At 35.1% G+C, this 63,375-nt stretch overlaps 2 protein-coding genes and 1 long non-coding RNA gene across 3 annotated transcripts; all 3 read right to left on the reverse strand.

The window, feature by feature from the left end:
- Positions 1–658: 658 nt before the first annotated feature.
- LOC106053405 (uncharacterized) lies at positions 659–10,244 on the reverse strand. The gene is made up of 4 exons (XM_013208949.2): positions 9,440–10,244; positions 7,075–7,232; positions 2,182–2,345; positions 659–837 (listed from the first exon to the last, which is right to left on the reverse strand). Exons 1-4 carry the CDS (start codon positions 10,070–10,072, stop codon positions 659–661), a joined length of 1,134 nt encoding a protein of 377 aa, XP_013064403.2. The 5' UTR covers positions 10,073–10,244.
- Positions 10,245–25,377: 15,133 nt separating this feature from the next.
- On the reverse strand, positions 25,378–27,058 carry LOC129924443 (uncharacterized). The gene is made up of 3 exons (XR_008776383.1): positions 26,933–27,058; positions 26,512–26,580; positions 25,378–26,148 (listed from the first exon to the last, which is right to left on the reverse strand). It is a non-coding gene; the product is annotated as an uncharacterized LOC129924443 (long non-coding RNA).
- Positions 27,059–33,413: 6,355 nt separating this feature from the next.
- Positions 33,414–56,059, reverse strand: LOC129924444 (putative adhesion G protein-coupled receptor E4P). Its single transcript, XM_056018815.1, has 4 exons — positions 55,277–56,059; positions 53,451–53,746; positions 40,341–40,560; positions 33,414–33,794 (listed from the first exon to the last, which is right to left on the reverse strand). Exons 1-4 carry the CDS (start codon positions 55,984–55,986, stop codon positions 33,638–33,640), a joined length of 1,383 nt encoding a protein of 460 aa, XP_055874790.1. The 5' UTR covers positions 55,987–56,059; the 3' UTR covers positions 33,414–33,637.
- Positions 56,060–63,375: the final 7,316 nt, after the last annotated feature.

Below are 63,375 nucleotides of genomic sequence, written 5' to 3' on the forward strand. Positions count from 1 at the left end.
GATCATGCAATTATTCATAATTCGGAAATCCGAATACAATAGATATACATGTTTTCAAGTTACATGAAGTTACTTCCTTCGGCCAGTCTATATTTATTTATGTCTATGTTTATACCATTTCGCAAGAATTTCGCTGTTTGTAGTTTGTTTGTTTGTAGTGCGCTCTTGCCACTGTATGTCAATGATGGTGTGCAAATATCTTTGGTTAAGGCATTCAAGAAGTCTTAGTTGCTTTCTATAAAGCACCCATGTCTCAGATCCACAAAGAGGGGTTTAGAGAACCTTTGCTTGGTAGACACTGATTTTTTTGAAGGAAGGCGGAGCGATTTATTTCGCCACACTCTCTATCCCTGATCACATATCAACCTCCTTTTAAAGCCATGTGTTATTTAACTCTTTACTTCCCAGATATGTGAAATTATCTACCACTTTAAGGGATGTCTATGCGCGGTGATCTTGAAGGAAGGTATCTATGGCGAGATAACTGCAGCACTGTTGGGTGCAGCTACAAGATATGTCCACCGGACCTATCGGGGCACACGGCATAGAATCGCCTGGTCAGAAGAATTAAACAGAATAGTTCCCTAACAATCTCAAGAGGAAGAAGAAGAAGGAACGCTAGTCAGGAAGAGGGCGCGGAGAAAAGCGTAAAAGAAGGTTACCCCGGAATGCCGCAGGGAGTGCAACCGTCTATGACTCTATGTAGACAAGCTAGCGAGGTGGCCCGACGATTGCGGTCGGACCACTGAAATGATCCCTGTGACTGGCTGGATCTGAGAGACACCTCGAAAACCTGGAGACCTCTTCGTATCTTGGAGGCCACAAGTACCCGCTCCACTATTGTCACAAAGTGGAGAATCGGTCACTAAAGTTCAAAACATGGCCGACTTGCTGAAGTCACATTTCGCTTTTATCAGCAAGTCCGAACGGCAGACTCCTACCTCCAAGGCCCTCAATAAAGAACTGAAAAGGCACATGAATTGCTCCCTTCTGTCGTGCTAAGCTAGACAGAGCGATAGCAAAGTCCAAAAACAGAAAGGCTCCGGGGCCGGATTGGATAACCTCTGAGACGCTAAAGCATTCATGGCGGAAAAACTATAAATAGCTCGCTTTTCGATGTATCCGGTCTGCATAGTAAAGGGAGTGTTTATAAGCTAGGTTTTTTTAAAACTATATTTTTTTTACACTACCTAACATTACAGAATATGAAATTTCCCCTTTTCTCCCGTTTATAGCACAAAATAAAGTCCAAATTGATTTTACTCTAAGAATATAATTTTTAAACGACGTCGAATAAAGAATTTATTTTAAGCCACATCTTGTAGTATTTTACTTTTTAAAAAGTCCATGCAAGTCATTAAAACAATTTAAAACCACAAATCAAGTACCCAGAGGAGCAAGTCGTTAAATTACCAAGAGGCGCCAGTCACTAAAAAAATTAAACATCACACTTCAAGTACCAAGAGGCGCCAGTCACTAAAACAATTAAACATCACACTTCAAGTACCAAGAGGCGCCAGTCACTAAAACAATTAAACACCACACTTCAAGTATCAAGAGGCGCCAGTCACTAAAACAATTAAACACCACACTTCAAGTACCAAGAGGCGCCAGTCACTAAAACAATTAAACATCACACTTCAAGTACCAAGAGGCGCCAGTCACTAAAACAATTAAACACCACACTTCAAGTATCAAGAGGCGCCAGTCACTAAAACAATTAAACACCACACTTCAAGTATCAAGAGGCGCCAGTCACTAAAACAATTAAACACCACACTTCAAGTACCAAGAGGCGCCAGTCACTAAAACAATTAAACACCACACTTCAAGTATCAAGAGGCGCCAGTCACTAAAACAATTAAACACCACACTTCAAGTATCAAGAGGCACCAGTCAATACACTTTGTCCACACCCAGCATTCAAAAATAATTCTGAACATTCGCTTTAACAAGATTCTTTCTCAGAGGGAGAGGGGAATTATTGTGGTAAAAAAAATGTTTCATTTTTGTTTGATCTAACATTCATTTTTTATTAAGTGAAAAACAATCTCTCTATATGTTGTATAAAGGAGCTATTGTCTTTTTTAAAAAGTATTTTTTAATGTTTTTCTTATGAGTTTCCTACCATTTATGAAAATATCTTATTTCAAAATTACATCAATATTCATAGGCTAGTACTTGCCTCATTGCAAATGGCGCAGAAAATGCTCTTGTAGAATTTATCTGCAGGCATGCTATAAACCATGTGCTCGTTGCCAAGTTGGGTTGTCTCACAAGCTCTGATTATGTCACCGTCTTTAATTACTGTCTCACTTTTCTTCCTACAGTGGTCTATAGGTACACTACGTGACAGTATGAAAAGAGACTAAAGCATTAGGTCGGGTTCAGTAAAGTAAAGTAGATATCTATAATGTAAAGCAGAAATTAAGGCGCATGTATGTATGTATGTATGTATGTATGTGTGTGTGTGTGTGTGTATGTATGTATGTATGTATGTATGTATCATGGGCGTAGCCAGGGGGGGGGTTTGGGGTTCAAACCCCCCCCCCCCCGAAATGAAATCTCCCCCCCCCGAAGGGGTGGAGTCGGAATTTAGTGACTGATTTTTTGCTTTGATTTTGTTTATTTTAGGTGAGATTTTAATACTAAACCATCACTTGCCCCAGCACAACCAAAGGGGTTTTGAGTTTAAAACCCCCTACCAGGGGGGTTCGAGTTTAAAACCCCTACCAGAGGGGTTCGAGTTAAAAAAAAAACCAACTAGGGGTTTTGAGTTTAAAACCCCCTACCAGGGGTTTTGAGTTTAAAACCCCCTACCAGGGGTTTTGAGTTTTAACCCCCCTACCTGGGTTTTCTTCAGTTAACTCCCCCTCTTCTATAAAACAAAACAAAAAAAAATGCAAACGAAAATCCCCTAATTCCAAGAGCACAGTTAAGGAAGATTTTGATTTTAAAACCCCGTCTAAAATTTACGATAAACCCCCTCTTCAATATAAAAAAAAAAGCTAATTACGCACTAAAAATGTTATGAGCGTAGCTAAATTGTTTTGACTCAGTTTTGAGTTTAAATTCCACTTCAGCAGGGTTTGGAAGGTAAAAAATTCCTCTTTGATAATAAAAACAAAGCAAATTATACACTAAAAATGAGTGTAGTCAAAGGGGTTTTGAGTTTAAACTCCCCTCCAGTGGAGTTTGAAGCTAAAAAGTACCTCTTCAATATAAATAAAAGAAAATTACTCACTCTAAAATCTATGAGCGTAGTCAAAGGGGTTTTGAGTTAAAACCGCCCGCCAGGAGGGGGGGGGGTTGAGGATAAATTTAAATACATCTTCAGTGTAAGAAAAAAAGCAAATTACGCACTCAAAATGTTATGAACGTTGCCGAAAGGGGTTTTGAGTTTAAACCCCCATTCAGAGGGGTTTGGTGCTAAAAATGTATCTTTAATATAAAAAAAAGCAAATTACACACTAAAATTATTTGAGCGTAGCCAATCCAATCGGGGGTTTTGAGTTTTTCTACAGATGGCTTTTTTTTTTTAGGTTTAAAACCCCTCCAGATGGTTTTGAGTTTAAGATCCCCCTAAAAAAAATTTTGAGGTGGAAAACCCCCAACAGAAGATTTTGACGTTAAAACTTCTCTTTTCGATATAAAATCTTTTGCAAACTAGTCACTTAATTCCAAGAGCGTATTCAAGAGAGGTTACACATTTTTACCAGTGGCAGGGCTCCATTAATAAACTGCAGTGAATAGTCATCTACCGAAATAAAAAAACACTAAATGTGGCTCAACAAAGATGGCTAAGACAGATTTTAGGAGTCAGTTATAGAGATCGGGTCTAAATCCTATGCCGTACTGGGAGTCGACCCCTTAGTAAGATTGTGAGAGAACGACGCTTGAGGTTTGCGGGACATGTTCTCAGACAAAATGAATTACGCATAAGAAGAGTTGCAATGATATCCTAGTACAACTTGACGCTACTCATTCATTGAGGTCCTCATGGTAGGTGGGAAGAGGCTTCAGACATTACCAGTGACAGATTTTTATGGAAACAGCTTGACGTCAAATGCTCCGACCGGCATGGGAGGGTCTAAGTCTGTAAGAATAGCACATTAGGTTTTTGAAATAAAACTTTTTAATAGCAGGAAAATGCAGTGTAGATACCTCAGAATATGCATTTTGTTGGCTTTCAATACCAGAAATAGTTCTTGGCGCGGGGCTTCGCCCCGCGATGGGGAGCTCCTAGCGCTCCCCCAGACCCCCTTGCTAGTAATGGCTTGGAGTCTACAATTTTATGAAAACAGCTTGATGGCAAATGAGCCGAACGCCGAGGGAGGGTCTAAGTCAGAAAGAATAACACATTAGGTTTTTGAAATAGAACTTTTTAATAGAAGGAAAATGCACTGTAGATACCTCAGAATATGCATTTTGTTGGTTTTCAATATCAGAAATAGTGCTTGGCGGCGGGGCTTCGCCCCGCGCTGGGGGAGCTCCTAGCGCTCCCCCAGATCCTTTTGGTAGTAATGGCGGAGATTCTACAATTTTTCCACTAACTCATGGAAGAACCTATTCTATGGCACAATAAACGTCTTCCGAAAGAATGAAGGGTCAGAATGTAATAAAGATTTTGTACGCACACACACACACACATAAATACATATAGTTTTTTTTCGCGCGGGGGGGGGGGGAGAAAAAAATTCACCCCCCCCAAACCCCCCCCCCCCCCCGAAAAAAAATTCTGGCTACGCCCATGGTATGTATGTATGTATGTATATGTATGTGTGTGTGTGTGTATGTGTGTGTATGTATGTGTATGTATGTATGTATGTATGTATGTGTTGTGATTGTTGTGAACTCCTAGCCTATGACTTTGACATGGATACATTACGTATGCAATACTTCAAGAAACACCAGGGATGCATTAGAAATAAGAAATATTTAATAAAGAAATAGGAATAAATTATAATTGTAGATAACGCCAACAAAAGCTGAATTCCTGAATATACATTAACTATCAGAACTGCCTTATAATGGCTGCTACTATGCTATCACAAAACTCCGGTCCCCTGTCAACAATAACAAAAGCCTCAAGCGCTGTCACTCTGTCCCAACAAATGAACCAATGAAAAAATAGTAAAATTAATAAATAAACATAGAATTCTTTCAGTCTTACAACCAAGGTTCTATGACGTACCGTTTACAATATTATATACAAAACATAATCACCACAGTATGTATGTATGTATGTATGTATGTATGTGTATGTATGTGTCTATGTATGTATGTATGTACAGGGCGGCCCTAACAATGGCGGGGCCAAATGTGAAACGGATTCCGCGAGGCCCAGTCTGTGTAGGTATAAGGACAATAAGTGAAAATTAAGATTTTGTATTAGAAAATAAATTCGTCTTTGCATTTTATTCATTGTTTACTACGTACAGAATCACGATCAATTTGAAAAAAAAAAACACCGCGTTTCATTTTTAAAGAGATCCAGATAGATTTAGAGTTATATTTATATGCCAGTGACTCTTATAGAAAAAACTAGTAAGGGAACTTCCAGTTTTGGTTCGTGCTATTATTACATTTTTATTAAATCAAAGCTGAAAATACATTTTTATATCGCGCGTAGAATTGGCGTTTTTTATATTTAATAGCACCCCAAAACCAGGGGCGTAGGTAATGATTTAGGTTCCAGGGGGGGACTGAACTCTTTGGGGGCCCCTCGCATTTTGACATTTGACATCATGACATGAGATAATGTACTTAATAGATATATAAGCCTACATTCTTATTGGTACAGGATATCAGTAAAATTAGCAAAAAATAATCATTAAGAATCTTTTAGTGAATTATACAGTTTTTTTTTAATTGGCAAAATGGAGGCGCTCGTAGCGCTTCCCCAGACCTCCTTGCTGGCAATGGCGGGGAGTCTACAATTTTTCCACTTACTCCAGGAAGAACCTATTCTAGGGTACTATAAACGTCTTCCGAAAGAATGAAGGGATTAATTATGTACACACACACCAGCACACACACATATGATTTTTTTTTTTGCTGTTGGAGGGGGGAGAAAAATCCCCCCCCCCCGAATAAAATCATGGCTACGCCCATAGTAAATATATATGTATAATCAATAATATAAATCAATGTATAATCTTGATCCCTGTTTAGGGGTCTCAGTGTCAGACTCAGTGTCAAGTCTCAGTTTCCAGTCTCAGTTTTTCAGTCTCAGTTTTTCAGTCTCAGTTTTCAATATTGAGATCTTAGCTTTACAGGACTGAGGTTTTCGTCTCAGTTAGTCTGTCAGACGATGCAAGTTTTGTTTTCACGAGTCTGAGGTTCCAGATTCCAGACTGCGGGTTGCTGTGTCCAGACCTGGTGATACAGTGTGAACTATCAACTTTTGATTAATGGTCGTCGGTGAACAGTATCTGGGCAAGAGGTTAGATCTACGTGTATTACCAGATGTTGTCTTGAAAGTTTATGTGGACAATTGTACTAAATATTATAGCTAAGGTAATTATATTATTTGTATTATAATTACTTTTATGTTTCAAAGTAAACTGGATCATATTAGACTACATTATATTATATATCCACTTATACCATTATTATTATTAATATATCAGTTCATTGTAAATATATCATTAGATTAAATTCATAATTTTATTTAATTTATCGTACTCCTCGTTTATTAAAATATGTCTAACAGAGGTGTATGATGTGACTGTCGGGTTGAACTTAGGCCTAAAATAGTACAAGTTTTAACGTAATTATAATATAAAACACACATTTGTAATTACAAAATTACACAATAATAATCCAGTAATTATATTCAACTAAGATCTGACAAGGAACATTACCCAAGTTTGACATAGATCTAAATCCAATCTACTAGATGAGTAATACCCAAACCAATGCCCGCAGGCCACCGGTAAAATCGGCTAATTGATAATAATTTTTAAAAAGCTCCGGCAACCTATTCGTCATTATCATGCACTTTGTTTTAACACTTTTATGATCGTACGTTTTACAATACACAATAAACGTATATGGAAAGTTTAGGCCTACCTTAGAAACGAACAGCCCAGCAACGTAAAGTTCTGTGGAAAGGTTCCATCAACTTCCACGACGTTTTGGAGTACTTGCTGCAACATTTTGTCTCTGCTCATGGCGTTGTAGTAAGTTTTGAAGGTATCCGTCCGCATTGTAGTTGGCACCGACTTAAACTGCCAATATACATTTCAGTTAGATTTAACTATAGATTGGTATCTACGATCGAGCCCTGCCCGCCTTCAATAACATTTACCGTCCAGCAAAACAAGATTTCAATGAGTTCGTGTTATCACACAAACTTGGAGGAGGCTCCTATGGGAACTAGAATTATTAAAGTAAGATTTTTTCAATTACCTAAAGTAATAGAACTGCAAAGAATCAATGGGTGTAACATAAAACAAACTAAATATCCATATGATCTATAATAAGACATTTTTTTTACTTTTTGGCGAGAAACTAATTGTTATATATATATATATACCAACGCCGCACGAATAGTACTTAGAAAAACAAGAAAAGATTCTGCTACTACGCTCTTGTGCACGCTCCATTGGCTTCCCATTAAAGCGAGAATCGATTACAAGGTCGCCACACTTTGTCATCAGTATATATATAACAATGAGATGCCCTTGTTGATGTACCTTAGCGAACTGATTACCCCCAGAGAGCCTTGCGCTCACGGACTCAACGCTTTTCGTGGAGCCACGTGGTCGAGAGGCGAAGTACGCCTGAACTTGGCTTGGCTAGGCTACCTAGAGGCTCGAGGTTCGACACCCGACTCGGGCAGAGTTGTGTTTACTGAGCGCCTAAAGGCAGCACGGAAAACCAACTCCTAGATACCCCCCCCCCCCCCACTGGTCCACAAATGAGCATGCTATAAGCATGAAAGTAGCGCTATATAAAAGCTATAATAATAAAAGCTACGGTCTGCTGGCTTTTTCAGTGCACGTACCAAAGGTTTGGAACTCACTCCCCATTGTCTCAGGCAGACAACATGCTACACCACTTTTAAGAAGAACATTAAGACCAACTTGTTTAAAACTTTTTTAGATTAGTTCTAAAATGTTGCTGTCGTGTTTGTGTTTGTTATTATAGCGCCTTGAGCCTACATGTTTGTGTTTGTTATTACAGCGCCTTGAGCCTACATGTTTGTGTTTGTTGTAACAGCGCTTTATAAATAAAATTATTATTACCAGTGACAGCTTGACGGCAAATGCGCCGAACGGCGCGGGAGGGTCTAAGTCAGTAAGAATAGCACACTAGGTTTTTGAAATAAGACTTTTTAATAGCAGGCAAAGGCACTGTAAATATTTCAGAATATCCATTCTGTTGGCATTCAATACCAGAAATAGTGCTTGGCGGCGGGGCTCCTAGGGCTCCCTTAGACCCCCTTGCTAGCAATTGCTGGGAGTCAACAATTTTTCCACTAGCTACAGGAAGAACCTATTCTAAGGCACAATAAACGTGTTCCAAAATAATCCCATTCATTTAACAAAGCTATCGCTCTTTTCGTTTTTAATAGATATGAATGTATTGGCTTCGGGTAAACCCATTTTCGTAAACGTAATTTTATTTTCGTAGCGAAAGAGAAAAAACTTGAAAGGATCATTAGCTAAGTTTAACATACATCTAAATCCAATCCACTAGATTAGTAAACACAAACTTAGACCCGCAGGCCGCGGGTAATGTCAGGCTAGTATATATATATATATATATAGGTCTGTGAATTTATCAATCGCGGATGAGAATGTATTTCCTGTTTCTAGTCTAGTTATAATATATAAGCCTATGGTTGGCATGTTTACTTTTAATCCAAAAGGTTGTTTTTTTCTATGAATTACACATTTAGGGGGTTTTTAATATTACATTTTTACTGCACACTTTTCAAGCTATAAACATGCTTTGTGTGTTCTGGATCGATCTCTTTTTTTTTCAGACCATTGGGAAAGGGTGTTTCTGAGATGTTTTATGTTGCCTTTAAGCTCTCAAAAAAAAAAAAAAAGAAACTCATCTCGACTCGGGATTTGAACTTAACCGCATTTATAATGAGCCGGACGTCTTTCGTCACTAGGCCATACATCTCACATTTCTTCAGAACTAAAGATGATTTCATTGTAGCCTTAAATTACTACAGGACGTCAGGATGAGGGCAAGTCTGACAAGCAACACGTCCCGGCAGCCATTAAAAACGAAATAGCTGTTACACCTTTTTGTTTTTAGTATGCCACAAAGTAAAGCGATCAGAGTATCATTCATTTGCTTGTTGTAAAATGATATATAATCATAACAAATACGTTAAGGACGTACAGACATACATTTTTTTAAAAAAAGTAACTGTTTTTTTAAGGGGTGGGGGGGCTGCAAAGAAAAAAATACTTACGTTATTCACGTGATTGCACAGCGCACAAAATTTGTTTCTGTAAACTATTTGTCGCTCCAGGTCAACGACCTTGATAAAAGTCTCTATCGTCTGCTCGTGTGGCTGTCTGTCCATTTCACACAGGTCTATCACAGTTTGGTTGACATCATAGTCTGCTTGGCAGGAACGGATAAATAGGAATCTACGATCCAAGCGTGGGTGATATTCACAGCCAAGAGTTGGCGTAGCACTTCTTTTTCTGTAAGCAGCTTGGTCTAAAGGCGCTAATATTTTATTTGTTAATATTTCTTCTGCATACACGCTCTTACGGTCAAACGGCACTGAAATATCTGGACAGCAAATACGGTAGTGCTCACAGGCAGGTCTCTTACAGTGGCACTGGATACACTCATAATTCCATGATGTAGGCCTATGTATACTGTAAACGATCAGTTCTTCCCCTTTACACCTCATGTTGCAGTACCTCTGTTGGTAGTCGAGCCATGAATGGTCGGATTTATTCCAGACGTACATTTCTAGAACTTTTAGTTTCTCTCGTTTTGTATCACACCTGCGATCCCATGTTTGAGTGATGTAAAAATTAATCATAGAACAAAGCACCAGTGCTTGAAATAGAACTGTTTTCGTATACATTTGCGATTCAATGATTATTTAATCGATTACTTCGTCTACATACTATGCCTTAATAACTGTTGCTGATTGAGCCTTTCTTGTGTTGTTTTGTTATTGTGTTTTTTTTTCATGAGTTTGTGTGCAATGGCTCTAAAGACTTTATTAAACAGTGAAAAGTTCCATGTAGTCATTAATGGACATTTTAATCATAATTTTGAAAAAAATTGAGTATGGTTCCTACCAGGTCCGGATTCTCCACACTGTATAATTGTGCATCTGTCCAGGGAGTCACGCTTAAAGAGGTCTCCAAATTATAACATTTTTAAAAATTAAGTAAAACATGTATATCAAATATAATCAAATGAGGGAAACATAAAATGTACAAGTACTATTTGTCTTTATAAATTTGACTCGCTTTTCATTTTTTGATAACATTTCGCGCTATCTTATACTATAAACTAGAAAATAAGGCGTATGTATGTATGTCCCCGTATAGAAACCAAAACCGTTTCACAGATCTTGATAAAACTTGGCAGAAATGTTCCTTGGGTACCAACTTAGACCGTACTGTATATATTGTAGTCCTACAACAAGCTTAAGACCCTCAAAAAAAAAAAGTTGCCCAACTTTTTAAACATATTGTATCTTATAAATTTATGCCACGTTTACATGCTGTGTCTAAAAGGAGAGGTCACGTATGCGCAGAGATGAAAATCTGTAGACCTAAATTAGCTCTCATTCAAGAAAACATAATTTTGTTATTTTACACATAAAAATACAAATAATTGTCTATTCATTTCATTGTTTGATGCACATTGACCTTCAAATTTGAGTTTACAAAACATTTTGCTCTAAATGCGAATAGCTTTAGTCGCATTGACACACTTTTCCATAGCTCGCGCGCATCATTACTTGGGTCGCGTAGTGATACGAATGAAATTAACGTCAGAGGTGATATAATCGCGCATTATAAAGGCATATTATTAAACTGATAAACTAATTACATAATGCAATTTACTTCCCAATTTGTTTTTTTAAAGCATTTAAGCCTACAGTTACAGATTCGGTTGAATTTTAAGTCTTTATTTTCAATTTACTTTTTTCTTGAAGATTTACTTATGCCCATTTAGACCTCTTGGCAACTTAGCCACGAAATGATGAATGAAACACGGCTAATGTATCTAGGTCAACACATTACACCTAGGTCGACACAAGCTCACATCACAATGTTTATAGTCTTTTACTATAATAGCTCAAAGTTTTTATTTATTGACTAGACTCAGGGCCGCCGCTACCTATTGTGCAATGTGTGCATCGCAAGCAGGCGGCCGAGTGTAGGGGGCGGCCAAATCATTATTCCAAGGTTATCTTTATTTTTTTTAATTTTTAGTTCCATAAACAATTAATTAAATATTTTAATATTTTATATAAATGTTAATTATTTCATTATCCTTTTAAAACTAATTTAAAAAAAAACACGATATTCGTACATAAGAAGCGTAGAATATTCTTGGGTCATCATAGTTGTAGATCTACACTAAGTTGTAGGCTACTAGCTGTTTGTAGATCTACACTAAGTTGTAGGCTACTAGATGTTTGTAGATCTACACTAAGTTGTAGGCTACTAGATGTTTGTAGATCTACACTAAGTTGTAGGCTACTAGCTGTTTGTAGATCTACACTAAGTTGTAGGCTACTAGCTGTTTGTAGATCTACATTAAGTTGTAGGCTACTAGCTGTTTGTAGATCTACACTAAGTTGTAGGCTACTAGCTGTTTGTAGAACTACACTAAGTTGTAGGCTACTAGCTGTTTGTAGATCTACACTAAGTTGTAGGCTACTAGCTGTTTGTAGATTTACACTAAGTTGTAGGCTACTAGCTGTTTGTTGATCTACACTAAGTTGTAGGCTACTAGCTGTTTGTAGAACTACACTAAGTTGTAGGCTACTAGCTGTTTGTAGATCTACATTAAGTTGTAGGCTACTAGCTGTTTGTAGATCTACACTAAGTTGTAGGCTACTAGCTGTTTGTAGATCTACACTAAGTTGTAGGCTACTAGCTGTTTGTAGATCTACACTAAGTTGTAGGCTACTAGCTGTTTGTAGATCTACACTAAGTTGTAGGCTACTAGCTGTTTGTAGATCTACACTAAGTTGTAGGCTACTAGCTGTTTGGTGCAACAACCGACCAACTTACAACAAAGGGGGGGGGGCGAAAATAATGTTTTATTTTCATTGTAGTTATTAATCCACGTCTGAATATGACCAATGTTCACCAGTGAAAATATGTTAAGTAAAAGAAGTCGTTTCATCTTTTAATAAGACCTTGTCAAATGTAGACCGTTTTCGCGAGAGGCGAATGCAACAATAAGGGTTGTAACTTTTGAAGAAAATATTTCAAAACGTCTTCCTTAGTGTGATTCTTCTAGATTTTCTTATCTGAGATTGGTCGAATTTCTTCCGACTATTGTAGGCCTACTTCATTATAGTGACGATTTTTGTGGGGAAAAAGGTCTGCGACAGAGACGTCTAACTTAGCACGAAGATGATCTTTAAAAAAAGATCACGCCTATTACAGAAGTACGTATGCTATATTCACCTAGAATAAATACTATTGACAAGGGCTGCCTCTTTATTACTATTTTTTCTTACTTGGATGACTAGTGCGTTGTAAAAGAAAACTCATTAATGTTGCCCCTTTTTTTTTTTATTCTTTATTCTTATGAGTCTCATTCTATGAGTCCACCCAGCTCTAATGGCTACCTGACATTAGTTGGGGAAAATTAAAGGCGGTTGATCGTTGTGTTGGCCACAAGACACCCTCGTTAACCACAGGCCACAGAATCAGATGACCTTTGCATCATCTGCCCTATAGAACACAGGGTCTGAAAGGGGAACTTTACTTTTTTTTTTTACTTTTTATTCTCATTACAAGAAAAATGTGTAAATGCTAGGAGAAAGAATTTCTGAAGCAGATAACTCCAGAATACGCTCAGCGCCGGGACCCGGCCACCTAATCAGACCCCTTGCCGACTTGAGCGGAAACCCGCCGAATGCTCAATTCTATCTTCAGAAAGAACTTTATACAACGCCCTAAAAATTATGTAGGCAACATTATTTCCAAAAAAAAAACAACGAATAGTTTTACATCGCAATCAAGGTCCCCAAGTACTAAAAATGGGGGAGGAGAGCTCAAAAGAAAATTTCGTCATGTAGGGGGTCGCCATCCGGAAATGTTAAAGAAACACTGCCTTAATGTGTTTTATTTCAAGTAACTTTGTAAGTGACTTTTACTTAGGATTATTAACTTAAATCAATTCAAGAAAAATACTCAGCGCTGAGTTGCTTCATTTTGTCGTAGTGGTGTGTTGGATAAATTTGTAGGCACCTCCAAATTCGCGTATATCAGATGATTCTGCAGAAATGATCCATGTCGGTTTTTGTAGGAATAAATAAATAAAGGCGACATTACAGGTACAAAAGGAGTAAAGGATTAGGGTCATATTAATTCTGAAAAGACACGAATATAATACAGAAAGAATTTTTTTTAAATGCTTTAAAAAAAAAAACATATATAACGCATTAAAGAATGCATGATTTTGAAAAGCGGCCTTGGCAATCCTTTATAGAATGAATTATTATCGGCAATGTCTCACTTTTAAAGGATCCACAAATAGTTTATTTGACACACACACACACACAAAGGGTATTTGTATCAATTAATAAAGGCAATTTCGAAATTTGAATGAAATAGAAAATAAAATCCTTAAATTATATAAGCACATAAATACTTTCACAAAACATTAGATTGTACACCAGATAGGTCTCATAGCGAACAAATCACTAGGACTACTATTAGATTGTACACCAGATAAGTCTCATACCGAACAAATCACTAGGCCTACTATTAGATTGTACACCAGATAAGTCTCATACTGAACAAATCACTAGGCCTACTATTAGATTGTACACCAGATAAGTCTCATACTGAACAAATCACTAGGCCAACTATTAGATTGTACACTAGATATGTCTCATACCGAACAAATCACTAGAGCTACTATTAGATTTCACACCAGGTATGTCTCATACTGAACAAATCACTAGGCCTACTATTAGATTGTATACCAGATAGGTCTCATACCTAACAAATTACTAGGCCTACTATTATTGCCTTTTTTTCTTATATACCTCATGTCGCAATACATGAACATTTTCTGGGGGTTTAGCCCAATGACTGGTTCAACTGGAGAAGGACTTTATAATGTCGTAATAGAAAACAATGCAAAGTTAAAATTGGAAATAAAACATCTGGAGGGCATGACAACGGTGCGAATATGAAAGGGAAAAAGGGAAAAATCTACGAACATTGATTTAAATTACCGTGTGATTTTTTGGGACAGTGTCCAGCTCGTTCGTAATAATTTATTTTTTTTTTTTTGTAGAAAAAAAAAAAGAGGGGGCATTTTTTAATTTCGCACGCAGGCGGCCACAATCCTCGCGGCGGCCATGACTAGACTACTGTGGCATTTAAATTGTTTAGATTTTTTAATCTAGAGCTACATACAATTAAACTAACAATTTTATATAAACAATTATATTCACGCGTTCAATTTCATTATAAAATATATTTTATCGCTTTTTGTCACCTACACGACTGCAGTATTCACCAAGGCAACGCGTATTGAGATCATGAATTTTGACTCTAAATAAAATTAAAAACAGATGTTGGCTTTTGACTAATAAATTGAATAAACTCTATTTTGCGTTATATTTAGATCATTGAGAGTTCAATATTTTACTCTCTAAAATTTACGTTTGACTATACTTTTAATTAAGAATACATACACATTTTAAAAATAGATCTAAAATCTACAACCATTTTATAAAATGTAAACAAGATAGCGAGATTTATACTAGAACTAGATATATCTTTACTAATTATAGATCTACACTATTATACAGAAAAAGTTGTAATTTCTGTTGGTAGGTACTATTTGTCTACGTATAGCTTACATAATGGAAAAAAAATACAAACAAAAACTTATTTATTTTATAAGTAGAACTAGGTCTAGAATATAGATCTGTACACAATCATTCTCCACTTGGGTAAACTATCTATCTCTGTCATCAATGTAAATGATACTTACTTACTAGAAATATCAAGATCTAGAAAGTCTAGATCTACTTATTAACTTATACTTTATACATAATAATTTCAAAAAAGATTACTTACTTCTAACATTATTATTTCATTTAATTATTTACAAAACACTCTCAGTAACTACATCGAAAGTGATACGCAAATGAAGGGCCGCGGGTTAACATATTGCTAGTTATAAATAAAAGGAAACGAGGATAAGGTGCATCCAAAAAGACTTAATAACCACAATACTGTCTTCAAACAAAATGTAAATTTTAATATGATTGTTAGCAGTCTAGCTAAAATCTAATGCACAAAGTCCTGCTTATCGTATTTCTAAATTACGGCCAGAGTACACCTTGATTAATTTCCTACGAAAAAATGGATGATAACATCTGGTAAATGCAATCTTTTTTACCACCCTAATCGTCACACCCTAGTTGAAACGTTTGATGGAAGAAAATAGAGATACAACATCATCACACTTCCTAAGTATTGGGTTCGTACCATGTGGCTAGGAAGAGAAAGCAGACTACCTTACTTTTGTACCACTCGTCGCGCTGCCTGATGTGATAGCAGCAATCTGAATACATTTTGAAATATGACTTCTGTTTTTTTCTATGTCTACGTATTCTTATACCAAAAGCAGCGGCAGCATTCGCAAATTCGTTATGTATATTCAATTTCACATATTCTTTGGTCTGCTGGACACCACACAAGATCTGTCAAGCTTATTTCTCCATTCTTCTCTGTCATTTAACTTTGATAGAATTTCATTCTAATGTTCTTTCTAAAAAATATTAAAACCTGCCTTTTTACCTGCCTTGATGGACCATTTCGGTTGCCGATTTTTGAATTTGTGTTTGCACACAAACTTTGTAACCTTGTTCTCACACATTCTTGAAAAGGCGTTAATCTATTGGCATTTACACGACAGTTGAGATACAGTTGAACTCTGCCTTATGAGCCCGTAAAAATGGGAAAGGGCCATTGTTAGACTAGCATCTTCACATCATTAAACTATTGCTGCAGAAACCGCAAACACATCAAACCAACAAGAACAAAGCCTTGAAGGTTCCTCGTTTGACGAGATCATGACGTGAAATATTTAAAAAAAAATCAATTGGATGGCATGGTTAGGGTTAGGGTAAAAAAAAAAGGATCTCAATACCCGGGTACTCGGTTTTCCGCTGCTCCTGTGGGGACTGCCGAGGCCTAGTTACATTGGTGGCTAATGCTCTGGTCGCATAAGAAACTGCCCACAAACTTAAGTCAGATGCGGATAGACACTTTGGTGTTAGACATTTGGAAAAATAATAGATGCTTTAGGTGCATTAATGTTTATAATCCACCTAAACAAGAACTGGATTTAGATGTCAAAGAAACACTATCATAGCTGGAGACCTAAATTCCCATTCACCTTCCTGGGGCTATGATGTCACTGATCTGTCGGGTAAAAAAGGTAATGACCTGTGCAATTTACTAACCTTTTTCTTGTGCAAAATAAAACACTCTCCTCCTACTCTTAGGGTTCACTATCACGACCAGATCTTTCTTTAGTCTCTGCTAACTTGGAATCTTTCATAACTTATCAAGTACTAGGCGATATTGGTAGTAACCACCTTCCAATATTACTGACTGCCACTCTTTCTAATATCATCTCTGAGACCACTAAAGAGCTACGAAAGTGGTGCTTTAGTAAAGCTAATTGGGAAGGATACATGGCAGCTGTCGACGATGCCTTTGAAAAAATTTATTTAGAATCTAGCTATGTCGATCTTGTATACCATAAACTAACAGCAGCTATCCTGGGCATAGCTAAAAAGTTTATTTCTCGGACTTACCCTTGTAAAAAATTCAAGAACTTATGGACAGCTGAAATAAACAAACTTGTTACGGCTCGGAAAAGTTCCAAAACAACACAAACAATCCAACTCACAGGAAGAAATATAACACTCTCACTCTACTAGTAAAAACTTCTGTAAACAGAGAAAAACGAGAACACCTAAAAGATAGCTCTAAGGCTGGAGTCTTCTGAGAAATCTCAAAAACGCTGGGCGTACGAAAACAGCAACCCCATTATCTTCACTCTGTGGGAGAACCATTTTATCAAAGAAGAAAATTGCCACCTTGTTGAAGAAATATTTGCCAAAATCAACAAGGCTGCCAAGAAGTCTCCAATGTCCAAAGCCATTGATAAAGCTCGCAAAGCTGATGAAAAAAAATGACCAAAAGGAACCACAGACCGACAGTGATGAGGGAACAATGAACTCCCTCTCCTCGATAGGCGAGCTTAATGCTGCCATCAGGAAATGCCACTCAAAAAGGCTCATGGGCCGCCCAAAATGCTCACGCATGTAGGGGGGCAAAGAAGGGCCGTGCTCTTAGCATTTGTAAATAGATTCTGGGCAGATAGTCATCTGCCCAGGGCCTGGAAACGTGCCACCATTATTCCTATACCAAAAAAAGGGGAAAGATGCTTCCACTGCTGAGTCTACAGGCCCATCTTACTCACATCTTGTGTGGGAAAGATGGCTGAAAAAATTGTAAATGAGAGTCTGGTTTGGTACCTTGAGGGTAGCTGTTTTATAGCTCCGGAACAGGCTGATTTCATGGCTGGAATGTCCGCTATAGACCAAATCATCATCTTTGTTCAGAGCGTAGCAGATGGATTCCTAAGGACCGAAAGCACATACGCAGTCTTCGTTGACATAAAACAGTTATATGATAAAGTATGGCGGCCCTGTTTGCTTCATAAGATAAGAGCCGTGGGGGTGCGGGGACGGATATATTTCTGGATCAGAGACTTCCTACAAGAGCGTACAATAAGAACAAGGATGCACGGAGAAGTCTCAGGGGAAATGACCCTTGAGCATGACCTCCCACCAAGGCTCCGTAATGTCATGCGTCCTTTTCACGGCCTTCATAAACGACCTACAGGCTCAGCTAAAATGACAAAAGCTGCTATATGCTGATGATATTGTCCTTTGTAAATCGGAAGGAGCGCAACCTCTATTCAAAAAGTGTTACAAGAAGATCTCCATACGCTCTGCTCATACACACAAAAATGGAGGCTAGAAATAAACATCTCCAAAATGGTCTGTTTTCTGTTCACGCTTGGGACTGGCATTCTTGGGCAACTTTTCAAGCTCTTCCTTAACGGAGTGGCTCTCAGCATGGAAAAGCTACCCAGGTACCTTGGTGTAACTTTAGATCGCAAACTAAAAATGTGTAAACACAATGTATTTAGGAGCAGTCCGATTACAGATAGACTACAACATACCTTTGCAAATCTATGGCTCTATGACAGCTCCTGAACAACTTGATAAAATACACTCCTAAAGCACTAAGATTTGTCTGTGGAATTTTTAGAACTAGGCCAGTAAATGAGGCTGAAATAATGGCTAATGTAGGTCAACTAAACATTAGGAGAAAAAGGTTAGTACTGACCTACTTTGAGCGGTATAAAAGGCTGGATGAACATCTCCCAGCTAGAAAACTAGTGGATGGTTGGAGATGCAGAATACTTATCCAGATGCAGTCTTTTATGCATCATGCCACTAGACTATCTGATAAAGCTGGCCTCTCCATTAACCGACAAAATATTCAACGTTTTCATCCCCTTACCCCTTGGTGTCGGACCCCAGACATACCATTGAATCTAGGAGACCCTAATGCCACTAAGCTAAGTTGCTCATCTGACGATCTTCAAATTTTAGCACTGGAGATTATTAACGCCTTCGAGGCTAGTTTCATTTTTGCATACACGTATGGGTCGGCATCGATAGATTCTGGAAGAGCAGTCTATGGAGCCTACATCGACTTTCTTGGCTCTGACTCTGTCGAAATCTTTGGGCCATGTGGTAGTGTTTGCAGGATATGGCAGTCTGTGAAGCCTTAAAAAATATTGACTCTCAACTCGTAGAGGGACATTTGAGGGCAACACATATTTTTGTGGTCACTGACTCAAAACCTGTAATACAGGAGGGCAAATTCCACCCACTAAAAAGGCTGTAAGTTTTCCATCATGCTCTGGCAATAATTTAAAAAAAAAACGAAAAGGAAAAGTGGTTTGAGAGCTGGGACAAATCCCAAAAAGCCCGTGGAGTTTGGTAGCGCATAAGGCGCACTGACCGCACTTCCCTGTGGTGGAGGCTGTCCAGGCCTGAGCACAGTGCAGGACATATATTTCTCACGACTATGGCCAAATTTCGATTCACGTGCCCCCGCTGCGGGGAAAAAGCCTCATATTCAGTTTGACTGCCCCAGACTTGCTCAACTCCGCCTCGACATGTCTGGTAAACATTCTCGACCTGTATGCTGACATGAAAGCACTACGCAATACAACAGGGTTTCTGTCCAGGGTTTTCGCAAGAGAAGAATTGATCCTCTCAGGCCACTAGCGGATCCAGAACTTTAGAGTGGGGGGGGAGCGATTTTTTTTCCAAACCCTAACCCTAACGCCCAGTAAACCCTAACCCTACGCATAAACGTGCACACACACACACACGCGCGCGCACACACACACACACACACATATATATATATATATGAGAATAAAAAAAGCAGCATTTCTCAACCTTCGGCGAAAAACAAAACAACTGGGGCAGCGCTATAAGGTTCTCTGGTGAAGTTCGGGGCGAAGCCACGACTCCATAAGCGTTTTCTTGCTTTTTTCACTGCAGAAACGCATTCTCCTGACAAGTACAGCTCATTATTTACAGACCTGTGGCGTGCTATTGGTCAGAACTGCCTACAAATTTGAAACTTCGAAAGTCAGTGTTTAGGCATTCTATTAAGGTCTCTAATCAAGTCTATTTCCGTCTTCAGCGTCAACATTTTAATCAATCAAGAGAACTAAATTTCTCTCTGTCGGGCTTCGACACCATCGTCTTGATCTATTATTTGTAGTCTGACCTAAGAATTGATAAATGTTTTGTGAAATTATATGACTACTATACATTAGGGATGCACCGGGTAGTACTTTTTGATATTTTGCCGGAGCCGAATATTGCCGAATAGTAAAAAAATTATGTAAAGGCGGTTGGTCGTTGTGCTGGCCACATGACACCCTCGTTAACCGTAGGCCACAAAAACAGATGAACTTTACATCATCTGGCCTATAGACCACAAGGTCTGAAAGGGAAACTAGTTAGGCCAGGTTCACATCTAGCTTTGCATTCACTTGCACCTATCCTTTGATCTGCTAGACCGTTGAGGCAGTACACAAGATCTGTCAATCTTCTTTCTCCATTATTATCTCTCATTTGTCTTTGATATAATTTCATTCGGATGTTCTTTCTGAAAATATTGAAGCCTGCCTGGGTGGACCACTTCGGGGGCCGATTTTGAGTTTGTGTTTCCACACAAACTGTCTTTGTAACCTTTTTATATTTAAAAATATATTTTTAAAATATTTTTCTTGTTTTAATTAAAACTTCAATACAGGCTGCCCGTATCTCTTTGTTCTTGTTATTTTATGCAAGAGATATCCTTAAAATAAACTTTGGTCTATTAATACGATACATATAAAAACACTCGTTATAAAGTATCATTTTGAATTAAAGTGGTTTCTCTTTCAAACAGCTGTCGATGTTAGTTATAGCAATATAGATAGTTATTTTCTTCCTGAGCGAAACTTAAAAATCAACCAATAGAAAAATTAAAATTCAAATATTGTTTTAGGTAAAACAAAAAAAAATAGAGGCGCGTTGGCTGAGCAGTTAAGGGCTTTAGAACCAGGAGTGCCGGGTTCGAATCCTGGTGAAGACAGGGATTTTTAATTTTGGGATCCTTGGGCGCCTCTACTGGGTGTTTAGTCTGGCCATATAACATTAACAGTGGACCACAGAAACATCATCTGCCCTATAGACCTCTAGGTAAACTTGGGAGTTTTACTTTTCAAATCATACTGTTAATAATAGTTTATCATGTCAGCACAGTATTCAGCTTTCTACTTTTGAACGCAGTTGCCTAGTTAAGGTGTGAGGTGAGGAGGAATGGGAAAGAATGTGAAAATCCCCCCTTGCCCCGCCCCACCAGAAGGGGCCCCCTAAATTCGTGTTTTTACATTAAAAATTAAATATTACGCAAATTGCAGGAGCCCCCAAAGAAGTCAAGCTCCCGGGCCCCCAAACGATGAAAAATTCATATCTACGCCCCTGTTGAATGTTACTTTTATTAGCTTGTATTCGCACGTTTCTATACTCGCATCACTTTTCACTACGACTGTAACAAAGTTACAATGATAGTTCGGGTGGAAACGCAAACTAAAAATCAGCCCCCCGAAGTGGTCCACCCAGGCAGGCTTCAATATTTTCAGAATGAACATCAGAATTAAATTCTATCAAAGACAAATGAGAGATAATAATGGAGAAAGAAGGTTGACAGATCTTGTGTGGTGCCCCAGCGGTCCAGCAGACCAAAGGATAGGTGAAAGTGAATGCAAAGTTAGACGTGAACCTGGCCTAACTGATGCCTTATAATGATTATCTAATTGATCTAATTATTTTATAAAAGGTAAATCTCTTATTGAAATCCTAAAAACAAACAAAAAAATATTTCCATAAAAAAATTCCTTTAGTTAAGTGTTCTATGCGTAGCTTTTGTCAATGCAGTTCAAAAGATAATATGAAAACCTATATATTAATTGTTGTTTTAAATTATGTTTTACTTATATGCATACTTAAATAGATTTTTTTCTCTTAAAAAAAAAAACTATAAAACATTTTTGGGTAAATGTAGTAGTTGGTTGGACCATGGAACTATACTAATGGAACACCAGCTTCGAGTTTTTTACAAAGACAAAGAGAGTCGAAGTGCCGTCGCGCATCTTTTTTCGCGCACCATACCAATTTGAAAAATCGATGAGGATGCCAAAGAAGAAATTTACTCCGAGAGCCACTTGGATTGACCTTCATTGAGAGTAAAACTTCCCCACACTATATTTTATTAGATCTGTAAAAACTTTATCCATTTTCTGACTATCTGATAAAATAGATACAATTTCCCTGAATAAGAGATCGTCACAAAAGTTATTTTTTTCGATCACCCTATAAAATGCCACTTATTTTCCAAAAAATAGAATCTAAATTCCGAAAATACAATCTTTCAGTGTTTCTGTGTTTGGTTTATTTACACTAAATCTGGATGAAGACCTGTCTACCGTTCCGCTAAATGCGTATTTGTTACGATATACTAAATTGCACGAAATAAAAATAATAATAATACAGTTTTGACACTCCAAGCTACGCATTTCTAATCGTTTTTTTTTATTATCGAAAGGACTAGGCTATAGGCATACACGTCTCGTGGGAAACAAAGAAAAAGTTAATCTTGATAATATTGTAGCCTAAATAAAATGACAAAAACAAAAAAAAAAATAACTATAGCCTAATCTAAAATGAAATAGATCTAGAGCTAGATTTTCTTGGACGAATGATATAAAATAAGTATAAATAATAAGTCATATGAATCTGATAGATCTAAAACAAATACTGATAGAGTCATTCATTAATTATTAGAATTACTTGACTACCAACTGGGTATTTTTATTGCCAAAATACAATGTATTTTATGTGCATTTATTAAAAACAAAAACCAAAAATTAAGCGTTTGACGCAACTAGATCTAATATTAGTAATATATAGATTCTAGTTCTAGATCCAGAAAGCTACTTCTCTAATTCAGTTTTCTAGTTTAATTCTAGTTAGATCTAGATGTCTAGACCAGTAGATATAAATCTAGCCAGGGTTTTTGTCATGGAATAGATTTATAAAACTTCAGCCACCTACTGATCACGATATGACAGATAGGCCTACTCTCTCTACTACCCTAGACTCTACATCTAGTAAAATCTAGTACTAGTTACGTAGATCACTACATTTGACTAGATGATTACTAGATCACAGTAAAATTCAATGTGTACGTCCGACTTTAGCTCAACAAACAAGTCTACTCCAAAGTATAGATCTACTAGTAAAGTCACAAAGTTTAAAGGATCATTAATAATCATTATATATTCACATAAAAAAAATTATAGGCCTAAATGAATCGAATAATCAGTCACTAATTTGACTAATCAGTAATCTAAATTGTTGTTTTTTTTTAAATGGCAAGTGTTATTGATGACTTCTGACTTGTAAACCAGTTGCAGAGATTCTAGTTTTTATTTTGAGTATATGTTACGATATATCAATTATATTTAGATAAACACAAGTACCTAGTGGAACAGACAGAAGGACCATTTAATATAAGGCAAAGAAGTAAGATGTTTATAATCCATCAAACTATGATCAAACTCACAGAGGACTTGTGTCATTTATGACGGCATTTCATGCATTTACAGAAGCTACAAACTATTCTACAAAAATGATAGGCTTGTCTTTGATTCCGAAGACTTATGAGGAATGCTATGTTTCCAGTGGCTACTCAGCCCCAGCTGTGACCTACATATTATGCCACACTGAGCACAGGCATAACCATTGTCCACCTGTGGTAGAATCAGTTGTTTTTTTCTTTTTGCCGTCTACCCTCGGCAATTAATTTTCATTGGTGTATACCACACCTTTGTAAGTGACCTCCAGCTGTCTCGTTTTGAAACTGTATGCAACCAGGTGCTCTCTTATTCTATGTCAGTTAAAGCAAAGACTAAGCTTGTCTTTAAAGCATTTCTGTGGTACCTCTTTATGTGCATATGACATGTTAGGCAAATAGGTTTTGCCTATCGGAAGGCCATTTCGGAAAGTATAGGTGTTTAAAATGAAACTCCAAACATCTGAACTTCCAGTAACCAAGAAAATAAACTTAGGATTCAAAGAGACGACACTGGCATTTCAGCTAAGACGATCAGTAAAATTAATAGCAACTTTAATTGCAGTCCACCAAACAAGATAAAAAGAAACAAGTGTGGCTTCAATAGCATTGATGATATTTAGTTTACTTTTATCTCATTTACTAGTATTACTATTTCATTGACTAAGGTTTTTTATTGTCAAATATGCATAAGTACATGTACTAGTTCCTGCAATTTGATGAAAAATAATAATTAAATTGTGTGTAGTCTATATACAAATGTTTATAAGAAATCACAGCTTAGCTTAATTTACTTAATTTCAAAACTATGATTTTGTGTTCTGACTCTACTCTAAATAAATTATATTTTATTTTAAGAATGCAAAGTTGGAAATTCTGTTCTGATGAAAAAAAATTATTAAAATAAAGTAGATGTTTATGGTTTCTTTGTATTTATTTTTAAATTATTTATTCATTAAAAATTAATTGTTCATTAACATTTACTTGAAGTAAAGATCAAAAACACAAATTCAATACATGATCAGCTCTCAATTCATGTAGATCACAGCCCATCACTTAAATGTATTTACTGTCCATTCTACACACTATTCATTTCAAAATGTTGCTTTAAATTGTTATATGACACAATCAAAGTACTGGTACCTCACATTGATGTAGGCCTAAAGCACCTGAAATAATGAAAAATTTTCATTCAATAACTTGTACTGTCATTTATTATCAGACGTGTTAAAACTAATGACCTGTATCATCATCATTGGCCTCCTTCAGTCGTAGAAAGACTAAGGTTTCATCTCAGAGCACACTTCCTCATGTGGCTGTGGAGCCCTATTTTGGAGACACTCCCGTCCACAGATAGCACAGGTTAAGGTGGCTTTTGCTTCGGTGGTAGAGGAGCTGGCCGTTTTTCGGATTGTACGTTTTTCTTCCTGAGCTGAGACCTATGTACTTTCACTGTCCATAGCTTTCTTGGTCACTGTCTCTCCATCTGTTGCGGTCTAAAGCTATGTCTTCCCAATTGTCAGTATTGATGTTCACTGATTTGAGGTCACGTTTTATTACATCTATGTAATGGAAGTGGGGGCGACCAGTTTTTCTTGTGTCAGTAGTGTGTTAAAACTAATGACCTGTATATATAATTTATTAAGCAGGAGCATCAACAAATCTTGAACAATAATTGTTTACAGAAAAACTTTATTCTTATCCAAACAATATAATACATTTACAATGTATTTCAGCAAGTTAATTTATATTGATACAAATCTATATGGCCTAAAGATTATAGCTTATTTTGATGTGTGAATACCAAGTTACATTATTACATGACAATAGTGTACTCATTTTTTAAATATTCTGGGTAATAAAAATAAAAAACTAATGATACAATAAAATTGAAGCATTAGTCAAAAAAAGAAAAATTTCACTCAAGATCTATGTGAACTCTGCTTGAAAAAAATCATTTTGAAATTAATTTAAAAAAAAGTTATGGTCAATGGAATGATAGCAGCAATTATTTAACAATTTCATGATTATCCATTCATTTCAATATACTTATAACTGAAAAATAATTCATAAGGTTTAGATACAACCATTTGAAATAATGATTATAATTTTTTTCTTAATTTGCTTAATTCAAATCTAATATAAACAAGATTTCCTCTGTCAAGAAACTTATGAGGGAACAACATGCATGTTCTTCTCAGTAAGTTTTGCAAAGGGAATTAAGAATATTTAATTGATGTTGCTTTTTTTTTTGCCAACATTTTAAACCTTTGCACCAGGTTTTAGTTTTAAGGAGAATGCACCATATTTTATATGTTTACTTTTGTTAGATTCTTATTTTAATTTTAAAAAAGTAAAATTTCCCTTACCACTCATCCACTGCACTCCCTCTTGTTTTAATGGGGCTCAGATTAATAGTTTTCAAGTACAATATCAAACAGATTTAAAGAAATACTAAATCCAAACCTGTTGGCTGAATGACAGGATATACATAAATATGTATACAGCTTACAGTATAATATATATATCTTAAATTAAAATTGGTCTAAGACTTTTATTTTGCAACATGATGGGATTTTCCTTTCTGGTGGTGCTATGCAGGAGTCCAAGAATCTCATCTTTTCTCATAACAGAAAGTTATCTAGTTATAAAAATAAATAAAAGGATTTAAAAAAAAAATAAAAAAATATGTGTGACATATGTGTTGACCATGCTAAACGTATATATGTTATTAAGTATAGTTATATAATTTTGCCATTCTAAAAATAGTCTGTACCTAAAAGGAGCTACTGCGTTAATGTGTAGACATGGCCCTGACCTTAATAGTTATGAATTATTACTATAAGTGAAGGCAGATGTTCAGTTAATTTGATGCACATTGAACTAATCTAAAAGCAACTATAACATATATTATGATTTACATTTTCATGGAAAACTAGTTTTTCAAAAATACAAGTACTTCAGCTTATGAGAAAAGTACATGGGAAAAACTGCAGTTCCTTACCTTTAAGAGGTGCAACCAATCATTGACTTTTCAGGAATGCATGCCTTTTTCTTGCATTTCCAAACATAACTGTAATTATACAATTACGCATATTGGTTAATTTCTTTTGAAAACATTAAAATTAAAAAATAATATTATTAAATTGAAAACGTTGTTGTATCAAACATACAAATTATCAGACAATTTTGCCTAATTTCATCTAACAGTTTATTGTAAAGGAATGGCCTGCACAACAGCCAAGGTATATTAGGCATTCATGAAAGATGAATGTGCTTAAGAGTGTTATAAATAAAAAAAAAAAAACTAGAGAAAAATGTTAAATTCTATCCCAGATATTTGGATGTTTCTTGACCATGAAAATCACACAATTCATAAAACATCTATTAGATAACTAAAATAAAAATTGTATAGTAGTACTTACATTAAATATTGAATGGATGCCCAGAGAGTAGAAATAGTATAAGTATGATCCTTGAGCCATTCTGGTACATCATCAGAACTGGTTGCCATGGTTCTACTTGTTAATAAGTGAAACATTACAAACATTTTTTTTTATTTATAATTTATCACAGACTAGAATAGAAATGTTGCCAGGAAAAATACCAATGGTTAGAATACACCTGATGCTACTTTTGTAGCCTTATTACTGGTTAAAATGCACCAAAACTTCATTAATTAAATCTGATAAGAAACATATATGTATCACACAAGACCAAGTTTATCAGAGTGTCATAGCAAATAATTAACTAGATATGTGAAATTTATATTAAAGTACTGAATTTCAGGGGATAGATCCAACTTGACACCACATTATTTATTATTTCATGAACTCATGGGTATGGCATGGAATGGAAACTATTATTTAATATATATGGGGTGTAGGCAAGGCATGGATTATAAATTGTCTTGTATAGATTAGATTGGCTAAAACTGCCAATCGAAGGTAACTTTTACTGATAGATCTGGATCAATTATAAATTTATGGGACCTAGGCCTGCATAAATTTTATCTTTTATTTATATATTTTATGTACATATATAACTAGTCTAGAATCTATAATTATATCTTAATAATAATTTTTGTAGATGTCATATAATATCTAACATATTAAGTATAGATCAGTAGATTTAGAATTTTAGCTAGTGGAATATTTTTATATCTAATCTGAACTGGATCTATATATCTAGAATTTAGATCAGTAGATTTAGTATTTTAGGTAGTAAAAACTTTTATATTTTAAATCTAAACTGGAACTAAATCTAATTATTCTAGAAGCTTAGATCTACAAGACTAGTTGTCAAGATTTGACTACACTATGGCTAATGCACTAGCTTAGTAGGCCTACTAGATAGATCAAGAGACATAGTACTAATAGACTCGTCTTGCCTCGTTGGGCCTCTCAAATCAGCTACATACTTTAGAGACAATTTAGGAAGGTGAATATCGATCCAATTCAAAGATCTATAATCTACATGTTAGAGTCTAGCTAGAGATGCTAGATCTAGACAATCTAGTCTAGAAGGCTTATCAATAAAAAATAAAATCAATCATTTCTAAAGTTTGTAAAATTATATGTAGATCTTATCTATCTATTTATAATATAATAAAAATCTATGTCTACTTTTTAAATATTTAAAATGATGATATTAATTATTTTAATTGAGACATTGACATACTGTCACATACAAAGTAACAAAATAATTAGATCTTATACTAACTCATAGACTCATACTGTATTGTATTAAGCCTTCGAGTTTACGTTCCACTATCTTGACTTGACTATATTGACTAAATATAGGGTACTATGATTATAGATGTAGATTATTATCTATGATGATGATGTTTATCAACTGGTAGATCTATAAGTAGTATCGTCACTTTAAGTATAATCAGTATAACTACTGCATTCGTTTCATTCACTGTCTTTATCAATAATCGTGTGAATGTGATGTGAAAGTGAAGTCTAGATTTAGATAGAATTGATAGATTATAGATCTACTATTTTTAAAAAAGTATTAACTATACTAACTATAGTGTCTCTACTATAGTATAGCCAGTATGACTCGTATACTGTAAAAGTGTATAATAGTAAGTATAGCTATAGACAGACTAGATGATCGATAGATCTAGATTATTCTACTAGACTCTAGACTAGATCTATAATAAATTCTATAAATATTCATATTGACAATTATTGATCTCATGTATGGTCTAGATCTAAAAATCTAGATAAAATAGAGTGGATCTCATGACTGTCTATATTAGATCTATTGATTTTTTTTAAAACGTTAAATAAATCTAGACCTTAGTCTTTAACTTTAGTCTAGGTGTTGTAGATCTATAATATTCTAGATATTATACAAGAGATCTAGATCAATTTAAGTTCGGTTTTTAAAAAATTCGCATTCGAAATTTTAAATACCCAGATATAAGTATTTATATACCCATATTGGTAGGTCCGAGTTAATCATTTATTAGATCTATTAAAGCATGTCTATATAAAAGATTATTATTTTAAAAATATATTATTATATAAAAGATATAGTTATGAATATTTACTTTAAAAAATTAAACAAAATGAATTTTTCACTTTTGCCAATAAACACTCTGGCTAGCAAAAAGGATGACTCCTCAATACTGTGAAAAGACGATAACTGCATGAGTTGGTTTGGAATTGTATTTTGTAAGACTAATTTTCAAAACATATCCTTCATGAGGGAGAACGAAAAAAGGTTGTCAAAAAAAAAAGCTGGCTGGACTACGCAAATAATGGACCAGCCTCTCTCTCTCTCTCTTGATATCTTGTTAAGAACATTGGTGACCGGGAAAAGTGGATGGTTTGGTTGCGCGGGACAGATGATAAAATGACATGTACATAAAAAAAATTCCAGATTTTGTGTAAAATACACAAATGAGGAAGTACTGAAAACACCTATTTTAACGAAGTGGCCTTAAAAAAAAATCTTTTGTGACGATCCATTATTCAGGGAAATTGTATCTATTTTATCAGATAGTCAGAAAATGGATAAAGTTTTTACAGATCTAATAAAATATAGTGTGGGGAAGTTTTACTCTCAATGAAGGTCAATCCAAGTGGCTCTCGGAGTAAATTTCTTCTTTGGCATCCTCATCGATTTTTCAAATTGGTATGGTGCGCGAAAAAAGATGCGCGACGGCACTCTGATCATAAAATCTCGAAGCTGGTGTTCCATTAGTATAGTTCCATGGTTGGACAGAACTTACATAACGTAGCAATTAAAAATGTAATTTTTCTTTTTAACAAAAAGTCTAAAACCATTTGCATAAATGTGTTAAGAATATGGTAGATTGTCGTTTCCCCTACTATAAAGGCTCCCGTGTTGTTTTACTATTATTAGGGAATAGTTTAGTTGTAAAAGTGGTATATTTTTATGAAAAACACTGCTCGCATAAGTGATTTAAAAAATTAGATTTTTTTTGCTTTTAGAAAAGAAAAAAGTAGCCGACGCATCAGAACTTTGAATGGACAAAAATATTATGATGTCGGATTTTCACTATCTTTTCTAGTTTATGAGATCTAAACGAGACGGATGGACGGACAGACGGACGGACATTTAACACAAAACTAATAGCGTCTTTTCCCTTTTAGGGGGCTGCTAAAAACAGATGAATGCCTGGCAATTAGATATGGTCTGATCGGTGTCGCCCATTCTGACATTCCTCCTCTCCACGCAGTTATTTAGGATGAGCGGCATAACAACCTCTGCCAGGCTGTAGCACTTTGTGATGCTAAATGCCTTTTAGGGTAGTCAGCTCCTAATTTTTCCTAAGGGTAGACTCCCAAAGCCTTTACAGTCTTTGAGTATAGCTGTAATGTGCAGATCCTTATTTTTGTCACATTAAATTCATTATTTTCTCTTATTAAAAATGTGGTCCCTGGTGCTGCATTAATATTTATTTGTTTCAGCGCTGAGCTTCACATATATGGTGTCTGAAACATAGCACGTTAATGACAATCGAATGCCCTAATAGACCTTATGATCTTTCAAGGGTTCTTTTCTACATAGATAATGTAGACAGGGCAGATGGGGGCATTAAAAATTACATTCATTACAATTCAAGTAATAAAAATCAGCTTTTAATAAGTTGAAATATGTAGAGCTATAGTTCTAGTTAATTAAATAATGAAAACAATATTGATAAACATGTACATTTTACTAAACTATTCACATATGAAACACCAGTAGTATTATACACTAGTTTCGTGATACATTTCCAAACACCGAAGAAAATGAAGGAGATAAAGTCAGAACCTTGAACACATCCTTGTCAGAGCCCCAATGCATGGCTTAGGGCAGCACCAGAAAGACTGCAAGAAAGAATGAGGGGAAACTCAGACAATCCATAAATATATTTCTCTTCATGGCTCAAGTGTTTGGACACCAAGTAATGGAAAGATCACTCTTTTATTTCTGCAAGTCGGACGGACTAGAGTTACCCCACGTAATTTTAGAGGTGAAAAAAAAGAAAGGGGGGGGGCAGAACAAGTAGTATTCATCCGTCACTAAATAGCGGGACCGGACTTGACCATTGTGGGGCCCAATGTGAAACGGATTTTGCGGGGGCCAGTTTGGGTAGGAATCTATCTATATATATAATTCTCTTCATTGCTTAAGAGTTTGGACACCAAGAAATGGAAAGATCACTCTTTTATTTCTGCATTTTGGACGGACTAGAGTTACCCCACGTAATTTTAGAGGCAAAAAAAAGGGGGGAGGGAACAAGTACTATTCATTACTATTCACCCGTCACTTAATAGCATAGCAGGACTTAACCATTGTGGGGCCCAATGCGAAAATGATTTTGCGGGGCCCAGTTTGGGTAGGCATAATGATAATAAGTGAAAATTAAGTGTTTGTATTAGAAAATATATTCGTCTTCGCATTTTATTCATTCTTTACTGCGCACAGAATTACTACGCGAGCCTTGCACGTAGCAAAGTCATTCAGTATATCATAAGAATTCTGTTTCCTACATAGATCACGCTCAATAGCAAAATTTACCAAATGTCTCAATCTATCTATGAGAATTGTTGACCTAAAGTAATTCTTCATTAGTTTTAGGAGAGAGAAGCCTCTTTCACTAGATTCCACAATTACGGGTATTGCATAATGCCCTTGTTTTTGTTTTTTATCGCGAGTAGAATTGGTGTTTTCCATATTGAATGACTCCTCAAAATGACATTTTTCGACTTTATATTTCAGGAGATTTGTATGAGTTTTCAAAAGATTTTGATAATTTCCCAATATTTCCAGGATGTTTTCGTATATTTTGCAATTTCAGGAGATTTCCAAGGAGCTTCAAGTAAATCAACTGGTAGCAGCGGAAAATCTGTTATAAATTATAAGATGGTTTAAATTAATAATTTACAACCCAAGAATTATCGCGGGTCTTTTGAAAGTGCCGTGCCCACTGCGGTCGCATAGATTGCAGTGGGCTAAGGCCGGCCCTGCAAAATATTGGCGTATGCTACGTCGCCGGTCGACTAGTAGGTAAATAAAGAGACCCCCAAAGAAGACCTTTCGAGAAAGCGAGGAAGGATTAGGAAATGTATTGACCATCAGAAAAAAAAGTGGGACAGAATGGAAGGTGTGCGATACAACATACCTCCTCTTGTGATGGTGCTGAGATGTCATAAAGTAAAAGTCGCCTCACGCAGGTATGTAGTGAAGATGGGGGTGGGACAAGCTTGAGATTAATCACTGTGTAAGAAAAGCCACTCCGCAAGTATCCGAGTCAAGGTGGTGGGCTCCAATCAAAAAAACTACTAGTTGGGTCTGAAAAAGCCGCTTTTCATCTCCGCACAGAGCCCCTATCAGTTTCCCCTAAGCAGAGGTGTCGGCCGCTTCACTGAATGATGCTGTCACAATATACATTAGAAAGAATGCCTCCCTGGTGTATGATTGCAGCATCCACCGATGATGGTGGATACTATATATATATAGTTATATTGTATATAAAGTATAATTTTATAGTAATATTAGTAATATAATGTATTTGTGTGCATTGAAATGTATTATTTCTATGGGGATTGTTGTTCACTGAGACAAAACGTTATTTGACCATTGTTATTTGTTACCAGTTGTTGTTTTTTTTTACCAAGCCGGAGTCGGGCCATTGAAATGATCGCATTTTTTCTATTTGCTCCTTTCGGTTGATTTTGTTTTTTAGTCGTCAGTTTATTTCCTTTGACAACTCGACTCGTCTTCGCAAGATCCAGTCAAGTTTATAGGGGGTGGGGGTGATGTCGTCCTCGGTGTTTGGTCTTTTGCCCGAATCGAAGTGGCGCGACTTAAATGATATTTTTAATCCCATAATTCTAGGGTTTGTTGCCATGGATTTCGTCTGTGTAATCGTCATGCCATAGTTTCTTGTAGTTCTCACTTTTACCCATTGTTCTAGGCCAATCTAGGGTTACGTAAATTAGGCTCGATGTCAGCGTTAAAGCTAGTGACATGGCTAAATCTCTTCTTTATTCTGAGTTACAGCATATCTATATCTATATCTACCTATTTATTTATTTCTCTCTCTCTCTCTCTCTCTCTCTCTCTCTCTCTCTCTCTCTAGATCCATATGGAAAGCAAGCATAAAGGAAGAGTCCCGGATTGCAAATGCCATACACAACAGTAGTAGAAAGAAGGGTGAAAATGCAACGGCGCCTGGAGAATACATTGGCCCAACCTGTGAATCAAGGATTAACTTCTTTAGTCACACAAGAAGTTGCAAAGGGAAAGGATGGTCTCTTCAGACTTAAAATGCCACAGCATTATATATATATAGATATATATGCATATTTTTTTTTCTTTTGGGTGATTTGCCCCACCTTTTATTTTAGGTGAACCACTGCACAGTTATATACATCCAACCTCACCTAGTAGAAATTTTTGTCTATAATGTTCTGTATATAAAACAAAAAATTTACACAAATACAACAAAAAAGTCCACTATTTAACTGCAATTATTTTTGTTTCAAATGCAATGCATTTCAGCTTAAGATTTTTTACATCAAACGTAAAAGGTAATTGGTAAGATAAATGGGTTAAGTAAATAAGCAAATGTTGTGTTTTAAGTTTGTCAAGCACATTTCTCAGCCAGGCTGTGTTGAATTTACTCCGATTTCCTCTGTTCTGGTTCCACGATTGAAACTTGCCATCTGTTTGTACAAGAGTAGGACTCGCTTGTTACAGATGAATGACACGAAGATAGCCACGCCCTGAGATCCATTCAGTACTATAGAAATCGACCTGTAAAGGGATTAAATCGATAAATTACATGTACACGTTATTGATATACTTTTAGTAATACCACTAACGGATCCAGAACTTTGGAGTGGTGGGGGTGATTTTTTTCCAAACCTAATGCGATCCAGAGTTCTGCTAACTACACTACAATACACGACGAGCTAAAAGAGCCTCATAACTCATGGCTCCAAAGTAACTGTAACAGTTTGGTTTCAAATAAATCACAAATACTGTACAGTTGGCAAAAATATTGCACAGACTGTCTAAAAACCTAGCCTCTGTTCCGGATTGACTTCGCCTCGTACTGGTCACATTGCGAGGCAACGTGAAGTGTCTTGACTCTACCACACTTGTTCTTATATAGGGTCCCTACAGGCATTCCAGAACAGGATGGAACGTGGCTTGACCACTCGCTTGATTACATTCACGGTGACTTGCGTGCGTAATATTTACAACACAGGTCTTTGCCGAACTGGCGTGTCCTGTCACTCGTCACGGTTGACCGCTCGTCTAGCGCTGGTCTGGGGCGATTCTAAAAACACACACAGCACTACCCCGATCTGTGCTGTCAGTGGCGACTCTAGGGTCGGTGTCACCAGGTGCGGTTAGTTCAGGGTGTCACTCCCCTCTAGCTATCAACTTTATCCACTTTTCCTAATAGAAATTCATTTTTTGAACCAATACAGTAAGATGATTACCTATTTTATAGATTATTACATACATGTAAAATTATTCCATTCCATTAGAAAATCCAATTGTTAATGGCATTTTTTCAATACTTTTGCATATTTTACAATGTATATTCATTAAAATCACCTAAACATGTTTCCTTTGTTAGACTTTTATACGAAAACCGTATAACGTTTTACTGTGTTATTTAAAATGAATATCAAAATGTAAGTTTGCAGTTACGTTAGTCATCTATTGGTATTTGGGGGCGTTATCTTGGGGAGCGTTTAAAGAAAACCTATTAAGATCCGGGGCGAGGGCGTAGGCATCAAGTATTTATTAGCATTTCTGAGCTTTAGAAACTCATTTTTCTTATGTCCATCATGTACAATTTCTACTAGAAAGAAGTTTGCAGGTCAAATCAAATTAACCGTTGGCGCTCCCACCCACTAAACTTTTTTTTTTCAGAAATACACATAATTTTATAATGTTTTGTGCAACTGAAAACCTTCTTTCTGGAGATAGTATTAGAGAGGCACCAGATTTTCTACCCATCCAGCAAGGTGGTCTGTTGAAGCACAGTTAGCTCCTCCAAGCTTTTTCCTTCGTTCTCAGCTTGTGTCGTCTGCAACGCATTTTTCTTCCCGTGGTAAGAAGCGCCCATGTCAATGTTAAATTATATCGGAGTGGGACGTTCCGATAAAAAAATATATTCTTGGAATCTGAGTGCACTATTCATACAAGTTCAAAAATAAAAAGTTGCTAAATTTAAGTCTATTAAAGAAGGAGGCAGCATTCACCAATATTATTTTCCGGGGATGTTTAAGGTTCATATAGCGCCCGTATGTCTTAATTAAGATCATCTTCATGTTCAGTATGAAGCCTTGCATCTAACTTTTAAGTTTTTGTCGCACAAAATGTCGACAACTTAACGATGTTAAACTCTTGAGAGAAATTTAACCATTCGGACTATAGAATTTTTACGATTCTGACCTTTCAAAAAGAATCACGTCATTAGAGACGTTTTGAAATATCTTCTTAAAAAAAATGTAATCGATATTTTTGCAGACGCCTTACACAAAAGCGGTAAACATTTTAAAAGATCCGTATCAGTAGAAGATAAGAAGTTTTTATCTTACAATATTTAAACTTTTTAAAAAATGAAACCCCCCACCGCGAGGGGGGGGGGGGTGTCGGAGTTTAGTGACTGAACTTTTGCTTTAACTTTGTTTATTTTAGGTGAAATATTAATACTAAACCATCACTTGCCCTAACACAGCCAATTGGGTTTTGAGTTGGAAACCCCCTACCAGAAGTTTTGAGTTTAAAACCCCCTACCAGGGAGTTTTGAGTTTGAAACCCCTTACCAGGGTGTTTTGCATTTAAATCCCCCTCTTTTATACATTAAAAAAAAATGTAAAAGACAATCCCGAAATTCCAAGAGCACATCTAAGGAAGATTTTGATTTTAAACCCCTATCCAAATTTTACGATAAAACCCACTTCAATGTAAAAAAGCAAATTACACACTAAAAATGCTATGAGCATAGCCAAAGGGGTTTTTAGTTTACCCCCCCCCCTCCCGCAAGCGGGGTTTGAAGCTAAAAAATAATTCTTCAAAAATAAAATAAAAAAATTAAAATTTCGCATTCAAAATGCTATGAGAGTAGTCAAGCCTATTCTGTGTTTTGAGTTTAAATTTCCTTTGCTAAAAAATACCTCTTCAATATAAAGAGAAGCAACTTATACACTAAAATTCTTTGAGTGTAGCCAAGCCAATGGGGGGGGGGGGGGAGGTTGAGTTTCAACCCCTCTCCTCCAGATGGCATTTTTAAAAGTTTAAAACCCCTCAAGATAGTTTTGAGTTTAAATCCCCCCTACAGAGCGTTTTAAGGTTGAAAGCCTCTCTCTTCAATATTATTTCTAAAGCAAACTACATTCACCAAATTCTATGACCGTAGCTAAATGTGGTTTTGAATTAAAAAAAAAACAACTCCAGAAATATCTTAGTTAAACCCCCCTCCCCCAACAGACGATTTTGACGATAAAATTTCCATTTTCGATATAACATCTAAATCAAAATAGTCACCTAATTCCAAGATCGTAGTCAAGAGAAATTACACAGTGGCTGTGCTCTATTAATAAAGTACAATGAAATTGAAAAGCACAAAATCTGGCTCTACAAAGATGGCTAAGATGGTTAAGACGGATTTTAGGAGTCAGTTATAGAGATCATGTCTAAATCAAGGAAATCCTATGCCGAAATGGGAGTCGAAACCCTTAGTAAGGTTGTTACAGAGGTTTGCGGGACATGTTCTCCGACAAAATGAATTACGCATAATAAGAGTTGCGATGACATCCTAGTACAAATTGGCGCCACATTTCATGGAGGTCCTCAGAGCAGGACTTCAGACATTGTCAGATATAGATTTTTGTGTAAACAGCTTGCCAGCAAAAGCGCCGAACGGCTCGGGAGGGTCTAAGTCAGTAAGAATAGCACATTAGGTTTTTGAAATAAGACTTTCTTTTTAATAGCAAAATAATGCACAGTAGGTACCTCAGAATATGAATTTAGTTGGCTTTCAATACCAGAAATAGACCATTTGCTGGCAAGGGCGATGAGTCTACATTTTTGTCACTAACTCCAGGAACCTATTCTAAGGCACAAATAAACGTCTTCCAAAAGAATGAAGGATCAGAATGTAATAGAGATTAATCATCTACACACACACACATCCATCCATCCAAACACATATATATTTTTTTTTGAGGTGGGGGGGGTGCGAAAAAAATCCCCTCTCACTAAAATGGGTGTCACCTGGTGAGATCAGCTTATGATCTCGCTCCCCCTGCCTCCAAAAATATTTCCTTGGGATTCTTTTAAAAACTATAATAAAGTTAATCGATTTCCTACAGTCATCGACTGTAAAATGATTGTTGATCTCGTTTCGTAATACAGTATATGACAATTTATCAATAGTTTTTACACATATTAATATGTAAAATTATTAAAATTAGAAGCAGTCTAATGTCAACGTGTGCTCTGCATTAGACTTAAAGGAAGGATAATCTTAAGTAAAATAATCTACATTATACTTTCATGTATCTTACGACTTCTGAAAGTATTCAAAGTTTCAAAAATTACATTTAAAGGTACGAAACTGAAAAAAACAACATTGTTAGCTTTACATTTTAAAGCGCCTAAGAACTAATTAAATATTCTTGCAAAAAATGTTTTCTTTTCTGGATTTCAAGCTTGCTAATTTATCAATAACTTCATTAAATCCAGTATCTTTCTTTTATTTCGCTTTCACTATACAAATAGCTCAATATAAGGTCTAGTGTTTATCGATCACATATATTACTTAATGAAATTTAATTTTTGAAAGTATCTTTCCCATGGACGCCACAGACACGCAGATGGTAAGAAACAAAACTTACTGTCAAAGTTTTTAGTTTCTTTAACAGTGGTAGAGAGGCTAAGTGCGCTTGAACTTGGCTTGGCTTGGCTACCTAGAAGGGGGCTCGAGGTTCGACACCCGACTCGGGCAGAGTTATGTTTACTTAGCGCCTAAAGGCAGCACGGAAAACCAACTCCTAGATACCCCCTCCCCCACTGGTTCACAAATGAGATTGGACCAAAGGACCAAAGCGCTCTGAGCATGCTTTAAGCATGAAAGTAGCGCTATATAAAAGCTATAAATATATATATGTATAACTTTTGATGCTCTAGATGTCTTCTATTTCTTAGTATTATTTACAAATATTGTATTATGGTAAATCATTATAAATGCTGAATGACAATGTCTTCGATTCCGAAGATTAAGTATGAGTGCGATGATTAACATGACTACGCAAACTCAGTCGGTACCTTTATATTTTCCCGCACTCGCGCAGACAAGGCAGTTGTCGGCTTGCGGTCTATTAAGTTTTTTTCTTCTGCGCCTGTCTTCAACAATCGCTTTCTTTTGAACCGAAAATCAACAGAACTTTATCAACTACTGAAATAAAACTTATTTGGTTGTATTGGTTCAAAGGTATCTACTACCTCAATGGTATCTTTTAAGTTTAAGTTCAGCATAAAAAGTGATTAATGCGCTCAAGTATTGACGTCCGTTTACTTTTCTACAATCGTAATCTTGCATCTGTAGATATTTTCTTCTTGTTGCTATTTGAGAAGAACCCTCTAGTTAACATTTTGCGCAAACTGTCATGCTTTTGATAAAAGAACATTTTAAGCACCTCTAGCTTCGTCTTTATTTTTTTAATAGCTAAGTCTTTAGTTTCAATGAATTCTTTGTGTATCGCGGTCTTTTCAATACAAGGATTGATAAAATTAAGGACATCTGGCAATAGTCACTGAGCTGCGTGTCTGGGGGCTTTATTTTCAGGGTGAATAAATTATTTCAATGGTACCAAAAATCGAAAATCAAAGTATAGTCTGAAAAAGAATGTGGATGATATAAACTGAGTGAATGATCTATACATCTATTAGAGAATCACGATTGTGATGGCTCATTAAGTCCTTTATGTCTCTGAAAAGTATGTATCTTTTGCGTGGTTTGCTTAACAATTCTATTTATAAACTCATCCTGTATAATGTTGTGCATCGCGCTTTTCAGCCTAGTTCTTATCTTTGTTCTACAAATAAGTGTTTTTCAATACTTCGACATATGTGCATAAGTTATCGCAACAAAATTCTCTTTATACAATAAATACTCATTGTTAATATGGTAATGACATGTCAAATTCTGCTTTGAAAGAAACGATGTGATATCAAGCTACCTGTTCAAGATGTCCCTCCATTTTTTGTTTTGTTTTTACATCGATGATAGCAATAATTTCTTAGTCATTTTAGTATCGTAAGTCCGGCTGCCAATGTTTTCCAATTTTCAAAGACTTATAAATAGTCTTCAAATGTCTCTTTTAATTTTTTTTTTCGATCCCTAATGTCCTAAGACTGTCATTTCATAAACACTGACATTATGGAGCTTTTAAATAACTTTGGTGAAAATGTATTAAAATGAAATCGGGAGTTCCTATCCATGCAACAGGAGTATAGCTGAAACTACGGTTTAAAGTTTTGCTGAAGGTATAAAGTATGGTGTAACATTTTGGACATTTTGATGTCATTATAACCAAAAGTCTTTTGGACACATTCACACAATCACAATGTTGTTTTCTGTTTCCTTCTTTTTAGGTAAAAATTAAGTGGCCCGGTGGCTGAGTGGTAACGCTATTATCTACCGAATCAAGAGATACCTGGTTCGAATCCTGGTGAGGACAGGAATTGTTTATTTCGGAATTTTTAGGATGCTCCAATTGGAACTATTAAAGCTTGAGGAAAAGTAAAGGCGATTGGTCGTTGTGCTTACCACAGGAAACACTCGTTAACCATGGTCCGGAGAAACTGGCGTCAACTGTTAAGTACATCGAAAGGTCACTAAAGGGAAACTTAACTTAAAAAAAAAAATTACCATAAAAATACATTTATACATCTTTAGCCTCCTTCAGTGATGGAGCGACTATGAAACACTTTGTAGCCAGTGTCGTAGCTAGGAATTTGACATCTTTGAGGGCCACTATATTTTGCGTAATATTTAATGTAAAAAAAAATTTGGACTTGCATTTGGGCTCCCCTTAAGTGGGGTCAGGGGGTATTTTCACATTCTCTCCCCACCCATCCACCCTAGCTACGCCACTGCTTTTAGCAAAGGCTGGGCATTTGTTATGTTAGCATTACTACAATTACCCAGCCTCTTCCTGGTGTACATGGTTTGCCCAAAGATTTTATATAAGAAACGACTATCTTAAAGGTTAAAGAGAGAAAGAGCTTGACGCTATAAAAGTATTTTAAGAAAGTTCCTATCAGAAATCATACTTGAGTATAGTATTATCCAAAGCAGCAGCAAGAATAGCGACTGCCCAGAAGGCACCGGTCACAGAGGACATCTTGACATAGATGAGCCATTCAGGGTTCCGCTCGTTTTGCTTGAAGATAGACTGCAACTTACGCACGCTGTGAATCTTTTGTACGGCCACAGAGAAAAACACCACATTGGTCAGCGTGACAAGTGATAAAGGCCCTGCCACTGTGAGACCTGGTATGGAGGAGAAAAAGTATGTGAGGCATAAAAGACAATGACCATGCCATTGAGGGAAGTCAAGAGTTTGATTTGTCTATATTACTCTATATGCTGGTCTAGAACTCTTATATTTCTAAAGATAACTTTCTTAGTTTCAGATGTGAGTGGATTCAATAGTGAGCGCGAGTGGAGCTGGATAGGCTTCTCTAGTGCTGTTAGAGCATGGAATGGGTTGCCTGATCCAGTCAGGAAAAAAAATGACTTGGCAGAATTAAGTCATTGACTAACATGCATGTTGATACGTGATGCGTAGGATTAATCATTTTTTTAAAGTAACGTCTGTATTTTATAAGATAAGATACGATAAGAATTTATCAAACGTAAACAAGACAACTAGATCTAGATCTATTATTGATCTACAATGTTCTATAGAAAATACTTTTACTTCTATTGGCATGGAATATTTATATTACTTAGGATAAACTATAGCCCAGTGATGCCCAACCTAATTCGATCTGCGGGCCATTTTAATTTCCAACACACCATGTCGTGGGCCACATCATAGAAAAGGATTATAAAAAAAGAAATTGAACTGAAACTCTTTTACTTGAGAAGATATAGTTCTTACACAGACTTATTGGGATATATTTGAATTTTCTTTTTACGCTTCAGAAAATAACTTAAGTTCTGTTTATGTTTTGTTGTTCTTTCTTGTTTTTTATTAAAATAGCCAAACTTTTTTTATAAAGACAAACTTCTTGGCTAGCTTGGTATCATGATCTACAAAAAAAAGTAAGGATCCGTTCATATTTTCTAGTAGATTCTATAGTCTGAGTCATAAAGATTCATTTTCAATATTTTTTAGGGGAGATAGAATGACGATTTCTATATTTTGTGCCGATATTTCGGCGGAAGCACGTTACGGGCCGGATCTGGTATGTTTAAGAAAATGGAAACAACAGGCATAGCGCCATTAAAAGGAGAAGACAACTTAACACACAATGATAATGAGACTAAAGCTAACATTCTAAACAAATACTTTCCATCAGCATTCTCAGCCCCAGGAGACAAAGACATATTACTTGATTTGAACCAAGTAGACAACATAGGAGATATAGAAATACAAGAAAATGGAATCCAAAAACTTTTAGCCAACACCAAACCAAATAAAGCGTCTGGACCTGATGGTATTCAAACTCGATTACTTAAAGAACTAAGCAATGAGCTAGCACGAGTGTTCAAAATACTTTTTCAGGCATCTCTTTACCAAAGCAGAGTACCAAAGGACTGGAAAGAAGCTAATGTCACCCCTCTATTTAAAAAAGGAGAAAATCTGACCCAGGAAACTACAGACCAGTATCACTTACCAGCATCACATGTAAAATCCTAGAAACACATAATATGTAGCAACATTATAAACCACTTAGACAAACAAAATGTCCTTACTCCATACCAACATGGCTTTAGGAAATATAGATCATGTGAAACACAACTAATAGGACTAATTGATGATTTTTCAAAAGGTTTAGATAACAGTAAGCAAATAGATGCTAATTGCAGGCACAGAAACTTAGCTACATCCTGAAATTTATAATGCAGAAATTTTCAATAGTAATTATGAAATTTTTAGAAAAGATAGGGCTGATAATCATGGAGGAGTTCTTTTAGCAATAAAAAAACACTCTTATAGCAGAAGAAATTACCTTACCTAACTCAAAAAATATAGAATCAACATTTTGTAAAATTAATACCACCTCAACATCCCTAATAATAGGCAGCATTTACAGACCACCAAATTTTAGTTTAGAATACATGCAGGAACTATGTAATCAGATTACTACACTTAAAGAGACAAATAAAAATGCAGTTTTTTGGATTATGGGTGATTTCAACCTACCTGATATAAATTGGAAAACACTAACCATAGATAAACACCAAAACCTTAAGGACATAAATGAGCTTTTCATGGAAACTTAACACAACCTAAGTTTAGATCAAATCATTAAAAAGCCAACTAGATTAAACAACACATTAGATCTCTTCTTAACCAACAGACCTGGATTAGTAGTTGATTATGATATTATCCCTGGTCTATCAGACCATGAGATCATAAAAATACACAGTCAGATAAAAGAAGTAGCCAATACAAAACCCAAAAGAAAAATTTTACTCTGGAATAAATGTAACCTAACACAACTACACCAAGCTGCATTAAACTTTCAACAAACATTCTTATTAGAAAAAGACATTAACCAACCAGTCGATGACCTCTGGAATTTCGATAAAAACTTATCTTAAAAGCATTATAGAAAATCATATACCAACTAAATACACATCAAACAAAATAAATAAATGTTGGTTTAATAATAGACTAAAGAAGCTTTGTAAACAGAAGGAAAACCTATATAGAAAATTTAAAGAAACTAATGCAGAAAGAGTTTACAAAAAGTATATAAAAATTAAACACTTAACCCAAAAAGTAAGCAGACGGCTGCAGAGTGAATACATAAACAATGTAATATCTAAAGATAACAACAAAAACCTATAGGTCATACATTAAGTCTAAGAAAATGGAAACAACAGGCATAGCGCCATTAAAAGATGAACATAACATAATACATAATGATAATGAAACTAAAGCAAACATCCTAAACAAATACTTTGCAACAGCATTCTCAGCCCCAGGAGACAAAGACATATTACTGAATTTGAACCAAGTAGACAACATAGAAGATATAGTAGTACAAGAAAATGGAATTCAAAAACTTTTAGCCAACACCAAACCAAATAAAGCTTCTGGACCTGATGGTACTCCAGCTAGATTACTCAAAGAACTAAGTAATGAGCTAGCGCCAGTGTTCAAAATACTCTTTCAGGCTTCACTTAACCAGGGCAGAGTACCAAAGGACTGGAAAGAAGCTAATGTCACCTCCTTATTTAAAAAAGGAGAAACATCTGACCCAGGAAACTACAGACCAGTATCACTTACCAGCATCACATGTAAAATCCTAGAACACATAATATGTAGCAACATCATAAACCACTTAGACAAACATAATGTCCTCACACCATACCAACATGGCTCTAGGAAATATAGATCATGTGAAACACAACTAATAGGACTAATTGATGATTTCTCAAAAGGTCAAAAGGTTTAGATAATAGTGAACAAATAGATGCTATCTTACTAGATTTTTCTAAGGCTTTCGACAAAGTTCACCACCATAGTTTGCTTAAAAAATTAAAATATTTTGGCATTAATGGTCCACTGCATAAGTGGATTAAAGATTTTCTGATAGGGAGAGAACAAACTGTAATAATAAATGGCTCTAAATCAACACCGATAACAATAAACTCAGGTGTACCTCAAGGAACAGTCTTGGGTCCACTACTATTTTTAATTTACATAAATGATTTACCAAATTGCATTACTTCAGGAACAAAAGTCAGATTATTTGCAGACGATTGCATAATATATAGAACAATAAAAACAACACAAGACACAGATATTTTACAAAGAGAATTAGATGAATTACAGAAATGGGAATCAAATTGGAGCATGTCTTTCCACCCAGAAAAATGTCAGTTGTTAAGAGTAACAAAAAAACTAAAACAAATTAATTCCACTTATCTTATTCATGGCAAACCAGTAACACAGACTAAAAACGCAAAATACCTAGGTGTTATAATAAATGAAAAACTGTCATGGAATCCACATATTGATGAAACTACAAAAAAATCAAACAAAGCATTAGGATTTATTAAAAGAAATTTCTATAAATCAAATAAGAACATAAATCTAAAAAGTTATTTAACCTTGGTTAGGCCAATAATAGAATATGCATCCTCTGTTTGGGACCCCTCAACTCAAGAAAACATTAAGAAACTAGAACAGACACAAAATAGAGCAGTGCGATTCATAACAAACGAATATTCACATTTGACTAGAGTAACACCTTTAGTAAAATCACTAAATTTAGAAAGCCTTCAGGACAGAAGGCTCAATAGTAAAGTAGCAATCATACATAAAACACTTTATCATAATCTTCAAATACAAAAACAAAATTTAATAAAATACTCAGAAAGACACAAAGATAAAGGCACATTCCTCGTCCCATATGCTAGGACAAATTTGTACAAATACTCCTTCTTCCCTAGTGCTATTAGAGCATGGAATGGGTTGCCTGAGCTAGCCAGGAAAACCAGTGACTTGGCAGAATTTAAGTCATTGGTTAATATGCATGACTAAATGCATGACGTGTAGGACGTAATCATCTTCTTTTTTGAAGTAACGTCTGTATTATATAAGATATTTTTATCTATATCTATATTATGCTTACACTGGGAAAATGGGAGATGACAAGCTACTTGAATTGAAAACTAGTTTTAAAAGGCAACAAATAGTAGTTGTTAAACTGAAAAACGAGAGTGAGTCTGTTGCGGAAGCCAGCTCCATTTTGTCAAACTTAATTGAAAGCTATAGCAAATCATTTAGTGAAGGTGATTTTATTATGGGGTGTGTCGTTAAAGCTGCGGAAGTCCAGAAAAAGGTGAAAGGATTCAAAGAAATAATGTTAACTAGGAAAACGGTGGTGTATAGAATAAATCGCATGTCAGTCAGCTTGCGTGAACAATTACAGAACAAAATAGCTAATTTGACATTCTTTTCATTGGCTCTCGATAAGTCAATTGATGTAACGGGTGTAGCATAGTTGGCTATATTCATAAGGATCTTTGACAGGAATTTTGAGATACATGAGGAACTACTTGAGCTCTGTTCTATACATAACACCACAACAAGCGAGGATGTTTTTGAGAAATTACAGGAGATGATATTGCAGTAAAATTTACCTTTGCCAAAAAAATAGCTAGTCTAGCAACAGATAGTGCAATATGTGCACCAACCATGATTCGGGTTAGAAATGCTGTTGGTGCAAAGCTGCTTGCAAAAATAAGTGAGGCTGACGCTAATTTTAAATTTGATCATTTTCTATGCATCATTCACCAGTGGCGTAACTAAGGGGGGGGGGGAGGGGGGGGGAGAAATTTAAAATCCCCCCCGGGCCCCCACCTACCCCCAAATTGGTGTCCGAAATTTATTTGTAAATACATAAATTAATATATTTGATTGACAAATAGTGTCAACGGGTGTCTTTTTTTTCAACATTTATGGATTAAAAATTTATCACAAAGACTAAACCTAGATCTAGGTCTATCAGTACGTTGACTTTGTTGACATTTTTAAAATATTTTTTCCCACAGAGATTAAAGTTTTTTTTAAAGTTAGTTTTACATTTTAAACTTTGTTGCCACGAATAAAACTGCATGATATATAGCGAATTCCAGGTATCTTGTTACCTTTACTAATAATAGATCTAAATGGCGAGTATTTTATGGCTACACTAATTAACCTTGAAGCAAAATTTACAGAATCGAGTATAACAGATCCAAAAGTTATTCTTAATAATGCAAGAATAGTCCATTATTCGGGTTTGGCGTCTATAATTTCAGAATTAAACTTCACACTCGATTTATTACCCCTCTATTCATCTTTCATCAATCCAATGGAAACTCTATTTTTATTTCCATCTAATCCTTTTGCTTTCGCACAAAACATACAACAAACAATAACGTAATATCATATAATATTAGCACATCCTTCCTTTTGAAGTTATTATCACATCCTTCCTTTTAAAGTTCTTAAGAGTGATATCTACCATTTGGGGGCCCTATGCAAAACTGATCGCGCGGGGCCTAGTCTGGGTAGGGATGAGCATAATGTCAATATTATTTTTTTTGAATTAGAAAATAGGCCTACTTTCGTCTTTGCAATAAATTTTTATCAAATGAAAGCTCGCAATGCCACTTTTTATTTATTGGCACCCCAAAATATCAATTTCGTCTATTCTTAAGGAGATTTTAATAAATTAAAAAAAAGTTCAGGACTTTATCGTATATTTTGCCTTTTCATGAGATTTCCTGGAGGCCCTGGAAAATCAGGAGGTCACGAAAACCCTGTTATTTTATATACGTTATAATGGTTTAATTTAATAATGTACACTTAGAATTAGCGCGTGTCCTATGAAAGCGCGGGGCCCACTGAGACCGCATAGGCTGCAGTGGCCTAAGGCCGGCCCTGTCTAGTAGGAACTTCAACAATTCGTCCACTTCTGGTTGTCTTGACTGGCACAACAAGTTCTCTAGACGTTGGTCTATAACTGTCTGTTTCGTTTGTTCCAACAGTTTGCAGTTCATTGTCTCCATCGGTATCATAGTACCCAGAGATGTCTTCATCGAAACTCTTATTCAAAAAGCGTTGATTTCTTCTGTATGTTTTTCCGTTTGTCTTTATGATGTAAGATCTGGGTGCTGAATGTTTTTTATGACAACTTCTTTCTGCCATGTTTGACCTAGACGAACTCTCCGACAGAATAATCTTTAGGTAGTCTTGCTTTTGCATTGTATTTCACTTTTGCTTTTCATCTGTCGTTCGTTGAGTAATGTCTCTGCATTTTCAGCTACCGATGGTTTCAATAGTTTGGGATCAGTTCGAATGATTCCCTGAGTCTTCTACTCGTCAGCAGTTGTGATTGTGAATACGGCAGTCCACTTATCGGAGTATTTCTATACTCGAGCATAACGAGATATGGATATTTCCCACTTTTGTATGCTCTGAATCCTTTTGCTTGCGCACAAAACATAAACAACCAACAATGACGTAGTACCATATAATATTAGGACAGAATCTTCTTCATGCAGTGGAAAATTAAGAATTTTTTGCCTATCTTGAATTCTGGTCAAAGCTCTTGCTCCCAATTAATATAGTTCGGAAGAAACTACAAAAGTCTGGACTGCATATATGGAAAGCTGCTAAAGAAATTAGTACCCTTTCATGCTTTCTGCAAAATGATGAGAAACTGACAAAAACCCAATTCATCAAAAAAGCAAAAGAAGTTAGTGAATACTATGGATTCCCCGTAATCCCTGTGGGAAGCGTGGTCGAGAGGCTAAGTGCGCTTGAACTTGGCTTGTCTTGGCTACCTAGAAGGGGACTCGAGGTTCGACACCCGACTCGGGCAAAGTTGCGTTTACTAAAGGCAGAACGGAAAACCAACTCCTAGATTGGACCAAAGCGCTCTGAGCATGCTATAAGCATGAAAGTCGCGCTATATAAAAGCTATAGAAGAAAGAAAAGACTTGATGGGAAGTTGAGTTCTAATGTAGGACTGTCAATAGAACTGCAATTCAAACGTGTTGCGACAGAAGTGCTGGACAGATTTCATATGGAGATGAAGGGCAGATTCCAAAGGCTGGAAAGAAAATTGATACCTTTGGGTTTCTTCTTGAACCAAGACACCTGTTAGATGAAGACCCGCTTATGACAAACTGTGCTACTTTTCCTGTTTGTATGATGTCATTGATGCACGAGCACTTTTCATCAACAAACCAGTAATACAATCACCAATAGACATATTGAGGAAACAGGCTTCATATGGTAATTACGTGTGCTCAAACTTTGCAACCTCCTCCGAATACTGCTAACTCAGGCCACTTCCATTACGTCATGTGAGAGATCATTCTCAAAGCTCAAGTTCATCAAAAGCTATCTCAGGAGCACAATGACACAAGAAAGGCTTATCATGGCTTTAATGTCAGTGAAGTCACAAATACTAGAAAGTATCGATGTAGTTGATGTTATAGATGTCTTTGCTGCACAGAATGCACAACGTGAAGCGATATCAATTGAGATTTGTCACTTGTGCATTATTTAACTAATAAACAAAGCTTTTATTCATTAAAATAGTCTTGATTACTTTTTGTTAAGTTTACTGATATACTGAACCAATTTGATTTGGGGCTTATATACTTTTGCGTACATTATTCCATGTCATATGTCTAATGTCAAAATGCAAGGGGCCCCCAAAGAGGTCAATCCCCCCGGGCCCCCAAATCCCTAGTTACGCCCCTGTCATTCACCAATAAGCATACGCGCAAAGTAATAACAGTTCCAACATTTACTAAGACAAGTTCCAGTCGCTATCAATTTTATTCGTGACCGTGGCTTTAATTATCGCCAATTTTCAATGACATTGGACACGAATTTGATTGTTTTTCCACTATGAAAGCTATAAAACACCTTTCAAGATTATCTGATCGAAATTTACCATCAGTGATGAAAGTGTCCGTGACAAACAAACTTCAACCTGACATTAATAAACATGCATCCCAGAAAAGATGTCAAACATCAGGACAACGAAAATAATGCCGAATCATAGTAATTTTTAATTAATACAGAAGCACTACAAATTTAGTTAACTAAAGGACAAGTATTCTAATAAGTCTTGCGTATTCTATTGTATTGTTTCTAATTTATATAAAAATAGTAGGCTAAGTTTTCCAACTGATATTTGGCTGCGGCCCTTCAGGTCATGGTAAGTTTTTATGCGGCCCATACACCTTAATGAGTTTGACATGCCTGGACTAGAGTAACACCTTTAGTAAAATTACTAAATTTTGAAAGCCTTTAGGACACAAGACTCAAAAGTAAAGTAGCGATTATACATAAAATACTGAACCATAATCTTCAAATACAAAAACAAAATTTAGTAAAATACTTAGAGCGACACAAGGATAAAGGCACATATGCTAGGACTAATTTGTACAGATGCTCTGTCTTCCCTTGTGCTATTAGAGCATGGAATGGGTTGCCTGAGCTAGCCAGGAAAACCAGTGACTTGGCAGAATTTAAGTCATTGGTTAATATGCATGACTGAATGCATGACCCGTCGGACGTAATCATCTTCTTTTTTGAAGTAACGTCTGTATTATATAAGATAAGAGGGCCGTATTTTGGGCATCACAGCTATAGCTTACTTTAATTTAAATAAGAATTAAGTTATTTATTTTAGATCTAGAATCTAGATCTATACAAAATCATTCTTCGCTTGAGTAAACTATCTACCTCTTATAGTAGTCTATATATAGATCTTTTTTCAAAAAAAAATCACTTTTCTTGTATTTTAACATATATTATTAATTTTTAGTAGTTAAAAAGTAAGGCAATCCATCACTGAGTATCTAGAATCTAGATCAATAAAAAATCATTCCTCGCTTGAGTAAACTATCTACCTCTTATAGTAGTCTATATAAGCCTATAGATCTTTTTTCAAAAAACAAAATCACTAATCTTGTATTTTAACGTATATTATTAATTTTTAGTAGTTAAAAGTAAGGCAATCCATCACTGACTAACGACACCTAATCACTGACTACCGGCACCTATTTTTTTTTTCATAACGGAGATAAATATGTATGTATAAATATAGGTAGTTAGTTAGATAGATACATAGATAGATAGATATACAAAACATTGAAATTTATTATATATATATATATATATATATATATATATGGTGACCGGTCACTTCATCCCCGGTCACTTCATCCCCGGTCACTTCATCCCCCGGTCACTTCATCCCCTGATATTTTCATCATCTGATAATTTTATCTAACAAATTGTAATTTTAAAAAGCATTAAATGAGCAATATTTAATGTATTCCTTTTTTATTTAAATGACAGAGAGAGAGAAAGAGATAGATAGAGAGAGAGAGAGAGAGAGAGAGAGAGAGAATCACACCCTAAATATACATGCAAGATTATTTCCAATAAGCATTCAAACAATTAATTTTAAGGCTATAGGAACCTCATCATGACGGGTATGTTCACATAACTAGAGGCCCCCCACCAGTTTCGATATCTAAAGTGAATATCAATAAACAAAATACATACTTACATATACATGTAGAAATGAAATATCGATATAAATAAAGTCCTTTAACACAATTTGTAACTTTAATGTTTATAAGGAAGACCGCCTTTATTAGAAAAAATTAAAACCTTATTACAAGGCTAAAAATGACTCGCCCATTTTCAAGAAAGAGCGATTGAAAAATCAAATAAAGTGAAACATGGTCGTACTTTCACCACAGCTTGGCCTTTGATGATAAGTTATCAGCGGCACGGTCATAATTATTCTAATCGCACTTCTATCTCTCAAAAGATTTCCACTACTTGCACCGCACATTGGCCTTTGATGATTAGTTATCAGCGGCAATGTCATAATTATTCTAATCGCACTTCTATCTCTCAAAAGATTCCCACTACTTGCACCACACCTTGGCCTTTGATGATAAGTTATCAGCGGCACGGTTATAATTATTCTAATCGCACTTCTATCTCTCAAAAGATTTCCACTACTTGCACCACACCTTGGCCTTTGATGATAAGTTATCAGCGGCACGGTTATAATTATTCTAATCGCACTTCTATCTCTCAAAAGATTTCCACTACTTGCACCACACCTTGGCCTTTGATGATAAGTTATCAGCGGCACGGTTATAATTATTCTAATCGCACTTTATCTCTCAAAAGATTCCCACTACTTGCACCACACCTTGGCCTTTGATCATTACGCTATAGATAAGTACACATCCAGATTTACCATATAATAGATTTCTTATTAAGAATACAAAGTGGAAGAGGAAACACTATAAACGCATTAGTAATATGTCATAAAATGTAAAAAAGAAAGCATTCTACATAATCATATTTATATATAAAATATTTAATTGGGGATGAAATGACCGGGGGATGAAGTGACCGGGGGATGAAGTGACCAGGGGATGAAATGACCAGGGGATGAAATGACCGGGGATGAAGTGACCGGGGATGAAGTGACCGGGGATGAAATGACCGGGGATGAAGTGACCGGGGATGAAGTGACCGGGAACCTATATATATATATATATATATATATATATATATATATATATATATTATATATATAAATATATATATATATAATATACAAGCATGTTATTCTAGTATATTGGTTAGATCTTTCTAGCCCAAAAACTACGGCACTTCTTTTTCAATCTGAGCCAACTATTTTTCAGTTGGTGTCAATGCTCTAGAAGCGAATTCTATTGGTTGTTCTTCTTTTTTTAAGTGTGTGTTTTATAAGATAGGATAAGAAGATTGGATTTAGGTCGATTAACTATTTTAAAAGCTCCATTCATAATATTTTAACATTAACGCATTTGTTTTACTTGTAACATTATTATAATCTTTAATTGTTTCTAATACACTATAACTGACTATGCAATTCTATGGAAATTTAAACCTGAGGGCGGCAGGTGATTTCTGTCTATTATATAAACTATTTGGAGACGACGGAATTTGACATATGTATAAGTCTAGAAAAGGGGTTGGCAACCTTTTTCTATCGCAGGCGACATTAAAAAAATTGTGGTAATATATATATATACACACAGTTTTTTTTGTAAACAAAAAATGGGTGCCGGTACTCAGTGATTAGGTGCCGGTACTCAATAGTTGATTGCCAATCTTTTAACTACTAAAAATTAATAATACACATTAAAATACAAGAAAAGTAGTAATTTTTTTTCAAAAAGTGCCGGTGCGCCGTACCGGTGCGTACCGTCACAAAAAAAAGCCCTGTATATTTTTATATTGAAAAATACACTAGCTAACTGTGTATACTGTCCTTTAAATCACATTTATACTGTATTTACATTTCATTTTTTTTTACACTCCGAATTGAGGAATTACAATAAGAGTTAGAAACTATTAGAACTAGAAACTAATTTTATATATATGTTTGTTTTTTTTTTTAATAGTTTTTTTACATTACAATCTTTCACTTCAAATGTACAGTTGTACTTAATGTGAAGTATTTAACTGTTTACACTTGTACATAATGTTTCGGAACTGTGAAACTAGCTTTTCTATTGTTATCCTTGTCGACCTGTTCTTACACTTGTTTATTTTCAAACATTAATGTGGACACAAATAATTTAAACGTTTAGCAGCAAAGTTTAAGTGTGGAAATAAGTTTCTGGCACCCATAAAACTCCAGCGGGGGAACTGACCGGAACTTTTCTTTTAGGTCATTTTTTGTTCTGAGGTATGTCTTCTGGAGTTAAATCAGACTCTGGATTAATTGCTGAACTGTGGGCATTTAAAACTGGTTCTAAGTTCTTGACGTCTTAAAACTTGCTTAAAAATTGAACAATGAAGGAATCCAAGTAAGTCTTCTACTTTTCATTTTTCAATCATTTCACTAGAAATAGTTTCACCTTTCAGAAAATGAAAATGACAAATCCTTTTTTCCTTTTTGGGAAAGCTATGAAAGGATATAACATGTACATATATTTCATGTGCAAACAACCCAAACCGATCATCCGATGTAGTCTGTCTCTCCATTACAAATATTAGTAACAAAATGTAAGTAATGTAGTAATCAATGTACTTTAAGGACTCTAACAATTTCTTCCTTGAGATTCAATATTCTTTTCAGTACCTTGTCCATGCTAGGCCAGAGGATACTTCTGCGGCATCGAACATCGGAATGTTTTGTTTCCGATTCTTTAAGTACTCTTCGGAACTGCTTGAGGCTAAGACTCCTAAACCTGATCATTGAAATGCATATGTAAATAATATGTAAGTTATTTTATGCAGCTTTGTGCAAACTTTCCCGTTTAGAGTTTATGGCATGGATACAGTTATCTAATTTAGAAAAAAAAATGTTTTTTCTCAGTCAATACACGGGCTCCAACAGTTGTTACATTCACCATCTTGTTCCAAGCCAACCCAACAGTTCAGCACAGTTCTTAATAGTATTGAATAAATACTGTTTTTTTATATATATATATTTTTAATATATTTCAGTTTTAAATATGTATAATCTGTGGGCACACCTAATTTCTGTAGGTGTCTGCGGGCCACATAAAACACTCTGGTGGGCCGCATGTGGCCCGCGACTCACCCCTGGTCTAAAAGTAACGTTATAAAATTTGATTTTTTTGTCATTCAGATAGCTTACCTACAAGTAAAGTAGAATTTAAGTAACAGCTAAATCGTCCATAGCCTATTTCCTGTCCTGCTGATACCAAATAACTGCAAACAACAGTGGTCACGATGATGACTGTAGGACAGGTCAGTGAAAACAAGATTTTCTTCCAAAACTTAAACCTGTCCTGCTGTGACGAGGGTCTTACGCTGTTGGAAGTAAAAACTTGAAACATGTGGTAACTGCAGAGGAAACTCCAGGAGAACATCCACAGCCACATGAAGTGAGTCACCACACCAAGAACTGTACACATTGTGCTCGACCTGAAGCTAAGGTCAAAGGTTAAACAATATATATTAGGCCTAAATTATTTTTAAATTGATATTACTCTTTCTCTCCGTAAGTATTTTTCCACGTTTCGAAAGAATTGTTCATTTCGCTCATTACTATTTCACTACCCCTGTTATGATTAATTAAGCTTCAATAGCTTTGTCGTTTGTTATCAGAAAATGTTGTATTTATTATACAATTTAGGAAAAGAGAAATGCATGCTTTTTTCTTTTTATATAACTCAGTCATGTTTATACAATTTAAAATTAATTTTATTTAATAAGGTCAAATAAACGATGGTATCGTCGATTAGGAGAGACCGTGGAGAGTAGCATGTTTTAACTGAAGCCCTATGTCCCATGAGGAAAGCAAAGGAAAGATGATGATGATGATGATGGGGTTGGGAGTGAGCTTGCAGATCTTCCGCATTAAAAGTTTCGTTGATTCTCAAGAGGAAATGGTTTAAAATATTTCGCATCTCTGTTTAATGAAAAAAAAAGCATTGCATCTTGGGAAGAACATTAAACTATCCAGTGTTAACGACCTATCTGCGGATTTATTTGGAGAACGGAACTCTTATATTCCTAAAGATACTTTTTCAGTTTCAGACTTGAGTTATTTCAATGGCTGCCTGGTCGTGCGGTTTGCGCTCTAGGCTGTCGTTCGAACTTATTCAAACCCTGCACGCTCCTTTTCCCCGTCGTCTTTAGGGAGGTTTTGACTAGGAAGTAAATTTTTTTCAACTCTGTAGGAACATCCGAAACATGTAAAACATTTTATAAAAATATTTTACACACATTTATAAAATGTAAACAAGACAGCTATATATATATACTAATTACAGATTAACACTATTCTAAAGATAAAAATTTCAACTTCTATTGGTAACGAACTATAAGTCTACTTAAAGCATACATAATTGAAAAAAAAAACGTATTTGTACACAAACATTCTCCGCTTGGGGTAAACCATATATCTCTAGACTCTATATGATAATAGATGTAGATCTACTTCTTATCTAAAGCTGATATATACACAAATTCAAACAGAAAAAAATGCAAGTTAATAAAAAAAAAAAGGAGCAAAGCCGGGTAAAAATAAAGCTAGTGTAATATATGAAGTACAATGTATGGCGACGTATTGTGTAAGTATGTATGTATGTATGTACCTCATAGAAATCAAAACCGTTTCACCAATGTTAATAAAATTTGGCATGAATGTTCGATGGATCACGTCGAAGACCGTAGTGCATGTTTAATGTCCCTCCCTTAACCGGGAGAAATAAGAAAGAAAAAAAAACATAAATTAATCTCTTTTAAAGAACGAAACTATGTTACAAATCGAGTAGACCTATTTACACAGAATTTTATATTAGTTATGTAATGAAACATGGCGCTAGATCAGTAATACACAACTATAATCCGCTGACCAGGGGTCATATCCGGCAAGTCAATAATAAAACTGGCAAAGAAAAAAGAAACGACTTTAGGAATGAATGAGTTTTGGTGCGTCTAACTGTTTTTACTTACATGTGGGAGGTAATCAGTAGACAAACTTGAGCTAAGAGAAGACTACTGCTGAGAAACATGTTATTCAGACCTGCCTCAGTTCTTAGTTCACTCAACAGGACATAAGTCATCAAGGTCAGAACCAGACAAAGTATCGAAGCTGAAGAACACGCTATAGAAACAATATACTCAGCCAGAGAGGTTCCAGCCAGCTCCCTGTTGGTGCCTTCTAATACATCTTCTTTGAACATCTTCAGTTTACTGTTCAGCAAATCTTCACATACGTTCAGTTCACCATCTTGACCAATGTCTACCATGTTCAGATCTGCATTGTCTGTGATAAGTATCTTAGAGGAGTTCAAATCTATAGTTATGGTAATAGCTGGTGGTATAAGGCTGTTATTGACGAGAATTGTATATTTTCTTGGTTCGAATCGAACATGTCTGCATATTAGTACGTGATTTATACTTATATAGTCCAATTTGAACTCATTCATTATAGAATAGGTATATTTTTCAGCATGTAAATAGACAAAACTACTTTGATTAATGAGGTTTTGAGCTACTGAGCGTTCAACTTCAAAGCTATGGAGCATCTGAAATGGTTTTACTATCAAATTAAAGTCGGCAAAGTTTTGAACTGATATATTTCCTGACAAGAATCTGTTCAGTAGCTGTATATCTAAATCATTACGAGATACATTGTTATGAGCGAATAAACGACATTCCATCCAAAATATGGCAGAGTACTTTAAAACCAGTATTGAGGTGGTATCTACTAATCCTCGAACGTCAATGCAGAATTGGAAGCTGAGATTTCGAACCATTTTTTCGATCTGAAATAACACGAAAATAGACGAGAATTACCATTTAAGTTTGAAATATCATTATAACCATAGGGAGGTTAAACTAAACGTAATTTGCAATTCAATAACACCAGCGAAAGCCCAAACAATAAAAAGATATTAGTCAACGCTGTAGCAAATACAAAACCCAAAAAAAATTCTTACTCTGGAATAAATGTAACCTAACAGAACTACACAAAGCTGCATTAAAATTTCAATAAACATTCTTATTAGAAAAAGACATTAACCAACCAGTCGATGACCTCTGGAATTTCATTAAAAACTATCTTAAAAGCATTAGAGAAAACCAAATACCAACTAAATACACATCAAACAAAATAAATAAATGCTGGTTTAATAATAGATTTAAGAAGCTTTGTAAACCGAAGAAAAACCTATATAGAAAATTTAAAGAAACTAAGGCAGAAAGAGTTCATAAAAAGTATATAAAAATTAAACACCAAACCCAAAAAGTAAGCAGACAGCTGCAGATTAAATACATAAACAATGTAGTATCTAAAGATAACAACAAAACTTATGGTCATACATTAAGTCTAAGAAAATGGAAACAACAGGCATAGCGCCATTAAAAGAAGAATATAACATAATACATAATGATAATGAAACTAAAGCTAACATCCTAAACAAATACTTTCCATCAGCATTCTCAGCCACAGGAGACAAAGACATATTAATTAATTTGAACCAAGTAGACAACATAGGAGATATTGTATTACAAGAAAAGAGAATCCAAAAACTATTAGTCAACATCAACCGAATAAAACGTCTGGACCTGATGGTATTCCAGCTAGATTACTCAAAAAACTAAGCAATGAGCTAGCACCTGTGTTCTCTTAACCAGGGCAGAGTACCAAGTGACTGGAAAGAAGCTAACTTCACCTCCCCCCCCCCCCATTTAAAAAAGGAGAAAAATCTGACCCAGGAAACTACAGAGCAGTATCACTTACCAGCATCACATGTAAAATCCTAGAACACATAATATGTAGCAACATCATAAACCACTTAGACAAACAAAATGTCCTCACACCATACCAATATGGCTTTAGGAAATAAAAGTGAACAAAAAGATGCTATCTTACTAGATTTTTCCAAGGCTTTTGACAAAGTTCACCACCATAGTTTGCTTTAAAAATTACAATATTTCCGCATTAATGGTCCATTGCATCAGTAGATTAAAGATTTTCTGATAGGGAGAGAACAAATTGTAATAATAAATGGCTCTAAATCAACATCAATAACATTAAACTCTGGTGTACCACAAGGAACAGTCTTAGGTCCACTACTATTTTTAATTTATATAAATGATTTACCAAATTGCATTAGTTCAAGAACAAAAGTCAGATTATTTGCAGACGATTGCATAATATATAGAACAATAAAAACAACACAAGACAGATATTTTACAAAGAGAATTAGATGAATTACAGAAATGATAATCAAATTGGAGCATGTCTTTCCACCCAGAAAAATGTCAGTTATTAAGAGTAACAAAAAAACTAAAACAAATTAATTTCACTTATCTTATTCATGGTACACCAGTAATACAGACTAAAAATGCAAAATACCTAGGTGTTATAATAAATGAAAAACTCTCATGGAATCCCATATTGATGAAACTATCAAAAATTCATACAAAGCATTAGGGTTTATTAGAAGAAAGTTCTATAAATCAAATAAGAACATAACAGTTTCCTTATTTATTTCTGCCAATCCTTTTGCAGTTTGCTCATATGTTTGGCATATATCTAAACACTTCTTCAATTTAAGATCATCGTGATTCAATAATCTCTAATGCAGTCTTTTCTCCACGGAGGATACGATCTTGTCTATAATCATTCTACCCCTTTTCTTAAAAATGCATTTTTCAGCCTGATGTCTAAGCTGTGTAATGAACATATTACGTGAAGTCACCTTTTCTATGTTCCAAAATCTAAAAATTTCCAGGACTTCATTTTTTCTAGGTTTGCAATATTCGTGTAATTTCTTTAGTAATATTTGTGGGTCATTCACGTCTTCATTCTCATCATACTGTAATCGCTCACAATTATTTTTGGCCTAAGGTCCAGCACAATGTAGTATTATTGCTTTTTGTCTGATTTTAGGTTTTTCTTCTGCTCCTATTGCTAATAGAAACAGTTCAACTTGTCTTCTCCATTGACGAAAATTTTCCCTGACATTACCATCTGTCACGTGTAATTCTGATAGTGGTTTAAGTTGACCTTCTGCCATCTTCAATGCAAACTTCACCATAGTATATCTACTATCTAAACTAGACTTAACTAGATCTAGACTACCGTGGTAACTGAATAACCCCGAGCCTCTCTAGACTCAAGATTCATATCTACTTTTTAGATATATTTTGAGCGGCCCCGTAAGGGGAAAAAGCCGCTATTAGGTTTGTGCAAAATGTCCGTCTGTCACACTCAGATCTCGGAAACTAGAGGAGATAAGAAAAAATATTATTTCACTATTAAACGCGGCTTGAAAAGTTTAGGTGCAACAGCTACTTTTGGTTTTCTAAAAGCAAACCGTTTAATTTATAAAATTAATTATGCAAGCGATTTTTTCATAAAAATACACCAATTCTAAAACAATTATGTAAATGTAAGGGAGGCAATTTTACAATATGCTAATAAAGATAACCAGTCTTCGTGTATTATTAGTATCACTAAGTCAAATATATTTATAAAATGTACAAGAAATGTTTACAACAAATATAAATAATAGTTAAAGGTGTTTTTTCTGGTCAACTAGCTGCTAAAATTAAAAGAAAACATTTCTGTTTTTTTTTATAAAGGCTAATAATGCACTTTGTATGTAAATATCAAGCTCATTTTTTTAAATGGACTGTTTATGCAGCGACTTTCGTGCAGTAGCGTAACGTCGCAACATGCTATGGTGCTAAACTAATTCCTTAAACTTTTTTTTAAAATCAGATTTTATTTATTTTTTGTTTAGTGCCCCCATCCGAATAAAAGAAGCTTATTTTTGTGCGTTTTGTCTGTTGGTCGGTCTGTCCGTCACGATTAGATTAAAAAATAACACTAAAGGCTATTGTAAATCTGATTTAACCTTTAATTTTTCATTCAGGAATATTGCAATAGTTTTAAGTATCTATAATAAATTGTTCCGGATTTTTTGTGAAAAACAAATAAATGCCAGCAAATACTTGTTTGCTCTTCTAACTTATATTAGATTTTATTTCCATGCTTAAACGTTGCAATAAAAACATGATCTTTAATATATTGTTCCGGCTTTTAAAGTAAATAGCATATAAATACTAAATAAAAATATATATACTGATGTATATTTCATTAACTATAAAGTTGTTCCGGATATTGTTTTATAAAAAATAAATTATGTCAAATAATTGACTAATATTACACTTATATTCTTTGACACTACGTCACTATAGTTTATTTATCAATGTCAATTGTTCCGAATTTTTAACTTAAAACAAATTTATGTCAAATGACTTTCTTTTTTCCAAAAATATCGACAATAGGTTGTTCAGGATTTTAAAATAAGAAAGTAATTTACTAAAAACGATTATTGAAAATCACTTTTTAACCTTATTTTACGGTTAATTTTCTTGCCGAAACATAATAAAAGTTGTCTAATCGGTAAAGAATGTTCCGGATTTTGTTTAAAAAAAGAAATCGACCTACATTACCTTAATTTTCTTACAAATCGTCGCCAAAAATTATCCGAATTTTATATGAAAAATCTAATGACGCTAGTAAATGTTTGAAATTCCTCTTCTAATAAATAAAACAAATAATTTTCTCATTTACGAGAATTGGTTGTTCCGGATTTTTTATGAAAAGCATTCTAACTCTATTTATGTAAAATCGCACTTCTCTCTTACACTACATTTAACTTTTTAGCTAAAACGTTAGAAAATCTAATAGTCGTTAATATTATGTTCCGATTTTTAAGGATAACAACTTCCTAACACCAAAGTATTGTTTGAAAATCTCTCCATAAGGCTATGGTACATCTAATTTTCATAACAGACCATCCCACAAATTTTATTAACGGTATTCGATTAATCTGGAATTCTTATTTTCTCTCTATATAAATATATAAGCATCCAGAACAATCTATTATAGAAACTTAAAATTAATGCGATGTTTCGGAAGGAAAATTAAATTTAAATCAGATTTTCAATAGCTTTAAGTCTTTTTTTTTTCTCGCTATTATTATGACGGACAGACAGACTGACAGACAAAACAAAAAAAAAAAGCGTTTTTAATCCTTTTATATACATGTTATATACATATTTAGTCTAACTAGAGCATCCAATGAAATGCTAAAAGAACTCACTTGGAGCACCAATATCTATGAACCCTCGGGAAGCTGTTTCGTATAAAAAACATATTTTAGTCTAAATAGGACCTGTGACGTAATTTTTTTCCGTTGACGTCATATGGAGTTAATTCTTTACATGAAATACTTAAAGATCTCACTCATTGCATTAATGTGTGATGTATTGGATTTTTTCCATTGACGTCATATGGAATACATTTTTTAAATGAAATGCTTAAACAACTCGGTATAGTAATGTTTATTGAATCTCGTAATGTGACTCGCATTTTAAAAAGACATAATTTAGATTTCAAATTTAGATTTTTTTTACACTAGAGATAGATTTTTTACACTAGATCTATATTTTTTTTTTACACTAGAGATAGATTTTTAAAACTAGATTTAGATTTATGTTGTAATTCAAATCATTGTAGAATCTTGAAAATCTAGAAAATCTTGGTCTAGTTTAGAATGTTTGTTGTTTTACATGTTTCGGATGTTCCTTCAGAGTTGTAGTCCAAACCTCCCGCAGGACGACAGGGAATGGGAGCGGGCAGGGTTTGAACCTGGGACCATCGATGAATCCAAACAACAGTCCAGCGCGCAAACCGCACTACCAGACAGCCATGATTTAGATTATATCAAGATCTATCATTTTAATTTCTAGACTTAAAGTGTAGATTTTTATTTCTAAAGTCTAGATTGTCAATATGTCAATATTGCAATGTTATAAAATACTAAAACTAATCTACTATTTTAAAATTTAATATTGCGATTAGTCTATTAATTGATTATCTAGTGTGTTTTTTTTTACATAAATCTTATCTAAATTACATTTACATAATCCCAAATATATATTTTAGATCTAGATCTAGTAGATATAGATATTGAGAGTGCTAAATTAGAAGTTTAATTTATGTAGATCTACATACTCATTCTAGTTCTATTTAAATGAAAATGCTCAATACCAAAAGATTATCTAAAAATCGCTCTTCTGACATATTGTACATATCCGGTGTCATTCCGTAATATGTAGGTATATTATCAATAATAGGCTATTAGTTTGTAACCAGTTTGTCATTAGGTGAAGAGCAATGCCTGGTCGTTCGGTTAGCGCGCAGGACTGATTATCTCTACGGTCTCGGTTTCATACCCTGCTCGATGCCATCCTCCGTCGACCAGCGAAAGATTTTATATTTTTAAAAAATTTTACAACGCCAAAGGAATCTTTGAAACATTATTACTTTTAACAATCAAATTCGAGCCTCGGTCGGCGCATGCCCTTATTTTCGTAGCATTTTAATTCACTACTTTCTCTCTTAAAAACTTGGTTCCTGGTGCTGTTATTCATTTATGTTTAATATATGTATGTTGCTTAAAATAGCTCAAGAATTTTTTTTTCGTGTTGCCGATTTATTTAGATGTCTAAGAAGATAAATCTTTTTTTTTGCTTCTCTTTATTACATGTAACTTGTTATTAATTTTGAATGTATGAATAATGTTAATAATAATAATTTTTTAAAAATATAAGTGTACGCTAAATGAATATATGGAGATGATGTGGCTGATGGGTAAAGCACTTGGAACCGGAAGTCCCGTGTTCGAATCCTGGTGAAGACTTTAAGTGGACCACTTCGGGGGCAGATTTTGAGTCTGTGTTTCAACACAAACGGTTTTTGTAACCTAGTTTTATTTTTCCTTTGTGTCTCTAGACGAATTTTACTTCTATAGGAAATTGAATCGGATCTTACAAATCAAAGATTAATTTTTAGTATCCACAATTCCCAATTACATTTACATTTAAGGGAAAAGTGATAGTTTTAAAATATATATATTAAAAGGTAGACATAGCTATGAAAACAGATACCTCAATAAGCAACAGGTCTGTAATTCTCTTCGCATATCTGTCTAACAGAATAAAGCTGTACATCTGCTGTCTGTCGCTTGGAACAGGTTGCAACCAGAGACGCACACGATAGCTCAAGCCTTTGATTTCTTCTATTTTTACTGTACATTTACCATCGAGGAATACTTTACCAGGGCTACAAAGAAGAGGATAACAGTCTCCCTGTTAAGTAATAAATATATAAGACAGTGAGAGAGAAATATTATATATATATATATATATATATATATATATATAAATATATATATATATATATATATATATATATATATATATATATATATATAAATGTTCCTTACAGCTTGGCGGAGATTGTAGTGTATGTTTAATGTCCATTCCATAAATAGAAAAAAATACCTATTTTTAATTTTACCTCTATTTAACCATATTAAAGTACGAAACTATTTAACAAATCGGGTAAAAACGTTTTCACAGTATTTTATATTGGATATTAAATATGTCGGCTGAATGGGTAAACCCATTTTTAACAGTCTACCTTTATTTTCGTGGAAAAAGGTAAAAAAATGTGATTGGAACATTCTCCAAATTTGACATAAATCTAAATACAGTCCAGTATATGAGTATTACCCATCTGTTTATGTGGCCTACGGTTAACGAGGGTGTCATATGGCAAGTACAACGACCAACCGCCTTTACTTTTCCACAACTAGAGCTGAGTGAACTCAGAGATGCCCGAAGATCCCAAAATAAAAAATCCCAGTCTTCACCAGAATTTGAACCCCGGACACCGGTTCGGAAGTCATGCGTTTTACCGCTCTGTCACCGCACCTCCTAATTTAAAATATTTTGTCCAGAGTAAATCGCTTGCCAAGTAATTCCCACTTTTACCATTAAAATTTCGGCTTTATATCAGGGAGAGGGGAGAAAGAATGAAACAGAACTACCGCTACTTCGTCCAATGTTTAAAAATATTTCTTAAGTAAAAAAAAGTTTATTAACTTCTACTTACGTTAAGAGATGACCATTCATTGAATGAACAATGAGATCCTTTTATCGAAGAACGTTGCTTGTCGTCTTTC

This window comes from Biomphalaria glabrata, chromosome 2 (assembly GCF_947242115.1).
Source record: "Biomphalaria glabrata chromosome 2, xgBioGlab47.1, whole genome shotgun sequence".
Taxonomy (NCBI): Eukaryota; Metazoa; Mollusca; class Gastropoda; family Planorbidae; genus Biomphalaria; species Biomphalaria glabrata.

What these genes read in the sequence shown, in the direction of transcription:
- LOC106053405 (XM_013208949.2), bottom strand. Translation starts at nt 10,072, where the DNA reads ATGTATACGAAAACAGTTCTATTTCAAGCACTGGTGCTTTGTTCTATG. An exon ending in TGTGCAATCACGTGAATAAC is followed by an intron (nt 7,233 to 9,439) that starts GTAAGTATTTTT and finishes GTATATTGGCAG; the next exon opens with TTTAAGTCGGTGCCAACTAC. An exon ending in CTGGGCTGTTCGTTTCTAAG is followed by an intron (nt 2,346 to 7,074) that starts GTAGGCCTAAAC and finishes ACTGTCACGTAG; the next exon opens with TGTACCTATAGACCACTGTA.
- LOC129924444 (XM_056018815.1), bottom strand. Translation starts at nt 55,986, where the DNA reads ATGGAATGTCGTTTATTCGCTCATAACAATGTATCTCGTAATGATTTA. An exon ending in CTACTGATTACCTCCCACAT is followed by an intron (nt 53,747 to 55,276) that starts GTAAGTAAAAAC and finishes CTTTGACCTTAG; the next exon opens with CTTCAGGTCGAGCACAATGT. An exon ending in TTGGATAATACTATACTCAA is followed by an intron (nt 33,795 to 40,340) that starts GTATGATTTCTG and finishes ATCCCTTTACAG; the next exon opens with GTCGATTTCTATAGTACTGA.